At 38.9% G+C, this 72,089-nt stretch overlaps 4 protein-coding genes and 1 pseudogene across 6 annotated transcripts; 1 reads left to right on the top strand and 4 right to left on the bottom strand.

The window, feature by feature from the left end:
* Positions 1-17,713: 17,713 nt before the first annotated feature.
* Positions 17,714-23,685, bottom strand: LOC112175225 (serine/threonine-protein kinase BSK2). The gene is made up of 10 exons (XM_024312878.2): positions 23,431-23,685; positions 23,105-23,328; positions 22,520-22,655; positions 21,890-22,023; positions 21,004-21,109; positions 20,486-20,571; positions 19,555-19,743; positions 19,274-19,438; positions 18,576-18,689; positions 17,714-18,150 (listed from the first exon to the last, which is right to left on the bottom strand). Exons 1-10 carry the CDS (start codon positions 23,513-23,515, stop codon positions 17,899-17,901), a joined length of 1,491 nt encoding a protein of 496 aa, XP_024168646.1. The 5' UTR covers positions 23,516-23,685; the 3' UTR covers positions 17,714-17,898.
* A 1,263-nt stretch (positions 23,686-24,948) lies between these two features.
* Positions 24,949-28,008, bottom strand: LOC112180386 (DNA-directed RNA polymerases II and IV subunit 5A). 3 transcript variants are annotated; one of them, XM_024318922.2, is made up of 5 exons: positions 27,733-28,008; positions 26,552-26,763; positions 26,287-26,466; positions 25,654-25,767; positions 24,949-25,343 (listed from the first exon to the last, which is right to left on the bottom strand). In XM_024318922.2, exons 2-5 carry the CDS (start codon positions 26,750-26,752, stop codon positions 25,218-25,220), a joined length of 621 nt encoding a protein of 206 aa, XP_024174690.1. In that variant the 5' UTR covers positions 26,753-26,763; positions 27,733-28,008; the 3' UTR covers positions 24,949-25,217. The 3 variants fall into 3 exon arrangements, with proteins under 3 accessions (XP_024174690.1, XP_040367972.1, XP_040367973.1); XM_040512038.1 differs by lacking the exon at positions 27,733-28,008 and adding an exon at positions 27,123-27,295; XM_040512039.1 differs by lacking the exon at positions 27,733-28,008 and adding an exon at positions 26,936-27,092.
* A 6,479-nt stretch (positions 28,009-34,487) lies between these two features.
* Positions 34,488-47,348, bottom strand: LOC112177696 (annotated as a pseudogene).
* Positions 47,349-51,053: 3,705 nt separating this feature from the next.
* LOC112180385 (serpin-ZX) lies at positions 51,054-53,462 on the top strand. The gene is made up of 2 exons (XM_024318921.2): positions 51,054-51,401; positions 51,817-53,462. Exons 1-2 carry the CDS (start codon positions 51,160-51,162, stop codon positions 52,997-52,999), a joined length of 1,425 nt encoding a protein of 474 aa, XP_024174689.1. The 5' UTR covers positions 51,054-51,159; the 3' UTR covers positions 53,000-53,462.
* Positions 53,463-60,368: 6,906 nt separating this feature from the next.
* Positions 60,369-61,610, bottom strand: LOC112177695 (serpin-ZX). Its single transcript, XM_024315958.1, has one exon. It carries the CDS (start codon positions 61,608-61,610, stop codon positions 60,369-60,371), a length of 1,242 nt encoding a protein of 413 aa, XP_024171726.1.
* Positions 61,611-72,089: the final 10,479 nt, after the last annotated feature.

The following is a 72,089-nucleotide window of genomic DNA, read 5'->3' as shown; positions in this document are numbered from 1 at the left end:
GACAAGTTTCGGATTCTAACGCGGTTCATGTTGGACATGATCTTCATTAGAAGCCCTTAAAGAGTTAAGGGAAACCGCTGAACACTTGAAATCCGAGTTTGAGATGAAGGATTTTGGGAAAACACGATTATGTCTCGGTTTGGAACTTGAGCATCGTGTCGATAGATGTTTAGGCATTTTGACAAGGTCAAGCCTTCAAGCACACCCATGATCGTCCGTAGTCTTGATCCTGAAAATGATCCTCTTCGTCGAAAGGATGATGACGAAGATGTGCTAGAGGCAGAAGTGCCTTACTTAGTACAATAGACGCATTATTGTACTTATCCCAATGCACAAGACCGGACATCTCATATGTTGTGAACTTGTTAGCTAGCTATAGCTCTGCGCCAACGCGAAGCCATTGGATTGGTGTAAAAGATATCTTTCGATACTTGAGATGTATGAGTGATATGGGCTTGTTCTATCCTTATGAAGAGATGATGGATTCGGACCCATCACACACCAAGTACGCCGCCAACCCTGGCTTGCGTCCACTATCCCCATCCCAAAACGACATGTGTTTTGGAAGGTTTTGCTGATGATAGGTATCTCTCTGACCCACACAAAGGTCATTCCTAATCCGGTTAAGTGTTCACCATGGGAAAAAACCGTGACATCTTGGAGGTCTACAGAATAGACCCTAGTCGCTATATCTTCGAATAATGCAGAGATCATTGCTCTTCATGAAGTGGTTCGTGAATGAATATGGATTGGATTCATAATTACGCATGTTCGAACAATTGTGGTTTGAAGTCTACCACAGATGAGCCTACGAGCATTTAGGATAATGCTGCTTGTTTTGAACAAATGAGGCAAGGCTACATCAAAAGCGATAACACCAAGCACAATCAGCAACAACAGACTCTCCTCGAGATCAAAGTGAACTAGATTCAATCTGAGGACAGTGAGGCAGACTTGTTTACTAAGTCATTGCCCAAATCCACGTTCGTGAAACATGTGGCAAGAATTGGCTTGCGGAAATTATCTGAACTCCCATGATCGTAGTCATCAGGGGGAGACGCAGACATCAGGGGGAGATGTCTACATGTTCACCTCGAAACGTGAAGGGTGTGTTGTGCTCTTTTTCCCCTTCGACCAAGATTATTTTTGTCCCACTGGGTTTTTGTTACTCGGCAAGGTTTTTAACGAGGCAACGAGAGAAGCACCGCGTTTGGGCAACACAAGGGGCAGTATTCAAGGAAAACCTAATTTGTGTTTAACTCAAACTCTAGGTTACTTGACCTAGTGGTAATAAGATTTAATTAGAAAGATCTAGAATCCTAATCAATGTAGAATTACTTTCCTTGTATGATTGAGATTCTCTGCATTGTAATCCTCTATATAAAGAGGCCCCTATTATCAATGAGAATACACAGCGATTATCTCTCAATTTCTGATTCCCTAAAACAGGAACAATAATATTACCTTCGTAGGAAAATAATTTGATTTACATCATAGTACTTGTCACAAATAATGTAAAACTTATGGGGAAAATGATATTTTTGGGGTAATTTCTCTCTGTTTTTTTTTTTTGACAAAAACAAAAACATTTATTGAAGAAAATACTGACAATGAGTACAATTGTAAATGAGTGCATCCGGGATTATATCTGGAGCATGAGGATACCACTCTAATGTTACATCAAATTCAAACCCATGATTAGCTAATCTATGTGCAACAATATTAGCAGAAAAAGGAACATGCTGGATTCCAGATTCATGAAGAGAACACAATCCCATTCTGATATCTTCAACCACATTAAAGAGAGATCAGGCGAGCTATTTTGGGTAATTTCCCTTTTATAATAAGTAAATGCATGTTGTTGGTGAGCCATGACCTGTTGGTTAGCTAGCCTAACACCATAGAGGTCATAAGTTCAAATTTCACTGACATCATGGGTGGAAAGTTACACTGTCGTCCAGAATTTTAAAAAAATAAAATAAATAATAATAATAAGAATAAATGCATGTTATAATGCAATCAACAAAGATGTACATGTGATTCGAATGTAGTTTATAAGCACAACTCTTCCACCACGTACATTAAAATTACCAGTTAAATTAATTAACAGAAGAAAAAATCATTTGTACTCTTGTTGAATAACGTTGAATTAATCGTGTGTATCAGTATGCTCCAATTTGTATTATGATTGGAAAAGGCTCTTAACACTTGTCTCAAATTGCAGTCTCCACGTTAGTACAACGAACTTGAACTTGAGCCCATTTACTTTGTCATCAAAATTTAGAGATCAGAACTGATTTGTATGTGTTGTTAGAATTTCCAATTGTACAAAAATTGTGAAAAAAGATATATATGAACCAATTAAATTACCTGATCCTAGTTTGATGATGAAGAAGATTCTTGAAAACCTGAAATCTAATCGGATCAATGATCTACCAGAAAACAAAAAAATGCACATAATGCTTATATTTTTCTAGTAGATCATTAACCGACTAGAATTGGTCTTCAAAATTAAGCCACTTATACATGAACTACATCAATCCTTTATGATGGAATCAAACTCTAACCGAATCAAGGATTTACCAAAAACTTTAAATTGAGATGCCAACTCCCTACCTAGTCTTTGGTAAATCATTGACCGGCTAGACTTCATCTCCAATTCAACCAATTCAAAGAAAAGCAATATCTTTCATGAGACTTGTATATTGTATATATGCATCAGTAAATTAATCTAGTATATATAGGGTTTAACTAACTCCTTAAGGAAAATCTTCACCAAATGATTGAAATTTCAAATCTAAATTGTAATCTATTTAATAAGCTAACCACATTAATGCTATTGCACATATAGAATGAAATCTACAAAATAAATCACGCTAAGTATCGTGTATAGAAAGTGAGTAAGTACTCAGTTAAGGGATTGTATCTGAAAATATACTGCCTAATCAAGAAATTTTTGGAAATGTATAGCGTCAATGTATAGAATCAAAAATGGCAACCACAAAAATATAAACAACAGCCATGCGTATTTATTGTTCTCCTTTTCTAGCCTGCTATAATGTCCAACCATAAAAACCTTCAGACCACTAACAGCTATAGAAGGAAGAAAATTAACCATTCCTCATGGCTCTCCCTAACTTGATTTTCCTAGCATCCAAGCCCCTCTTCAAAGCTTTCCGAAATGATGACACGAAAAAATTATCGAGGATGCGGCTTGGTGAATAATGCAAATCGGAGTGAAAACTCATAAAGGGAAAGCTTTAGCGACGAGAGGAGTCGCTACTTGCACAATGGACGGGTTACAAGTACTTACACCAATACTCGACGAGTTTACCTAGCACAACAAGAAGATTTGATTGAACTAGTTCAGACCAGGGGTTTTTGTTTGACTTAGGGCAAATTTGCGATACTCTCATTTTTGGAATGCGAAAGATTATAAAAGTAATTTGTGGTTCCAGCACCAATCTCCCTCTCCATTGGAAGTCATTGATCGAGCCACTCGCTCTCACCATGAGTTCATTCAATCCACAACAAAGTCTCGGATTACGCCCCCCATCCTTCCTCCCAGACAAACCAGATGGTCCCCTCCTCCTGCTCATTGTTTCAAAATTAACACAGATGCTTCTTAATTAGCATCCAGAGTCTCTCAATTGTGGTCTTGCTTCTTCTCGATGGCTTGTTTGTTCACACTACGGCTCCATCCCCATTAGTGGCCGAGGGACTAGCTCCTTCCTCAGTCTGTTCTCTAATTACAAAGTTTCCGGTTTCTACTCCGATTATTGTCGAATCTGATTCTCTCCCTTAATCCAAGCAATCTTCTGTCACCGACTCCTAGTGGATTGGCAAGCTCAACCACTAGTTTTGGGCCTTCGTCTATTTGCGAAAGCTACCCCAAATGTTAGCTGGGCTTGGACCAGCAGAGATGCCAACAAAGCTGCAGATCATGTTGCTTCCCTGGCTCGTCGGAGGATGTGTTCGGCTTCTTGGCTACAAGCCTACAAGAACCATCTCCCTCCTTATTTTTTTGTTTGATGGGGACCCTCAGCCCCCTTAGTTTGTCTTTGTTTCATTTGGTTTCCTTTTGCCAAAAAAAAAAAAAAAAGATTATAAAAGTAACAGAGATTAGAATCGACAAAATGTAAAGATGTTAACAAAGGAAACTTGAGATCGTTGAACTGTTGGAGTGCCTGCAAGGTTTTTTGCTTAGGAAAATACAGATTTATCGAAGAAGTGTTCCTTGGGAAACGTCTCCTATAAAAAAAAAATTATTTCGTTTTTCTCAATGAGTTCGCCGCAAGAGACATATTTTTGGATGGGATATGAGATTTGTAAAATAGAAATAAAACAATTGACGTAGATCAAGAGTCGTAAAATTAGATAGTTGAACTTGATATAATAGAAAGAAACTCAATCCCAATCATAACCAATCCCAATCCAAAACAACCAAAACAATTCCAGAAAAGCTCAAATTCAAAAAGTAGAAAGGAAAACAGTGAAGCTCGCACACCTTCAACCTCATCACCGCTATTCGAGGTTCCCAACCTTCACCTTCCTTGATAAGCTTCTTCTTCAATCCTTGCTTTTTGATATTCTTCACGACGACATTGAGAATCGAGCCGTCGCCAGCTTGTCGATACCCTAGATGCTGTCGCGAACAGTGTCATTTCGCTCCAGCTTTTTCCAATACCCAATCGCCGCTTTGATCTCATCGGATCTCTTAGATGCCTTGACCACAAACTCGCAAGATTTGTTGGAGGTTTCGAAGACTAAGTTGGAAATTTTGGCAGTTATGGAGGCAGATGAGCTGGTGGTTTCATATTTCTTGGCCACTTCATCGATGAAACTCTTAGTGGTCTTTTGAGAGAGAGAGACGATTCATACTACATCTGTTCTTTTAGAAGCGCGAGAGATAGAACAGGAGATTTAGACGTAGACATTTCAACTAAAAAAGTCACAAACACGCCTGCTTTAGTTGCACGCCTTAATTTTTTTTTTTTTTTTGAATAAAGGGGCTGTTGCAGCTATTCTCAAGCCTTGATTAATAAAACTGTCGAATACAAGGGGGGGGGACATTGAGCCTAAACCCTTGATTACAATAACCGTGTAGAGAACATCTTGAAATACTATCATGAGTCTCTACTAAACAATTGTATTCAACTAGGCATCAACTAGCAAAGAGCGCTGTACGGTGACTCTATTTGCTTTGACATAGCGGTGATATAACGGAAAGATAACTCGATATGTAACCCGATTACAACGTAGCATAATTACCATACGCACAGCTTTCCCACTATGTTGTCACTGGAAAATAAATCCAGTGACACTTAGTTTCACCCTGCCACGAGGAGGCTGCGACCATTTGACCAAGCAAGAAACTTGCCGCCTACCTAGAACAGACAAGTTACTACTACTAGGAGGTTGCGACCATTTCCCAATGCAAGAAATTTGTTGCCTACCTAGAGCAAACAAAGCACACCAGGTGCATAAACCGACACGAAGCCCATCTCGTCCTACCAACCTATGGCAGAGACTTATTATAAACAATAAATAAATAGCAAAATAACAACTATTATTTAAACAACTAAAGCCAATAGCCCACCAGCAAGGGCTCAATTCCAGACCCCAGGCCCAAGGTCCGTCCCAAAGTGTAAGAAGTCTATGCCAGGCCCAGAAGTTCTCTTGCATCCTCCCTACCATTGCACCACCACCAACACCAAGCCGTTGCTCGCCCGTCACCACCTTCACAGCACCACCAGCAATACCAGCCCACTCGTCTGACCGGGGATGACGACCCCATTTAGCCGGAAAATAATTATGGTCAGGGTTCGACGTCACCAACATACTCGGATCAAATCTATCTCACCTGGAATTAAACCAGATCAGATCGAATTCCCATCCCAGCCGCACTCCATAATCCCATCTCCAAGCAGGCATCTACCATCTCGAGCCACATCGCTGCATAACAGTGAAGTCTGACCTCCCTCACTGTCCACCTCAGTCCACCACCATCAACTTTGAAACAACTTCTGCCCAGCATCTCCCTTCCCCATCTTTAACACGAATTTTAGACCCAAAGCTGACCAAAGACCAACAGAGCAGCCAAGAGAGGTGCTAACAATGTCTCGTCCGATGACGACGACACTAGGATGTGCCACTGGACGGAGAGGGAAAACTAGACTAGAGGCTGCAAGTGCATGGAGGCGCGTTCTAACAAAGTTTCATGTCATTTTCATACGGGGCTCCGATGGGATCAAACCCGCCTTAATTTTTTAAGTTAATTACATATAAGTGCATCTTTGAATGTTTTTTTTAGCCATAAGGCTACCAACTAATTTTTTCCCTCATAAGGCTACTAGATTAAAAATATGTTATATTTTGGATATAAAAACCAACATATTTACATAAATGCCACTAAAGTAAAAAGTCAACAACCATTCTCTCACTCCTCTCCGGCGAGGTCTCCAGTCAACTCCGGCAGACCTCTGGTAGGTCTCCGGCCAACTTCCGGCTGATATTCGGGCGACTTCCGGCGAACTCTGGTGACCACAAAAGCTACTATCACTACCATCAAAAGTTACTGTCGCAAGCAACAAAAGCTACTCTGGTGAGATTTCAGACAACTTCCAGTGAGGTCACAAAAGCTACTATCACCAACAACAAAAGCTACTGTCGCTAGCAATAAAAGATATACTGGTGAGATTTCTGGCAACCTCCGGTGAGGTCACAAAAAGCTATTCTCATCAGCAACAAAAGCTACTGTTGCTAACAAAAGCTACGCTCCTCAAAACCAAAAGCTATTATCCCCACCAACAGAAGCTACTGTCACCAACACCAAAAACTACTCTTACCAACAACAAACGCTACTGTCACCAACACTAGAAATCTACTCTCACTAGCAATAAAAGCTGCTCTCACCATCACAAAAAATTACTGTCATTAACACCAAAAACTATTACCAAGAAGAACAAAAACTACTACCAAGCATAACAAAAGTTACTTCCAGAGACTAAGAAAGCTATTCTCAGAGACTAACAAAGTTGTGAAAATGTAAAAGATACTATCAAAATCAAAACTAAAATGTTACTGCCATTGGGAAAATAGAAAAGCTACTAACATTAACTTAAAAAGATACTAACGTAGGCATAGAAAGCTACTATTGCTATATTGAAAAATCACTGATTATGGAGAGTTATTGACTTTAAATCAATCAAAATAAATACAGAAAACCCACCAACATCAGCTTGAAAGATACTAACATAGGTTTTCTCATTGTGTTGAAGGCTTTTGCTACTTTACAATGAGTCAGTGATCAATTAACCCACAACACAAGTAGGAAAGTCAATTAAGAATTGAGGCATATGAATCATGCTATCCGCTCTTATCAAAATCATGCATGATGCAAGTGGACCGCTGGGAAAACATATGGCTCTGGAGCAGCTACCAATTGCAACTTTGAGATTTTCTCTGTTTTCTGAAAACAAAGAAATAGCCGCACTGATTCAACACCTTGCAACAACCTATACAAATTTCAAACCAAAAATTTCATCAGATTGAGCAATCTTACTATGCAAATTAAACAATTTTAAAACTCAACTTTCCAATTCATGCTTCAATTTCAAATTACAGAATAGAAAAAAGTATATAGGAATCCATTTCTGAAGTACCTTTACCAGAAGATTTTGAGCGACGGAGGTAGGAGATCTGGCAAATCGGAAGATATTGGTAGCAAATCGGAAGTACTTAGTTGGTTCAGATCCACCGCATTCTTGATCTCGATGATGTCCCTGGCCTCGAGCCTCTTGGCGAATTAGAGTGGAGCAGCACCATCAAGCCGGCGCCACGAAGATCCATGATCGATGAAAGTGAGAGATAGAGAGCACCACCCTGGTCGTCTCCGGAATTGGAGGTGTAGACCAAGATGTGATCTGTGATTGAGGAGAGAGAGGGACCGAGAGAGCGTCGTGCCTGTGGACACCAGAATCGGAGGCGGAGATCGAGGAGAGAGAGGGAGACTGTGATCGAGGGGGGAGAGAGTGAGAGAGAGAGAGAGATGGATTTGTGATTGATGTAAAACTGATGGGATTAGGCTTAGGTAGAAGGGTAAAATTGTCAGGAACGAAGTAATTTGTGAATGCACGTGGTCTTATGTGTACAAAAAAAATTAGGTGGCCTTACGGCTAATTAAAGTTTCAAAATAACACTTATGTGTAATTTTCTATAATTTTTTCTGTAAAATTGTAAGTATTATGACGTGTGATAAATTCACTTTGTAAATGATAGTCATTCATGGTGTGCATTTAATGCACGCCGTGAATCTCGCGTCGTGGATAGTCCTTTTGCTATAGTTCATTATTCGGGAAAACCCCCGCATAAATAAAATAAAAAATGATGTACTTATGACCATGAAGATTTTCTTCCATAAAAAGTTATAAAAAAAACACTTACCGAGGGATTATACGTCTGGAAATGTCATGCATGAGAAATAAAATAGAAAGGAACAACGGTTATGATCAAAAATTTTATTTAGAAAGGACACGCTTTTACATATTTTTTATACTCGCTGCTGTGGTTTTTATGGTTACCATTTTAGGTTATATTCTTGGTTAAGCAATTTATTCATCAGGCAATAGTACTGCGTGGTATTTCGGAATCATATACTAATTAGCATTTTGTTTCTAGGGTCCTTGACCAAAATCCCCAAAATGAACTAAAGTTATCCCACTTATACCAACAACATATTTTTTTTCTCACTAATTCAAATTAGAGTATAATGACCAGTCTACCCTAAACCTAATTAAATAACTACATCAATGCCACTCTCTCTCATCTCTCTCTCTCTCTCTCTCTCTCACTATCTGACCACATCCCCGTCGGCGTGGTCGCCAGTTGTCGGAAACGAAGACAATAGTGAGATCGTTCAGAAGTTCGAAACGGATCTTTAAATTTCGCTGACGAAGAAGGTGAGGATGTGAGTGATGGTTGAGATTGACCTCCTTAGCGGTCCAGAACGACCTCACCGGAGAAGAAGGTTTCCATCCCCTTGGGTCCTTGCCCTCCGGTCTCTCTCTCTCTCTCTGCCATGAAAACTTTGTCGCTCTCTCCTCGTCGAACTCAGTCCTGGTACCATCTGGTTTCTCCCTCTCTCTCTCCAATCTCCAGTTCCGGCTGAGGAGCACTTTGCCATCTTCCTCTTGCTACTCCAGCAATGAGCTCGACAACTTCTCTGGCTGAAGACGCTGCTTCTGGTCAGCTCGTCAGCTCGCCGCTTTTGGATCTGGACCAAGACGCTGAACGACATCTCCGGCTGAAGACGACTTCTGGTCTTGAGTCTCACGGTTGAACTCCGATAGGGTGCCCAGATCTTTTCTCTGGGTGCCCAAATCAATTTTTTTTTAAGTAATAGGACAGAAGGAAAGAAAAAAGAAATTTTGAATGTCTATTGGGGGGGTGGGGGGAAATAGACGTCTATTGGAGGGCAATAGACGTCTATTGGAGCGCAATAGACCTATTGAATTGATATAATTTTTTTTTCTTTAATCAAAGTTTTATTTGTCTAATTTTAGGAAGATTAGTTCTCATTCCAGCAACTGAAAGTTCTATTGGGGGGCAATAGACGTCTATTGGTGGGCAATACATGGCTGATAGACGTCTATTGGGGGGCAATAGACTGTTGGGGCAATAGATGTCTATTGGGGGGCAATATAGGCCCTCTATTAGGAGGTAATAGATGTCTATTGGAGGCAATAAACCTTTCTGGTGAGGTTTTCAGAAAAGTCCGATAGGCGACGGCCGGTGACCGGAATTCGGCGAAAGATGGCTGGAATCCGGCGACCGATGACAGGATTCCGACGAAAGTTGGCCGAATTCTGGCGACCGATGACGGGACTCCGGCGAAGTCTCCTATGGTTTCTCTCTCTTTCATTTTCTCTCTCTCTCTCTCTCTAAGTAACAAAGGGGTGAGGGTAAAATGGTATTAAAAAAAATAAAAAACAAAAAAAAAATCTTAATGGGGTATTAGGGAAAACCTCCTTAGAGTGTTTTGGGTAAGAGAGAATTAAAAAAACTTAATGGGGGAGTGGGAAAAAATCTCTAAAAATGGGGTAAATGGACAAAAACCCTTGTTTCTATACACGAGAATAACATGATTCTTTTTGTGGATGTCGTTCTATATGTCATGCTATTTTACGACCTATTCTTTTAATAGTTTTCTTAATTCGGCATTTTCATTCTAGCCAGTGTCTTTCATACATAGAAATTCATACATAGTTATTCTCTTTCTATGTATGAAAATAAAATGAATGATTTTATGGGTGTCATTCTATATGTGCAATAACACTTAATGTGGTTAACTTAATTGATGGATTGCAATTTAGATTTAAAATTTTTGAATCCTATGGTGAAGATTTCTTAAGGAGTTGTTTGGACCCTTATATATACCAAGTTTACCGGTGCAGACAGTATGGAGCTTATATGAAATTGATTGCTTTTCTAGGAATTGGTAGAGTTGGAGATGAGCCCTAGCTGGTCAATGATTTATCAAAGACTAGAAATTGATATATCAAGTTAGAGTTTCTGGTAGATCATCGATTTGATTAGAGGTTGAGTCCATAAAAATCCTATGTTTATAAATTTGCTCAATTTTGAAGACGAATTCTTATTTTCAAAAAAGAAAAAGAAAAAAAAAAGACGAATTCTAGTCGGTTAACAATCTACCAGAAAAAGAAAACCCAAGATGTATTCTTCAATTTTCTGGTAAACCATTGATTCGATGGCAACAATTGATGCAATGGCAGCCCGCCTGGCCTCCTTCTTAGCTTTGGTTGATGGGAAGAAACTTGTGGATCTGCGTCCTTCCAAAGGGTTGAGACAACCCGAAGCCTTCATGGTTGGAAAACTGCTCAATGTGCAGGAATACTCGCGTCGATCTTTTCTGGGAATGTTCCGGTAGGCATGGCGGATCAATGGCAGACTGAGTGTCGAAGAGATCAGAGAAGATGACAGGGTCTTGTTCACCTTCATTGACCTATCTGATGTGGACATAGTGTGGAAAGGAGGACCCTGGGGATACAATAGAGCTCCGATAGCCCTAGCGCCATCGTCACTCCAGCAGCAGACGTGCCCCCTGAAGAAATCATCCTACTGGATGACGCTGCAAGGAGTACCGCAGGAGTTCCGGTCTGAGCGCATCATGCGTCTGATCGGAAGTACACTGGGCGAGTTCAAGGAATACAACCTACCTGCATTCCGGACTCGAGTCTTGTGTATCAGAGTTGAGATTGATTATGAAAAGCCTCTACTCTTTTGTCGGAGATTCTTGGTCAAAGACGAATTCCAGATTCTGGTGCAATTCCGGTATGACAAGCTCTTTGGTCGCTGTGGAACTTGTGGACTAGTCACTCATATCAGCCTTCCCTGCTCAAGGCCGGAACTGGTTGAAGATAGTGACGCACTGGTGGGGGTGGTGGCACAATCCACTGCTCTGACGGCGTTAAGAGGTCATGCAGCACCAAACCCTAATGCTGACAAGATTGTGATTAACAATCAAACCTTGATTTTTAAGGCCCAGATACGAAGGAGTATATCAGAAACTCTCCTCCCTGCAACGGTGGTAGCCATGCATCGTAACCGAAGATAGGCGCAAATTAGGGAACTCAATGAACCAAGGCTGGATGAAAACCCAATTACAGGACAACATCAAACTAGGGAAACTGATGAGTTAACAATCTCTCCAAAAAAATTACGTTTGAGTCTTGCTATTGGGAAAAAAAATTTGGATGCAGCGACTATGGGGTTGTTGGAGGGACCTTTAAGCAACAAGGAACAAACAAAAAGGAAGAGAGGACGCCCCATTGGCAGTGTGAATAAGCTACCATATGGAACAGCTGGAAAAGGAAAAAATGCAAAGAAAGAAGGAGAATCAGAAAAAGTAAAAAGCAAGAAGACTAACCTAATGCCGAGGTTGTTAGCTGCTGATGAGTCTGGGACAAGCACTAGCTCTAACCCTAAGGGGAAAGAGCAGGTGCATGCTTAAGACATTCAAATATATTCAAGACATTCTGAACTTCAAGCCTTCTCAAGTGGGAGTGATTTCTATATGCTTATCTAAGATGTTTCTAGTTGATATGTGTATCACAATTGAGTGCTGACAGATTAGACAAGATGATTGATTTTTCCTTAGAAAGCAAGATTATTCTTACTTAGTTTTGTTGGTTTGCTGTTCAGCGAGCGACCATTTAGATTCCAATGAGTTTAGGTGTGACTTAGATAAGTTATCCTGTCTTATTTCTGGATTTGCTTATATAAGTTCTGTTAGACTCTGACATGTGTTTATGACTTTGATTTCTAATAATATCAAATCCTATTAAAAAAAAAAATTTGATTCGATTAGATTATTTCATGTTTTCAAGGATCGACTTCATTGAAAAACTAGATTTGCATGGATTGCTCATCATTTTTATTCTATTTTTATAGGCACAACACGTGCGGCATTGTGCATCAATTTCCTTTTCTTTTTTTTTTATACATTTATTAATAATTTTCACATGTGTAGCTATTCTAGGATTAGGCAATGTAATTGGTTCATCTGTATCTCTTATTACAGTTTCTGTAGATTTGAAAATTGAGTTTTTCTATTGGAACCTCCAAATTTACTCACTTGACCTCCTTTCTTTTTACACCTCATATCAAATTTTCAAATACTAAATTTACTCACTAAACCTCACTCAAGTTCCTGAAATAACCTCACTCATATAATTTGCAAACAAACTATTAATTACATATTCATTCCTTAACCAGATTACATAAATCTCTTATCTAATAAAAAAGAAACTCAAACACAAGGTATTGGGCTTTAAAAATTAATTTCTAATAAAAAAGAAATTTTTTTTTTCTCTTGTAGATGTGCAAAAAAAAATGAAGAATAATTTTTCTTAATGTTTAATTATTTTCTCCATTTTCTGTACCTCATGATTAATTATTTAATAGTTTTTTAGATTTTTAGATTTTTTTTACTGCTAGCTCTTTTTTTTTTTTTGTAAATATAATGAATAGACTGAGATTTAGGTCATAAAATGATTTCTTTTGTTATCCCTTACCAATATGCGTTCAATATATATGATGATAGGAATTTTTATGTCACATGATCTTGATTATAGTTTTAATTCTTATTAAATATATATAAATGCTTTAATGAGTATGTAGTGAAATTGAAAAATGAAAATAGATAAGGAAAATAATAAAGAATGCAATATAATATTATTGAATTGGAAAGTCTAGAGAAATTAAATATAATATTTTTTTGGGTATAATTATTGTCCTTGATAGTCATTTTATAAGAGGTTATATATGTCATTTAATAATTCATAATAGAGTGAGGTCAACTGAGCAGATTTGGAGGTCCCAATAGAAACACTCTTGAAAATTTTCATTGTATCTCTTTTTATAGTTTTTATAAATTTGGAAATTTTCAAAGACACTAATGAGATCTTTCAAAATTTTGACAATGTAAGAGTTTTATTTCAAGTTCAAGTCAGGAGGCCACCACTCTCCGACGGGCCTCTGCCAAGTTTTTTTTAATTTTTTTATTTTACATATATTAATTGTATAATTATATAATCTTCTTTTGCGTATACACTACAATATGGCCACGCTACTGCAGTGGCAACATAGATTTGTTGTTGCTTGCAGCACCAAGATTCGAAGCACAGTGGGGTTCTTTTTGTCTTTTTTTTTTCTTAATTAGTTTAATTGCATTTTTTTGTTCCTTCTTTTTCCAGCTTCTATGGAAAGAATATTTTGAAATTGAATACTAATGTATTTGCCCTTTGTTTTTCATTGATTTCTTTTGTAAAGAATATATTATATTATATTCTGTTCTTTTTTATTTTTTCAACTTCTAAGAGAAAAATTATTTTGGAATTGAACACCTTTTTTTTTTTTTTTTTGCATTACTATTAATGTAGGGGTTTAATTTTTATATATATAAAAAAATTTGTTTGATTATATGGATTTTTTATGTGAGGCCACATTTTAATTATTTGCCTCAGGCCTTCAAAATGTCAGGACCGGCCCTGATTCAAGTTAATTGTAAAATGCGAGACCTAAAATTGGTAGAACTAAGCATTATATGCTAGAGCGCAGATGGACTGCATTTTTAATTCTAATGTTAAGACCATTCGTCAATCTAAAAATATTTGGAAAGAAGACAAATTTTAGCATAATCTAAATAAACATGCAATTAAACATGCATGCAAGATTCAACTTCATAGAACAAGGGTCAATAAATTTTTCATTTGTTAACTTCGTCTTTAAGGTAGCTTTGTACATCTTTGTTGATTATGTTATAATTGCATGTACATAAAATATATGTGGTCTTGACTAAATGCCCAAATTTTACCTAAAATACTCCGACTCACCCCACCAACAAATTAGAATTCTCACTCACCCCAATTTAGGAGAAAAAGACAATGTTGAGCTTCTATAATTAAGAAATTACAAAACATGCCCCTCTCTCGCTCTCTCTCTCTGATCGCCTCAATTGCTGTCAGCTGTCTTGATTCAATCGAAAATTGTCGTAGCCGTCGCATTCTACCTCGAGGGTCATGGACTTGGTGGCCTAGGATGTCGCACCAAGCTTTGTCTCTAAATCGCTTAACTTCGACGGAGTGCTTCGGGGGAATCTAATAATCCGATGGGGCAACAATCGTTGATCTACAACTTTGTGGCAAGGTTTCCGGTGAAGTCCGGAGTCAGGTGATAAAACTTTTATATGTTGACTTTTTTTTTTTTGGGGGGGGGGGGGGGGCGCTTTTATTGAGAGTCTAATAAAACTTTTATGAGACCTTTGACTACCTCTCCGTGGACTTCTGGTGAAGTTCCGGCAAGGTCCGATGACCCTACTCTCTCTCTCTCTCTCTCCCCCACTTTATCTCTATGTGAGAAAGGGGAATAGGGGAAAATAGTCCCAAAAATAGATAAATAAATAATTTTTAAAAGAGGTTAATTAGGTATTAGGGAACAAAATCAATTATCTTTATATGTGGGTAATCCGGAAATCCATAAGTTTGGTAGGAAAAGGGGGAATAATTTCCCTAATTCAATTAGGGTATTTGGGCATTTTCCTAGAATATATTGGAGGTAGTCTCAACTAGATGCATAGAAATTAGTAGGAGATTGTAGTTTAGGCTTTACTCTAGGTTAGGAGCCTTTTCATCCCTAAATACATCAGCTCTGAAATTTCTCTACCGGCCAACATCTGAAAGTATTACTACAGCCCTAAAACGGAGAGAGATGAAATGTTATCTTATGCGTACATACACTCGCAGCTAGCCCTGGTCATTCCCAATTACATGGCCACTTTAGTCCATGCGTGGCCACCATTTTAGCATTTCCTAGCCAAGCAAACACGGATCGACCTCATTAGAATAACATCCAACGTTGGCTTCAACAACACTTGTGCTACAATGTGCTCAAAATCTATGCAGAAAAAATCCAGAACGACTGCAAAATATTAGCGCATACCGCCCAGAATGTAACCTTTGGATTTGCCAAATAAACTTATGAGAACACGAAAAAGGTTATCATCAACAAGAAATGGCTTTGGTCCGAAAGTGACTGCAGCAATTATCCGACTGCGTGAAGGAGATTGGTGGTGTTGTTGACAAACTCCAAAAGTCTGTTGATAAATTTGGCCGCCTAGTTGAAGACTCCAATTTCGGGGTTCAAGACGCAACTATTAAAGCATTTGTTCGGGATGCACACACAAATGTGAACACCTGCTTGGATCCCCTTGGCAAGTTCTACAAGACTGGCACACAGGTGCAGGTTGGACATAGACATATCCAGAAACTCCTGTTTTAATTTGACAGAAAAGTCCAGCTTAACCATCGACGAGTATGAGGACTACCACTATGCCAGTCTTCATCGCCATAGATTGTGTTTGGTTATTGCCTTCTTTGGAGAGCAATAATATGATTACAGCCTTACAGGATATTATTAGGGGGCAATAAAATCAGACGCCGGAATCCGGTCACTAGTCCGGAAGCCAGATTCTAGATTCCGGTGATCGGTCGCCGGAGTCTACGGCCAGCCACTAGTCACCAGAGTTCGGCAAGGTCTCCGATGACTTCTCTCTCTAAGTACAAAGAATGAGAGGGCAAAATTATCCAAAAAATAAATAAAAATAAATAAATAAAACTTAATTGGGTATTAGGGAAAAATATATATTAAATATTGGGTAAGTGGGCAATCTCTTAGAGTGTTTGGGTAAGTGAGGTTAATTAACCCCAAAATTGAATAAATGATCATTTTCCCATCATTTTATATATATCCCTTTTTTGGTCTTTTATAGGAATAGGCATTAGACCAACTTTTCGATCATATTTTCACATTTTAACCGTTCAGTTTTTTTAAGTCCTAATGTATAGATCACTTCTGAAAATTTTCAGCCAATTTGATGATCGTTAAGGTATCCAAAATCGCAATTTACCATTATAAACATGAACGGTTCCGGTTCTACAGATTCGGTCCGTTCGTGTAAATTGCAGTTTTGGATGCCTTACCGATCACCAATTTGGCTGAAAATTTGTACAAGTGATCTATACATTAGGATCTAAAAACTGAACGGTTAAGATGTGAAAATATGATCTAAAAGTTGGTCTAATGCCTATCCCTATAAAAGACCAAAAAAAGGGATCCTTAGTGGAAGCCCTATATATATATATATAAAAGACCGCATCCTTTCTTAAACCTCTAGAGGATGTCCTCTATCAAAGGGGTGAAAGGGCACTACACCTAGGACTGGGATTTTGCTTGTAAACAAGGTCAAACAAATGGAAATGACATGAGCCTTGTTGCATGATAAATATACTTCGTTGTAATATTCTTCCCCCCTTGGTAAGAGATATAGACATTTTCTTCTATTTTCTTTTTGAATAATTATTAGTTTATTACCCTAAATCAAATCCTAAGCAATCACACAACCGCGTTTATGTACTTATGTTGGAAGAATAATGGTCTAGAAGGGTGTTAATTTGTAGATATGATATGATATTTGTCTGATAAATTCAGATATGGCAGATTTCATTTTGGTTCATGTGAGCTAGTTAATGGCAAACCAGAAATTCCAATAGGCAGAAGTCCTTCCCTTTTGGTATAACTGAAACTAGAGACTACAGTTGCCTTCCTGTTAATATACTTTATTTTGCTTATTCAGTTATTTGGCTTGAACTTGTTTCCTGCTGATTTTGGAATGAGAGCTGTGATAATGTTAACAATCTATCTATTCGTCGAGCATCGGAGTTCTGAGTTCACATAGACCGACTTCACCTGTGCGTTATATGTCCGTTTGCGAGGTATACCACAATGAAATCATTATATGGGGACACTATTGACTTGTGATTCTGTGTTTCACAACCGCTTCTTAGTTCTTAGTGCTTGTTAGGTGCAAGAGATTTTGGCTGGGTAACATTTGAATAGGCCATACAACCGTCATGCTCACAAAAATATGCCTAAAACCCTCCTGAGGCACTTTGAAGAAATTACCATTAGGATCTGGGAAAAAAGAAAACATAGGAAAAAAAATTATACCATGTATCGTGTGGATTTCTCGGTCTCAATGAAAGTGGTAAATGTTAATGTCTCCCATTCCCAGACAATCAACTAAATGAATGTTAACATACACGAACAGATAATTTCTTGTGGAACTACTGCAATATGAAAGAAGAAAGCTTGTGAATATAATCAGGATGATTTTTGTAGAAATTTCTGAAGAATTCTATCAACCACATTACACATTTGCCTAGTACCTTACTTCTAGTCTAGTCACTTTTGCCCAGCAGTAGTAATGAAAAAGGGGGCCTATTGATTTTTTTTAGTATACAACAATACCACCTTATAAGTTTAACCCCGCCAGATGCTGTGTCTCTTCGCTTCAAAGGCTGCTCCGTCATTAAGCATGTCCTGAGCATCAGTCTCCATTCCGAGCTTTGAGAGTGCAAGGGCCTGCAAGTAGAATGCAGTTGGCCACTCTGGTATGCAAACCTGTGCCTGCATAGCATCTCTCAAAGCAAGTTCTGCTTGGCCATTCATCAAGTAGGAGAAGGCTCTTCTTGCAAACACAGTCGCAGAAGGAACGGACATCATAACGATTAACTGTTTATTACACAAAACAACAACAACGAAAAAGGTATCCTTGTATAATTAGGTAACCATACAATAAAAGTTATTTTTGATTTCTGTAACTTGGATGCACATGAATAATGCGTTGAAGAGATCATAACTACCAGATATCTGAGTACGTTACCATTTTCTTTCCTTTACTGAAAAAATGAACCAAAAAAAAAACAAAAAGTGAAAAAACTAATGCAGTCTAAATAACTAGGCTGAGAAACCCAATGTTATTCTGCTTACTAGGATTCAACCATCTACAGGTACCTGTGCATTGTGCATATTTATATTCGAGTGTTAGATTTGGAAAGTCCTTGAATAGCCAGGAAAATTGTGGAAATTGAGCACAAGCAATCATTCCATTCTTTGAGATGAATCTTAGACAGATAAGAGAAAATGAGTGCATATACCTTGGAATAATACTCAATTGCATTCTTGAAATCCTTGTCTCTAAATGCAATATCTCCAAATTTCTTAGTGTTCAACATGTCTTGGACTTGCTGTGTCCATTCTTGAAATGAAAGCTGCAAAAATAGATCACATTGTAAGAGCATAAATGAAGTCTAACTCAACAAGTTAAGAACTCGAGATGACAACCAAATGAGGACAATTATGAAGAAAAAGTGAAAAAATAAACCGCAGATTGCCATAATGTGTGTATTTGCGTATGTATACAGGCACGTTCCATGGGGGAACGACGGCACTGAGGACCTGGAGCTAATGCAGGGACCAGTTAGGGTTGCATATTTGGTTGCAACCGTAAATTGGGGAACACCGTTCAATTTTTTTATATTTTTGGGGTGGTGGGGGCGGGTGCATACCTCCGAATCAATGCATTCATGCTAATTGGTTGGATATCAATGACATATAGAAGGAGATCGATACTATAAAGCCACCCACATTTAAACGGCTGCAATCTACACTTAAGGTAACAGATTAAAAATAAAAATATTCTACAGCATGAACTATGTTGCCAAATTTTGAAAGCCCAATAAGATAGAATTGTAAGGTGTGTTCATTTTGAGAATTCAAAATCTGCAGACTATTTGAGAACTTGTTCTTGAGTAGTCATGCCATAAGTTCAAGTGAAACAGACAATAAAATGTACCTCATTTTCTGCACCTTCTTCGTCTCTATAACCAGTTTTTAGCAAAATATCATGAACAGCAGTAAGATCCATCCTCGCACAAGCCTTCCCAAGAGGAGAAAGCATGGTTGGCACCACAACTGTATTTTTGTTTTTTGGGAGGCCCATTAAAACATGAGATGCCACCTTAAAAACCAAAATGACAATCAGAACATGTATAGAATAAAAGGAGAATATAGTATGAAGCAAAGTAGAGGTTTCCACATCACACACAATGATTTGAGGATAACAGAATAAATCACCTCTTTTTGCTTTTGAAGTGGTGCAACAGCTGTAAGAAGACACTTAATATCTCCTCTATCCCTAGCCTCAGACTGAAGACATTTGGAAGCAAGTTCAACCAATTTGGTAGCATCATCATTCTCATACTGTCCTTCCAATGATGAATCCATCAACAACAATACATTCTTTCCCCTTATCAAGTCGAGTGCCTGAAGATAAAGTGGTCCCTTATCATTTACTCAAAAATAAAAACTACACAGAAAACTGCATACCCATGTATATGCCTGTCTCACCCAAATATTATATCCTAAAACGTATCAAATAGATTGTGTAATCTACTGTAATACCCATACTGAAAAATATCCTACGAAGGTCAATAAGCAGAAACCCAAAATTCCAAAAAAAAATATATGAATTCAATGCATTTGGAGCTCATAATCACAAGGGGCGTTGAACACTGCACCAAAGACTCAAGAGTAATGATTTTAAAATAAACTTAATGAACCTAAACAGTTTGTGAAGTCCAATTCTCACTCCTTGTTTCCAAGAAATAAAGTATTACCGAAACCAAACATATCAAAATTATAAACCATATGCATTATACAGATACAAACTTAAATAAATTGGTGACAAAGACATTTATTTATTTCAGTTGCGTGGAATGCTAATGAAAATTCAAGCAGTAGGATCCAAACAGACCAAAAGAAAAGCAGTAGGATCCTGAAAACATAGTATAACAAAAGAGATTTAGAATCCGTAGATAATGCAATCAAACAAAAAATAAATAAAAAATCTTCCACATAACCATGCATCAGAGCTGTACACAGTCCAGAAACTATACACTACAAATGTCACATGGATTTACATAAAAATAAAAGGTAACAAAAATCTGTACCACACAACAATAACAATGTAAAGACTTATGGAATAACAAAATGGAACTCCACGTACATGGAGCGGAGGAATATGCTTTCCACTCAAAAGGTCCAACAGGACAGTTCCATAACTGTAGATTACACTCTCTGGGATGACCCTGCCTGCAAAAAGTTTGACACTAATCAAATATACTAGAAACCAGTTTGATACCTACACCCATAACAAAACTATCATACTACCAGGGGTACTAGTTCTAGGAGAGTTGCACCAATATATTGGCTCATAAGCAAGAAAATCTGAAAACATAAAGTCTTTACCATTTCCTAAATTCACAAAGTTTAAAAGACCATAACAAACTCAAAGTTGATATGCATTGATGTAACAAAAAAGAACTATCCTTGCAACAAGAGTAGAAAAGTTCATATCTCAAGGTAAACTTTATACCGTGATGTGTAAGCAGATTGTGTAAGACACTCTTGTTGTTTTTAATATTTCAATTACAAATTTATAATCATGTACTTTGACCTTCATCAGAATCTTGTGATTTGTGCTCTATAAACATTTTTCTGTCCTCTGTAACGACATTAAATTACCTGTCCGTAGAAACTCAGGTGGAGTGTAAGCTAAATTAGTACTGTAGCTTTTTCCATCTCGACTATTTTTCATAAGGCCAAAACTAGACAAGCGAGGGTCACCATCCTGACACAAATTCGTAAGTCAGTAATAATCTAGGATGAGCTAGGTACGTTTAACATTGAAATTTTCACTACAATGATATTAAAGTGCATGTTTACACAAAGGAAAAAACTGGCACTCATCCATTTCGGTGATAGTCTATGGTTGCATGCAATAGAAAGATGTTTAAGGTAGAAATAACAAAGAACACGAACAGTAACTGTATCAGAGGTCAAGTTTGAGGAAAAAATTTACCCTGCATCTCCTTCAATAGAAATGGGAAAATGAGCAGACAATGGCCAAAAACAACTAATTCATCACAATTTGAATAGTTTGAAAAGGCATGGTTATATTTTGTCTTTTTCTTATATATGCATCAAGAATTCCCTTTGCTTTTGGATCCTTCCAAACTTCTTAGTGCAGTTTATAAAGAATACAAGTGCTGAGGCACCTTGTCATGGTACACCACATAATGCTAACATACGTGAATGAAAAAGCACAAGAAAATGTGGTTACATAGGTACAATAGTCCTTTGGTGCGAGTGCTTCTGGAATATGGAGACTTCACTAGTTGATGGTGCAAACTATATTTTACACAGTAGCAAGCAACGTAATTAAGTCTACCAAGATGAGTGATAAACAAATGTGCAGCTCAACCGCAGACACGGATAAGTAAAACGAATACTGGCATGCAAAACGTAGAGTCCAGTGCATCAAATTGGAATAATATGAAGGCATAGGAATGACATTCATAATCCAATGAACAAAATTGCTAGATTCTTCATTACAAATTCATAAGCATACCTCGTCAAATAGAACTCTATATGCATTCAAATCATGATAGATCTTCCGGTTTTCTGTATTACAATGATCAAGTGCCTGTGCAATATAATATGCAACTCTAACACGCATTTCCCATGGCAATGGCTGCTTATCCCCTAGAAGAAACCATAAGAAGCCATTATGAGAAGAAACCATAATAGCATGAGCAGGGGTATTTGCAGCATACCAACTAGTACTGATCACTAAAAAGTGCTATATATGTAAGTATCAATCAATAAATAACATTGGAAGCATAAACAAAAATTTTGACAAGGTAAACAGTGTAGTCAAATAAACTAAGTTTGGGTATGTCCCTTATAAGCTTTGCTTTTGGGGATTTAAAATTATGAAATCTTCAGAAGCTTCTACCTATTACATTTCTTTCAAAAGAGGAGTTTTATCTTATGGGTGCACAAAAAGTGTTGGGTAAAAGCAAAAAGAAAAAGAAAAAGAAGGAAAGGTTTTACCCTGCTGGGGCACATAAAGTGTGGGAAAAGAAAAGCCAAAAGCAAAAAGACGATATTGCAAAGTTTTGTAAGCCACAAAAGTGTAGCAAAATCTATGGTATGCACTGAAAATAATTAGAAACAGCAAGAGATAGAGTGGCAGTACAATGGAAGAGATGCTTGGAAAGAGTATCATTGGACATGTACTGAGCCACCAAGAGGCGTTCATCTCCCTCGGCACAGCAACCAATCAGATTCACTAATCTCTTGTGCCTCAACTTCCCCACTCCCGCAGCCTCAGCCTGCCCAATCATAGGCCTCAACATCAGACTCAATGCCAAACTATCCAATATTACCATAAACCCACATTCGTTTTTCGATACGAGAAATAAAGGAAAAATCAAATGTGCTACGAAACTGCTCAAAAATCCAACACCCAGGACTTTGCTTTAATTCTTGCTCATTCCTCCATCATTACCAGATCAAACGAAAACCCAAAAAGGAATAGAAACATTGAATGGTCTCTGTACAAAAGTACTAATCATTCTATCTTTATTCTAATCAAAAGTACTAATCTTTATTGGTACCTAAAAATTAAAACTCTCCTTTTTGGTTCCTATAACTACTTTCCCTTTTCATAATTTCCTAGCAAAATCAAAAATTTTCTTTTTAGTTATAGTAACCACTTTCCCTTTTTTATAATTTCCTCGCAAATAAAAAAAAGGGTAAAAGAATATGGTCTGGCGCTCACCACAAACTGCTGGGCGTCCGGCCAAGACTGCTTGGAGAAGCGTTTTACAGCAACAAGGCGATTGCTTTCAAGCTTCCCCTTGTAAACTACATTTGGGGCTTTTTCGCCGCTCTCAGAAACTATAAATTCAGAGCTGAACCCATTCGTCGCCTTCCGCAGCTCGTTCAGACTGTACTCTTTGAACGCCGGCACTTGGTCCCCAACCTCAGCTTGATCCCCATCAGCTTCAAAATCAAAAAAACCCATCAGCCCCTCAAACCCAAATCAGCGAAAACCCAATGCGGGGAAAATAGAAAATTACAAGGAAACAAGATGAAGAGCGGTACCCGGGTCGGGTTTCTGAGCTTCGGGGACAGGAGACGGGTCGTCGGGGGAGTGGAGGTGGGCGGTTTTGGAGTGAAAGCAACCCATTGTTTCAGTGGTGTTGAAATTGAGTCAGCTAGCAGGTAGGCAGGCTTACATAGAAGAAAGGAAGAGACGAAACGACAACGGAGTTGATAGGGAGTGTTGCAGTCTTGTACTGTTGGAGCTTCAGAGAGAGAGAGAGAGGTGAGTGTGACTGAGTGAGTTTTAGCTGCAAGTGAATCTGTGAAAAGAGACAAAAGGGTGCGTGATGTAAGGTGAGGAAGGAGGTCACGTGATGGACTCTATCATCACTCACGTGCTCTGATTATATTATTCTAAGTTAATATCTGATTTAATCAAAAAAATAATAATAATCAAAGGAAAATTAAGTGTCGGATTCTTTCACTCCCAATGAAGAGCAGAATTTTTGGTTATAGAAGATTGAAGAGCAGAAATTGGGTTAATTTTGTGTTCTAAAGGGTGGGTATTTGAGATGGGATGTTTTTTTATGGTGGCTTAAGTGACTTCTTTTGATTCGCTCAAAAGATGATTTTAAATGATTTTTATAGAGTGGTAATATATTAATATAGAACACCATCCAACACAAAAGGAAAAATTATTAGGTTAATATAAAAACTATAAAATTATTTCATTGCAGTATAACCATAAGATAGTTACTATTTCAGTACAAGTGATATTACTTGCAAAAAAAAAAAAAAAAAAGACGTTCTAACACATAAAAAAATTGTATAATCTCGTACCGGACTATAATTTATGTTATGGGGGATCAATTTCGTGTCCATACTAACCCATTGTAACGTATCTCGACATTGCGTTTCAGGCCTCTTTTTCGTGGTTATTTTTGTCACTAGGCGTAAGTCTTATTCGCTATAAGATAAAATGGTGTGAACTCAAAATAGTAGGTAGATGAAACAAGTCCTTCAAGGTTCAAATCAGAATCTTTCCCTTTATGAATATACTTTTAGACTTTTACACATCCATTTATTGAAATCGTGTTTACCTCTGATCAAAGACCTTTTGTTATAGAAAAAATCTATTCAAATCGTGGGCTATTCACCTCATGACACCACTTTATGCCCAAATTTGAACAAATAAAAGGCAAATGACTACAAAGTGGTGGTTGGTAGCGTGTTCCCCGCGTTGGATGGTGGCTCAGCCACCCATAGAATGACTCAGCGTCTCAGCCTAAGCTCAAAGGTGACTCAAACCAGAGATGGCGAGTCATGGGAGTGTTTTGTAAAAGTGAATGAGGTTTGAAAATTTTAGGAAAAAATATGGGAGGAGTATTCAGCAAACAGGGAAGAAGAAATAGAATTCTCATGGTTTTATTTTTATTTTTTATAATTATAATAGAATTCTCATGGTTGGCCTTCAATCTTTTCATGTACAACAACATACAAGAATCTTCAAATTTTCCGTAGTTAGTCACCAAAATAAAATAGAACTAAATCAAGACATCTCTTGCTGAGTCCAATCCAAAGATGAATTCAAATCATTATTGGAAAAGAAAACAAAAAGGGCTGAAAGGAAAAAACTGATGAAGTCACTGAATCAGCTTCACTTAACCATACCTAGAAGGCTACAACATCTACTGGAGTTCAGAACCAAACGCACTACCGAGGATCACAAAGATGAGTTCAAACATCATAAAAGGTCCCTAAATTCCCAATCTACCAAGACTTAGATATGAGCCCCATTTCTACATAACACTTGCAATTCAAATTTCAACCCGCAACAAAAGCATTAATTACACAACATAACGGTAGGTGACGTATCTTCCGGCAGTCTCACTTGGCCTGATTATCTTCACAACTTGTCCACGTGAAAGCCCGTAATGCCTTGCAACTGGATCAACCACCTGCATCCGAGGAAGCTGAACTCCCACCATCCCAAAAATGAAAAAGAAAAAAAGGGCTAGTAAGTCTGAGATCAATTTGATTTGGCATAAAAATGAAAAGTAGGATTCATGAAAAACAAGCAAAAATCTTCTTCCAAATCTTGAGAAAGAGAAAAGCATAGTTGAGGGTATAAAGACACATTAAGCATGAGTGCATGACTCCCAAGTTGAATTACTCACCCAAAGGATAAACAAAAAAGCAGAGTTGTAGCACAATGTAGTGTGCATCTATCTAATGACAGATCATGGCATGTGTAATTTAAGAATAACACTATTCAGCACCAACCTGTGTTTCTTTCACGGTATACCTCTGCAGCAAACTCTTCTTTTCCTCATTTGTAAGCACCTGATGCGCAGGAACTAGAACATGCTCTCTAATATTCACCAACAGTTCTTCCTCCTGAATCAATAGACTAAATTTTAGACAACAGTAATGTCATTTTAGTCTGTGAACAATGCATTAGAATAACTGATGTTGTATCAAACAAAAGAAAGATAAATAAAAAAGCAAGATATATCTTCCCCTTAAGCTGAAGTTGAAGATGTACCCCCGAAATAGTAAATCAAATACTGCAATTCAACTCCACAAGAGAGACATAGTTTCAGGGAACATATTAGAACCTAGGAGAGATCTGGTTTCAAGTTGGAATTGTGATTTCCTCCTCTCAGTAATCTAACATTAGTAATGCCTATTCATCAGATTGACAATTCTCTAATATGCATTTCATGACATAAATGTCGATCCTTAGAAGGACCTTTTCCCTATCTGTACACCTCATGAATTAAGCCTTCCCCAAGTAAGAACACTGAAATTTTAATACCTACTAGTTTTGTAATGGAAGAATTAGTGGACTGTCATGAAATTCATGAGATTTCAAAATGACTAGTCCTTCCAACAATGTAAGCAAATGAAATTCACCTGGAAAACCTCCATGCGGAACCTTGTAGACATCTCACTTATACATCTATTTGCAAAAGGAGTCAGCTTTGTTTGAGACACCAAGATTGCTCTGAACACATTCTGCGATTGCATGCGCTTGGTGTAGTCCCTCATTGTATTTACCCCAACCTTTGCCTCATTAGGGAAGAAGACATATATCTGGTACAGACGAACCAACACTTAGAGGCCAATTCAATTAAAACTGCCGCTAGAACAAAGAAAGAGAGAAGTGTTAGTCAATTACCTGATCAGAGCTGTTACTCCGCTTTTCTTTATTGATGTCAAGATCTTCCCTTTTCATGTTCTCTCCATATGTGCTCTTGAATTGTTCTTTTGTCATGTTGATCTCAGCTTCTGTAACTAAGTAATCCCGATCTTTCAGCATTTCCAACACCGTTCTTCGAATTCTGTAAAGCCTCGTGATTTCATCTTCTGATAGAGCCATTTGTTTTGTTCCTGGATTGCAAGAGGCGGCTTGTTAGTTAGGTTTCTTGGGATTATGAAAGTTCAACTTTGCAGACACGATCGCAAAATTTACATCTAAACACATAGCTGCCGAAAGTTACAAAATTAAATAGTTCCATCAATCTTTCTGCAGGAGAACAAAATCTTTTATATTTACTAGAACCTTACAAACAAGACAAGAGAACCAGAATTGAGATCCAGCATGATTAGAACATTTGATTGAGTAAAGAAGAAAGAGATCGTGTTATTCCCTCCACCACCAAAATAGTGACCAACTACGAAGGCACACACAACTCCCAGGACATGACTTCGACTAAAGAATTTACACAAAACGTACTAAATATCCAGACCTGTTTACGGCCCTTATCCTACAAGTGCCATGAAGAAAGGTTGTTTAATCAATTACTTGCCAAAATGGCAGGATGTTGTGAAAATTCACAACTAATTGAGTTCACTTATTACATCAATGGCTCAATGCTATGGCTCAAGCCCTGGTAGCTTATTCTACGAGTGTGTTCGGATACCCTGTTTTCAGATTTTAATTCAATCAGGTTAACAGGCTCGGTTTTCCAAAAGTTTGTGCAAGTAAGTTTGTATCTTATCTGAGCACTGATATTGATAGTAGATAAGGACCACAGATTGCTAACAGTGTCTCCATCAAAAAAAAAAAAAAAAAACCCCAGAACTCCAGAAGAAACTAATTCCTGATTTCAGTTCGTACTTCCCAAAACATAAACTTGTTACTAAAACACACACAATTATTAAACCAAATACCTACCATGAAAGAACAAAACCCCAAAGATTATAATCCTTCTTGGGATTTTGCTCTCCAAACCATAAACTCCATACCAAAAAATTCATAGCGCAGAAGAATTAACTACCCAACTAAGTATTAAATATACTATCGTTAACTTCTGAATAAGAGCCAAAAACAGAGAAGGCTGCTAGCTAAATAGTTACCTTTTGGCGATCAGCAGCAAAACAATCCTGCAAGATTGAGCGGGAACTGCAGAACTGGGAAGCGTGGGATTCAAGGGAGGAAATGACCGCATGAAAAGTAAAAACGGTAGGCTGCCAAATGTATTACCTTTTACTTGCTTCTAGTTCTTTTTATTCCTTGAACTTCCTATCCTACCCTTATCCAACTTTTTGAGAAACTTTGTTATGACCTCTTGTTTGCTTATCTTTTATTTATTTTATTTTTTACAATTCTTTTTTTGGTAAATAAGAAAAGAAAGATTACCAACAAAGAAAGATTTGAAAATTTTCTGAAAAAATCTTAAGTGGCAATCAATAACAGGTTTAGCTTCAAAGTTGACGTCTTACGAGTTAGGTGCATGCCACAGGAACCAAATTTGCCATCAGTAACACTAGGCGGTAGGCGGTGATATTACTATTCAATAAGATTCTGCCATGTGTTATAAATTATGACTAACTATAATTAATTTAATTAATTAAAAAAGAAAAATAATTTAACAATTTTTTATTATTATTTTACTGCCCTTTTATCTCCATCACTCGTCATCTTCTTCTTCCTTAGCCCTGTCTTCTGCGGTTTTTTTTTTTTAATAAGAGATACGCAAATGAGTGAACTCTCTGGAGAGAGAGATGGCAAAATGGCCCAAGTGAGCAAAATCTGTAGCAAGGATCTCAAAGCATCAATCATCCGCCCAATATTTCCAAACCCCAAAAAACCCAAATCATTAAATCCAATCTCGTTGAAGTCACAGTTAGATTCATCGAGTTCTTTGAGTTTGAAGCTGAAAAATGGGTTTGTCGGCAATTGCGCGGTTGATAAAGTCAAGGATGGTCTCCTTAGAGTTTCGGCTTCCCTGTCCTATCAGTGTGCTTATTATTGATTTGGTGAGGTTGGAGACTGAAGGTTTGGATATCGCTGGCGGCGTCAAGTTAGTCGACGGCTGATTCCAAGAGCTATTCGCCGACAAGGATGGTGGTGAAGATCGATATGTGTTTGCGACGGTGGAGAATTTGGGCAGGGGTTGTGGTGTTTAAAAGATAAGGATATAGGTTTGGGGCTGTGAGCAGTCTTAGAGATGGTTGAAGAGAGAGTAAGGATTGAATTTGCCGACGAGACTGAGACATGTTTCAAACCCTCTGCTTTCATTTCTTCCATATTCTTTAATGATACCAGCAAAAAAAAAAAAAAAAGTGATAATGGGAAATGAATGGTAAGGAACTAGGGGTGGCTGAAAATGCCGGACCTGCCGAAAAGCCTCCATCGGCGCCGAAGGAAGTGGTAGCCGGAGCCCGTACCGCACCGGAGCAACGTTTTCGGCTCGGTAGTGGTACAACCAATTGCATAGGTTCGGTGATACCGAACCAGCCGAGATAGACATTTCTGGGTTTAATTCCAAAAAACACTACCCTCTTGCGCCTGCCAAGGAACGAACCTTGGCCACTCTTGCTACAAACTCGAGCCACTTACCACTAGGCCACCAGCTTGCTTGTTAATGGTTGTGCATAAATAAACAAATATACTTGAATCAGAAAACAGAAAACAGAAAATTAAAAACTCTTTCTTGTCTTCTACTTCGAGACAAGTATGATTGAATGATTCTCTCTCTTCTTCATTCTTTCTCAGTCTCTTCCTCCTCTGTTTTTTCTCTTTCTGCACTCACTCTCTCTCTCTCTCTCTCTCTCTCTCATTTCTGACTTTTGTTCTTCTCATATTCTTGTTCTTCTTCCTCTATTTTCTCATCATTTTTCTTCTTTTCTCTATTCTTCCACCTCTGTACTCTTCCTTCTTTCTGTTTCTTCTTCCTCTTCATATTGCAATCCTCATCTCCTTCGCCGGATTTTATCTCAGCAGTTCTCCAAATTCCGACGATCGAAATTTTCAAATACCGGCCAAAACCAACCGTTGAAAGCGGTAACCGAAAGCTCCGGCACGGCTACGGCAACACATTTGGCGAAACCGAAGAGTTTCGGTCGATATTCGGCTGATGTCAAAAACGTCGGCAACCGTACCACGGCCAGCCCTAGCAAGGACTAGGAGAACCAACAATTAATGATACCCATGGTTTTTTTTTCTTTAAAGATAATGGTAACTATAGTTAATTTCTACACAACGTGTCATATTTTAATAAGATGGTGATATCATTGCAATTAGTTTTATGGAGAGCAAATTTGAATCGCTTGACACGCATAGTAACTTGAGGAGAATTTACTTTTTTCCTCATTTGTTTTTTTTCTTCCATTTAGAGAAAATCATGAAACTTCTCATCATTGAAAACGTCATTACCCTTCTCATGTCAAGCACAAGGGAAGGCAACCTCCATTTCAGCTCGGGACAAAGAGAGGTTTCTCAAAATTCTGCAAGAAAGTGGAGGAGCGCTCTCCAATTAAGGGGTCTCCAACTCTCCATCTTCAACTATGTCATGCCAAGATCGAGCATTCAATTCTGACAGAGTTAGGGGATCCCACTTTTTGATGGGCAGATTTGGTCTGAGATCCAAATATTGGGTTTAGATGACAATCATGAGATCTTGTTATCAACTTACCTTTAAGATTCTTTATCGAAAAAACTTACCTTTAAGATTCTTTATGACATATAGCTCATGTCCCAAATTGACCGTCACAAAAATAATCTGGGAGGTACTTGACACTCAACCAAAACAACAAATTATAAGAAGCATCTTCTGGCCAAGAGGTACTGAAAGAAACTAAACTAAATAAAGGATTAATTTCAGTTTAGTATCCTGTGGTTTGGGGATAACATCATGTCAATCCATGCTCTTTCAATTTGATCAGCAACACCCCTGTACTTTCAATTTCAATCAGCCGTGCCCAAATTTTACTGTTCCATCCAAATTTTACTTTGTCAATCCAGTCAAAGTTAACGTTCAAATTGGACGGAACAGTAAAATTTGGGTACGGCTGATTGAAATTAAAAGCACAGGGATGTTGCTGATCAAATTGAAAGAGCAGGGACTGATATGATGTTACCCCCAAACCATAGGATACTAAACTGAAATTTATCCCTAAATAAAATACTGCAAATCAATTCCTCAAGAAAGACCCAGCTAGCCGATGCGGGAAGTGTGAACGCGATAGTAAAATGCTCCGTCAAGCGTCGAAAACCATATGAGATGAGCTAGAATCCACTAGCAATTACGAGCACAGCCGTAAGAAAGATAGAGAAACTTCTCTAATATTTGGATTTTTATTGATAACTTGAATGAAAATTACAATCTAAGAGGTGTCTTATATAGGACAATAGCATAAACCTAATGCAACTAGAAAACATAAAGAACAATTTATTGTAGACTAAAACTAGGAAACCTAATTAAACCTGATTAAATAAAAATCAGAAATAAAATCCTAAATACTAAAGAATATTATGATTGGAATCTCAATCAAGATTTTGCTCGAAAATCTTGATATATCCAAAAGAGTAATTTATGATTGATTCCATCATTAAGAAGCCTATTTGAATACCAATTTTCAATATTCAAATTCTTCTTAATGTGAAGACGCTTCTTTCTTTTTGAGATTTTTTGTTGAAATTGGCTAAAATCTCGTCTTACATCAGTCTCCTCCACTTGAAAAGAACTCGACCTCGAGTTGTATGCAGCTCGATCATTAGTAGGAATAAAACATGATAAGCCATCAACTTCAATATTCTCGAAATTAAAAGGTATCACCATGAATCCAATACTGGAGATAAGTTTAGAATAAGCATCTTGAAACTTAAGCTCCTCCACTTGAAAAGGAATGTCCATTGACTTCTCTTTGGTTGGTCTTGAACACTATTAAGCACGCATGACATAGATATCGATGTGATGAATGAATCAGCTTCCTTGTCTTTAATAAGTTTCTCTTCAATCTTCAAAGTGGCTTCTTCATGTTTCTTTTCACACATCTCAGGATGATCATTCTTGATGTTCTTCCTCCTAGGCTTGATTTTAATTTTGTGCGCATCCCACCTGAATAAATATGTGTTGTCCTTGCAATAACCACCTTTGACGCTTTCATGCCATGGTCTTCCAAAAAGCACATCAGTGTCGTCCATATCAATCACATAACAAGTAATATCTTCTTTATAAAATTTTCCCATAGAGACAGGAACTTTACAAACCTCTGTTACTTGCGCATATTCATCCTCTCCAAATGGAATCCAGTATGGATCACTCAGCTTCACTGTCGGTAATTGAAAATAATCCACAACTTTGTTTGCTACAAACTTCTCTCGTAGACCACTGTCAATTATTACAGAGCATACCTTGTCTTTGATGATACATGTAGTTCGGAAGTCGTCGTAATCTGGTGTTGTGAATATCCAATGTTCCATGTTTCTTCTTTTTTTCTCTCTTTTTTTTTTTGGAATGATGAGGTTATCCTGGGGCGAATCCCTTGGCATGTTCCTCTTCAACGAAACTTTCTTTGATAGATACTCTACGACCAGCGTCGTTGAGGTTGGTAGTAGTGAACTTCTCCCTTGGATCGTCGTCTGCTAAGAAGCGGGCGATGTCCGCTCTGATACCAAATGATGCGGGAAGCGTGAACGCGATAGTAAGAGGCTCCGTCAAGCGTCGAAAACTATATGAGATGAGCTAGAATCCACTAGCAATTACGGGCACAGCCGTAAGAAAGATAGAGAAACTTCTCTAATATTTGGATTTTTATTGATAACTTGAATGAAAATTACAATCTAAGAGGTGCCTTATATAGGACACATAACATAAACCTAATGCAACTAGAAAACATAAAGAATAATTTATTGTAGACTAAAACTAGGAAACCTAATTAAACCTGATTAAATAAAAATCTAGATACTAAAGAATATTACGATTGGAATCCCAATCAAGATTTTGCTCGAAAATCCTGATATATCCAAAAGAGTAATTTATGATTGATTCCATCATTAAGAAACCTATTTGAATACCAATTTTCAATATTCAAATTATTTTTCTTAATGTGAAGACGCTTCTTTCTTTTCGAGATTTTTTGTTGAAATTGGCTAAAATCTCGTCCTACATCACTAGCTGCTGGCCGAAATTGTTATTTGGACCTAGTTAGTGAGCAATGGCCACCCAATGTGGGAGGAAACTGCAGCACTATTGTTTGGATAAGTCCTAAATTAAGGGAAATACTCATGATCGAACAAAGTAAATTATTGATCAACATAACTGCGTAACTGGAATATATTTGGCCAACCTTTTTTTTTTGAATCAAGGGAATAACTTTATAGATAGAAACTCAATAGAGTTAGCTTACAATAAAATTGTAACACATCCAGATGACAATTGTGGGGTGTTGTTACATTTCGAGAAATTGGAATTAGCCTAAAGCCAGAGCGGCCATTACATACCCTTCCGCTACCATCTACAGACAGAATAAGAAGATGTAGTAGTACCCACTGTGGTACATAGAGATAGGTCCACTCATTCGACATTTCATACTCCGCCATTACTGAATAGTTTGAATCCTCTCTCAGTACTACTCCAGAAGATTCAATAGTACCACTTATGTCAAGGGAAACATATTTTGTTGGATCAAGATCTCCGGGATCCCAAATGCGGAACCCTAGGAGATTGGAACTCATCAATTTGGCCCACAAGAGAGCCCAACTCCAACCCAGATCCACTAGTGGAGCCCACATCTAATACCTTAACCATTTCCTGGTCCAGACTTGAGCCCAAAACCAATTTTGGACTGCTTTGGCCCAAACAGAATCAGACCCCCAACTCAACATGGGCCTCGGCGTCCCACCCAAGCTAGGCACCCAACCCAGTTTGGTGTCGCCACCGTCACCTGTGTGCCACGCCGCGCCGGCAAATCGGGGCTGCAGGAATCCGAATGCTCTAGTACGGAAGGCGAATTGCATCGCTCTTGCAAGTTGGAGTCGGCCCGTCACTGCGTCTGAAAGCCAAATCGCCGCCACCTTGTTCCTGGAACTGAACCGATCCTTTGTCTCATCCACCAACCAACAAAAGCCAATCTCCTTCAACCCTGCATGCCCGTTGTCAGGCTCTTTCAACCGTCCTCTGCGTGGTCGGATCCGACCCCGATCAGCAGGGCAGCCCATCACCGCAAGCATGTAATGGAAAGCTGTACCACCCATCGACACCTCCCAACACCGGGAGAGCCCATCGCTGCAAGTAATCGCTCGAGCTTTCACCAAGTCGGAGTACAAATCTACAGTCCCCCCCTTTGTATTGCACAATAACTGTTATCAGACGCAAAGTAGTTGCGTTCTTTGGAGATCAGCGCACGGGCTCCGCCTGTATAGGCCGGTTCTCGATGCCATTTGGGCAGCGTACCTTCTTCCCCTCTCTAGGCGAAAAGGCATAGCCACTTAGTTGTACGGTTGGCGCAAGGGAGCGCCATTGGAAGCCTAGCAAGCGACGGCTAGGGCAGAGCATTTTTTTGAGACTTACATTCGTTTGATAGCGTAGAGGTTCGCCAACCTTGGTTCTACTATAAACAATAAAATTATAAAATTAAAAACCCAATATAAAATCAAATCCATTAAAAAACAGAGAAAAAGGATTAAGGACATTATCAATTAACCAGGATGGCTTACTTCAAAGAACAAGAGAAAGCTGGAGAAATAACAAAATGGTACTTTGTAATGCTTTACGATATAACAGTATTTTGACACCATAAGATCTCAAAGGTGTAGACATGCATTCTGTTGAATCTGTCCAGTATAATAACATCCTAATTGGCATAAAAGGTCTAGGAGATTTCATTTATGAGTCTGCAATCGGATTGAGGATATGTCCAATGAACAGCACTAATCCAGTTGTTTCTTCTCTGATAAGAAAAAGGAAGGGATGATCTACCACAACTTCTACCCTCTTCTCCTGACTCCAAGCGAAAGTAGTGAAACCCCTTTGATGAGCAACTGTGACAGCAGCAGCTTCTGTACCGTCCTCATTAACATCAACGAATGATTCATGTTGTATGTGGGAAACTATTGCGGATATCTCCTCAGCGGCAAACTGTTTTTTTTTTTTTTTTTCATTCTTATAATTGATCATAATCATGGGTTTGTCCCCGACTCCACGAACCTTGAAAGGCCATAATTGCATGTCATTTTTGACATTTACATCACTAAATCTTCTTCCAATCAACCGCTTGGCATCTATATATAACAATGCAAGCATGCAAAGTCATAAAATGTTAATAAAAGTAACAAATCTGAGGAACTGTAAAAGTAAAATGATAATTGGAATGGTCTACTCATTTAATTTCATAGTCCCTTTATATAGGGATAGAGTTACAAAGGAAATATTAATTACATTAAATACATTGAATGCTGATTGATCTATAATTGTGCTGATTGATGGTAATCACTGATTCCTTGATTCCCTCTCCGTCAGTTGCTTTGACGAAGGCACACAATATGTTTTTCCTTTAACACTCCCCCTTGTGCCAAGTCAAAGACGAAATGGTGCATGAGTTGTTGCCTCACTAAAAACCTTGCCAAGTAACAATAAAAACCCTATGGGACAAAAATACACCTTGGTCGAAGGAAAAGAGCACAACGCACCTTTTACATTTGAGTATGACATGTGTGTGTTAGACTCCCTCTAACGTCTACACCTCCCCCTGATACTTACATTAATCTAGGGAGCTTGGAAAGTCTTCGCATTCCTATGCTTTTCACATGTTTCTCAAATGTGTCCTTAGGCAATGATTTGGTGAACAAATCTGCCACATTCTCCTCAGACCTTACTTGATTCATTTGAATCTTGAGGAGAGTCTGTTGTTGCTGATTGTAGGACAACTTTGGCGATATGTGTTTTGTGTTATCACCCTTAATATAACCTAGCTTCATCTGTTCGATGCAAGCTGCATTGTGTTCGTAAATGCAAGTAGGCTCTTCAGTGGTATAACTCAAACCACTAGTCCCTCGAATATGTGCAATGATAGTTCTTAACCATACACACTCAAGAACCGCCTCATGTAGAACAATGATCTCTGAGTGGTTCGAGGAGGTAGCCACAAAGGTTTGCTTGGTTGATCTCCAAGATATCGCCGTGTTCCCATTGGTAAATACATAACCAGTTTGGGAACGATATGTGGGTCAGATACGTATCCAATATCAGCAAAACAATTCAAAACGTCATTTGACGTTTTAGTATAATGAGTGACGTTTTCGCCATCAACATTTCCTTTAGGGATTGCAGTTCTATCTGTGGTCCCTCTTGTCTCTCTGTAGGGACAGAACAGTCCCAAGTCAATGGTTCCTTTTAGGTATCGAAAATGTTCTTGATACCATTCCAGTGACGCTGCGTTGGCGCTGAGCTAAATCTAGCTAACAAGTTCACTGAGAATGCAATGTCTGGTCGAGTGAATTGGACTAAGTACAATGATGCGCCTATTGCACTTAGATAGGGAATTTCAGCTCCCAACACTTGTTCGTCATCTTCCTTTGGACAAAATGGATCTTTCCTTGCATCCAAACTTCGACCGATCATGGGAGTGCTAGCAGGATGTGCTTTGTCCATGTTATATCGCCTGACCTTTGGACATATGCAGACTGGTGGATTAATATTCCACAAACTCGGTGTTCTAGTTCAAGACCTAGATAGAATTGAGTTTTCCCAAGATCCTTCATCTCAAATTCGGATTTCAAGTAGCTCGCGGTTTCTCTTATTTCATCAAGAGTACCAATTATGACATATTCTACTACAATTTGCAAATCCGGAACTTGTTTTCTTTATGAATACGCAGGGGCATAATTCATCGTTCTTATATCCCTTCCCAATCAAGTAGTCACTTAGGCGGGTATACCACATCCGTCTGGATTGTTTCAATCCGTAAAGTGAGTGTTTCAACTTAATTGCAAACACACTCTGTGGTTTAGAGTCACTTGACTTGGGTAATGTAAGGCCATTAGGCACTTTTCATATATATATCTCTGAATCTAGATCACCATAGAGATATGTAGTAACCACATCCATAAGCTGCATTTCCAGTCCTTCGGAAATTACTAAGCTAACTAAGTAGCGGAACGTTATAACGTCCATTACGGGAGAGTATGTCTCCTTGTAGTCAGTTCCAGGGCATTGTGAGAAACCTTGCGCCACAAGGCGAGCCACCTCAGGACTTCATTCTTCTCATTACGCTTTCTGACAAAGACTCATTTATGTCCTACAGGCTTTACACTTGGTGGGGTTAGCACTACCTGACCAAATACCTGTCTCTTTGTCAGAGAATCTAATTCTACCTGGATTTATTCTTTCCATTTAGGCCAATATGCTCTTTGTTGACTTTTTTCAACAGAGCGGGGTTCGATATCATCGTGCTCTATGATTCCTTGAGCAACAGTATATATCATCAATGTGTATGGAAGATCTTTCTATCAACTCATACGTACTCTCGTAATCCTTTGAGATTTCTTTGTTCTCTGGAATCATTTCAAACATCGAAGCGTCCTCCAGTATTGATTCATGGACATAACTATAATCAGAGACAATCTCATGAGAGGGATTCTATACATTGATGATTGGTTTGTGCCTTACTCACCCTCTTCTTCCTTGGGTGAGTGTCAATCGAACCAAGTGGCCTCCCCCTCTTCCTTGGGGAGCCACGGCCTCAACCACACCTCCACTAAGTGCGGTTGCAGTGCCTCTATCTGCGGCACCGTGCCCCTTGTTGGGGACTTCTAACCTTGCAGGCATATTTTCAGCTGGTATATATGATCTCGTCACTTTTACGATATCAGTAAACGCATCAGGCATCGAATCTGCTACGTTCTGAAGATCGATTATTCTTTTCACTTCACTTTCACTTTGTGAAGTGCGGGGATCAAAATGAGACAGAGTGGGGACAAACCACGACAATTCCTGTCGTTCCCTTGGAAAATCCTTTTTCCTATCTCCCCCTAACGACGGGAAGACTGTCTCATCAAAGTGACAATCCGCAAATCTAGCGGTAGAGAGATCGCCTGTCAAGGATTCCAAATAGCAGATAATTGTTGGGGATTTGTATCCAACATAAATACTTAATCGTCTCTGAGGACCCATTGTGGTGCGCTGTGGGGGCGCAATAGGCACATATACTGCTCAACCAAATATGCGTAAGTGTGAGGTGTCAGGCTCATATCCAGTTACCAACTGGTACGCAGAAAATGGTTGGCTAGCTGTGGGTCTTAAACGAATAAGTAAAGCTGCGTGCAATATTGCATAACCCCAGGCAAATATAGGCAGGTTGGGGCGCATAACCAATGCCCTAGCCACCATCTGTAGCCTTTCGATGGTGGTTTCTGCGAGACCATTTTGTGTCTGTACATGGGGTATAGGATGCTCTACATCAATCTCGATAGACATGCAATAATCATCAAATGCTTTTGATGTAAACTCTAGCGTTATCAAGCCTTATAGACTTGATAAGGTGATCAGGGTGGTGAGCCCTTAAACGTATAATCTGGGCTAGGAGTGTTGCAGCATTTCTTGTGGACAATAAAACGACATGTGACCAGATTGTCGAAGCATCCACCAGAACCATAAAGTACTTGAATGGTCCGCATTCTGGATGGATAGGTCCACAGACATTTCTTTGTATCCTTTGTAAGAATGGAATGTTTTGTTTTGTATCTTTAGCATAGGAAGGTCTCGATCCTGTTTTTGCTAAAGAGCAGACTTTGTAAAACGAGTGATGTGCCTTTGAAATAGTCAATGTGGCATAATGGGAGGGAGGTAGTGCTTCTAGTACTTAAGAAGTCAATGACTGCATTTGAGCAATACTAGAACCGACACCTTGCAGTGTGGCGGATTTTTCTCCCATTTTTCACTCGAAAGAAGGGATGTCCGTGTGAGTTCTTGAAAAATACGGATCATCATGTCACGACCTTGGTGCCATAGGCGGTCATGCAAAAAGCCTGTATGAGGCAGTGTCCCACATTTCATTGTTGGTGACAGTATAGGATTCAATGATCCGAATCGTAGTGAGATACAGTCCACTAAATTGACTCAAAAGTTTCTCTAAGATGTGTTTCCTTCCACAGTCATTAGATATAATATCAAGGTATTCAGTTCCATTCTCACGGTGTGTTTTTACATGATAACCGTTGGCACAAATTGCTTTGAAACATTAACAAGGTTCGATTAGCTCTTGGTGCATACAGAGCGTTTTTGACTTTAAATATATATCTTAGATTCTTTAGAGTAATGCTATTTTAGTAGAATGATAATCTTTTCATTCTAATAATAATTTTTTCTCTAGATGTATTGCTTTACATCTTTATATTGCAATTTCGAACCATGTAAATATGTGTATAGAAAATAAATTTGAATAAATTCAGTACTTCAGAATAAAATTCGAAATTTATTAATAAGCCAACGATAATCAAATCAAGGTCTTGTTCTAATTCATCAAACCATTATTAAAATAAACTTTAAGACCAAGTAATAGTCTAATTAAGAATGAAGCATTATGCCTTCACAACTGTTTTTGGAAAATAAAGTAAATAAAGCAGATCAGTCAAAATCTGGGGCATCGGTTGACTGAGCAAGTTCCTTGTTGCCATTAAATTCTGCAATTGTGAGGTTGACGTCTGGGTCATGGCCTACGGCCTACTTCTTCCATATAGTGAGCCTCTTGTTCTTTAGACTTCCTATATCTCTTGTAATTGGCTGGTACTCTGTTGCTTGCTTGGCAGTTCTTGTACCAATGCCCAATGACTCCACACCTATAGCATGGTTCATTGCCAACTCTATTCTGTTTGACTGAAGGGTTCTTAGGTGCCCTTTGCACCTTGTTTCCATGACCACTAGCGCCACCATCTCTGCGCCATACATTGGGAGGGCCTCCACGACCCATATCACGACCCCCATGTCCCTTGCCACGTGGTGCATTATTGTCACGTGGGTAGGGATCAGCACGTCCAACCCCCTTTGCATTGGGGTTCTATCCACCTTTCACTTTGCCATAATTAGCTTCAGGAATTTTCTTTGTCCCAACAGGCCTGGCATTGTTGTTCAGAAGAACCTCATTATGCCTCTCAGCCACTTGCAGTAGGTTGATCAGCTTGTTGAAGGTTGTGATTCTTTTGTTATCATACTCCAGCCTATACTGGTTTGCTAGTATAATTGCTGAAGTAGGAAAAGTGGAAAGAGTCTTCTGGATCATATCATCTTCTGTGAGTTCCTTTCCACAGAAATTTAGACGTGCTTTTAGGCGCAACATGTCCTTGTTGAAGTCATTGACCCTTTTGTAGTCAAGCAAGCGGATTTTATTCCACTGAACGGTCAGTTTTGGGAGCAAGGTGTCATGAATGTTCCCAAAACGTCCCTTAAGGGCATCCCACAGTGTTTTGGGTGTCTTCAACTGAAGGTACTCCCAGCGTAGGCTAGGATCAATATGTCGCCTCAGAAAAATTAAGGCATCTGCTTTCACCTTATTAGATAGTTCATCATCTTTGGGATCAGTAATGGTGGCAGTGTAGTCTTTTGCCACAAAGGCAGTTTCCATATCGGAAACCCAACGATGGTACTCAAGTCCTTCTGAGTCCAAGATGTCAAACTCAGGTCGAGTTGGATCAGCCATCTACATAAAACAAGAGAGAAGATATAAATTACGCAGTCATAAAGACATCCACGTAAATTATTTTCCAAATATATGAATTAGATTTCAAGACCAAGATTCGTAATGGTCACATTTTTTCGATGCTATGTGAAAATACTTTATCACAGTAAGTGTGTGTATAATGCGCATGAATTTTCATTATCATGGCAAAATGGAGTTTATATGTTGTATAGCATTCTAAACAAGTAATAATTATAGCACGTAATAAATAATAAAAAACAAAGCATATCTTAAAATAAATTACATGGCATGCTTCAAATTTCACAAATATATACCAAAATATATGTTACACATAATGATAGCAATAATATATCATGTGTAAAATAAAAGATAAACCATAACAAAATATAAAGACATGCGTAGGAATAATTATATAAGAGTAAATAAAATTCACAAAACATGCTCACAATTGCATAAATAATATATAACAAGATATATATGGCATGTTCAAAAATAAAGTATAAACTATAGCATAATTAAAACATGCTTAAACATAATTATGTAAAACATAAATAACAAAACATGCTTAAAAAGATCAAAATTATCTAACTAAACATGCTCAAAAGTTCTAATAATGAAAATATGTCATAGTATGAAAATAAATAAAAGAGAACATACTTGATCGCGAGAAAATAAAACAATCCTAGCACACGCGCGTGTTGATGCAGGCGTGCGTAGCGATGTTTTTGGGCTTGAGAAAACTGGAGTGCTTCGTCTTTCTTTTCAGCAATGAGCTTTGTTCTTGTTTTTTTTTCTTTGTTCTGGGCCCTTTTTTTTTTTGGTTGCTTCTTTTTTTTTTTTTTTTTTTTTTGTTTCCGGGCCTACAGGGTCTGCTTTTTTATTTTTTTTATTGGACCGGAATTCTTTTTTTTTTCTATGGACCGGACCTTTTCTTTGGGCCGGCTTACTTTTTTTTTTTTTTTCGCTTCTTCCTCCTTCTCTTCTTCTTTCTGATTTTCTCTTTTTCTTTTCTTTTCTTCTCTTGTTGTTGGGCCGGGTCACTATCGTAGGTCACGCACCCTGGATACGGGTTGAGACTGTGATCAAGTGAGGCGATTTACCGGAGAAGGTGGCCGGGCTTGACGCCGGAAATTGGGCAACAGAAAATCGACCGGTCTGATGGGCCGACGAACTGAAGACTCACGAAAGCAGCGATGCCGGGAACTGACGATGCACGAAGGCAACGACGCCGGGAACGGCGACGAATCCAATCTGGGACAGATGACGGACGGCGCCGCTTGTAGCCGATCTGGAAAGATGAAGGCTGACGTCGGTAACACCTTGAAGGCGGGTTGCTTCTGTCTGTGAGCACGGGATGCTGGAGACGAGCGGATCCCGGCGTCCGAGAAAGGGAAGTCGACGAACAGGAACTCTGAGGCGCATCAGCCGACCTGGAGATCTGGGTTTGGTGGTGGTGGGATCTGCAGCAGGATCAGAAGAGATCTGCAGCGGGGTCGGGTGGGAAGAGCCGCCGGGGAAGAAGAGGGGGGGCCGATCTGGAATTTTTTTTTTTTTTTTTTTTTGGGCGGCAGAAAAGAAGAAAATATTTTTTCTTCTAGGGTTTGTTTGTTTTCGTTAGAAAGAAAACTTAAAAAAATTAAGATTTTTTTCTTTGGCTATTGGCTCTGAGCGTGCTGATAACGTGTAAAAGTAAAATGATAATTGGAATGGTCTACTCATTTAATTTCATAGTCCCTTTATATAGGGATAGAGTTACAAAGGAAATATTAATTACATTAAATACATTGAATGCTGATTGATCTATAATTGTGCTGATTGATGGTAATCACTGATTCCTTGATTCCCTCTTCGTCAGTTGCTTTGACGAAGGCACACAATATGTTTTTCCTTTAACAGGAACAATAAATATACAGACAAAACGATACAACATCACACTAATGTAACTGCCTTGATTATATTTATAAGGAGAGCTTAGGATCTTATAATAAGAACCAAGTGAAGAATTTTGAATGAATGGTTGGATGACATGCATGTTAAAATTTTAATATATCAATTAAAGTTTAAAACACTCATCCAACCGTTCATTTAAAAGTCCTCACTTGATCCTTATTATAAGGTTCTCATTAGAAACTCATCCTATATTAATATAGGAAACGAAGAACTTACCAAAAACAATGTTTAAGGGGTTTAGGGAGACTTGATTGTTAGCGGCATCACCAATTAACTGCCTAGTGTTTGTAAAAGCAACATATGACGGCGTTGTTCTGTTGCCCTAATCATTGGTTATGATCTCAACGCGCCCATATTGCCAAATACCAACACATGAGTAAGTTGTTCCAAGATCAATATCGATCACTGGACCTTCGCCTTTTGCCGCCAGAGCCATCGACATCTTATATGAGTAGACAGCTTAAACCAAATACATACAAAGGGAAAAAGATTTCACGTGATAGATGGATGTGATATACTACACTATTTATAGAGACCGAAATGGTGATTCAGTTTGATTCATTTTGGGTTTTCATAAATAGATGGTATCTTATTTCTAAAGTGTTTAGGATAGCAAACTATTCCTTTTTTCACTAAACAAAGGAATCCTGATTGACATTGCTTAATCTATGATTTGGGATATCGCCAAAACCCACGGCCAAGGCAAGGAAGAGCCGACCTCCGTCGCTAAGAGTTCCATCATTGACACCACCAAGACTCTAGGAGGTGACCTCGCCAGCAAACCATGCAAAGCATTGGAAATAGTGTTTGAACCCTCGCTCCTCTGCACAAGAACCACTGCATCAATAGTCCAAGCATGATCCATGCGGACCATAAAACAAAGAACCATTGCTCTGAATGACTACGTCAATAATTCCAGCCTGCCAGATCTCATGTAAAACCGTTGGTGGAAGACTACCACCAACAGAACCTGATTTGGGATATATGCAGCAACTAGAGGCTACCAGCAAGCTTCCACTTACCAGCTAAGGCTGTCGCTGGGAGCATTGACGCCAATCACCATTGATGACCGGAGTTGAAGCCGACGAAAGACGACGGCACTGGGAACCAAGTGAAGGAGACTAGGGTGTAGGGAGAGCAAGGCCGGTCCTGAGATTTGTATGGCCTGAGGCGAATATGATCTCGTATAAATAGACATTAAAGGTGCTGAAGTAACTTTTTTTGGGTAACTAGTAATACTTTATTCATATTGGTTTATTCTATTGTGTATTTGGACAAAACAAAGAAGAAGAAAAACAAAGTTCAATGTGTATTTCTTTATTCTATTAATTAAATAAGTAGTATATTTGGACTAAAAAAGAAAACTCTAAGCTAGCGACTTTGAATAGATTATAAAAGATGAAGAAAAGTTCAATGTAAAAAAAAAATTCTAGCCCAGCAACTGAAGTTGGGTTTCGAACCTTGATTAGGTGGAAAAAACAATAAAAAAGCTGCCCATAACCGCTGGGCTAATGTTTCTCTTTAGTGTCACTTTTTCAATAAAAAGACAGATCAGAGGCCTCCAGGAACCGGTGACCTGAGATAGCTGCCTCACATGGCAGCCCTCAAGGCCGGCCCTGAGGGAGAGCGGCGCTCTCATGCTAGGGTTCTTTAATTTTATCTTAAAGAAAAGTTACATCTATTTTTGCTTTTCCCCTTATGCTGGAGAGAAACTAGCTCACCCAAAATGCACGCATCGCCACATTTATGTATGCATATACCAAATGTAAGATTTGAGTCGAGATATCGAGTCTAATTATCTTTTCTTGCCATACATGCTAGCAATTCTATACTCAATATTGATGTACCACTAACCTAAAAATTAATCAAAATGTGATTTAGAGTATGAGGTTCAAAAAAATTATGGTCAATAACACAGATCAATTAAAGGTTATTATAACTAATACATGCAGCTTATTAGTTCAGACTTGGAGAGGTGATGTACTAATACCCTGCCCATTTAGGGGGTTCAATACGAAATTGCAGGCGTCGACTCCTGGACCTTGGGCAATCAACATGTTTATAAGTTTCCCAAATATAAGCCTTGTAGCGTACCATCGAGTATCATGTTTGCAAATTCAGTAGCTTCTCCACCTGAAGCAGCAGTCGCAAACACTAATCCTTGCATTGCCATCCTCTTGCTGAGGGACCCCTAGACCAATACTTGATTTCCCCAGCTTCTTATTCGAGTTCAATGTTTTTGTGTTTGCGCAAACTTGTAAATATGCCAGCATATATCGAGGAGAGAAGGATAATAAATTGTCAGTAAGATATTTTGCATCAGACTCAACCAGGTATGTAATATGATCATGACCAGGTCTTATGGAGGTGGAATATTTTCTCATCTCTTAATGCATTCTCCAAGTTCAACCCTGAAGCCACCCATTACTAATGTGAAGGAACTTATATAAGAAACACGGTAAAAAGTTTTATAAGGATCACCAATTGAGGACTCATGTAATATTTACTTACTTTAACATATTGTAGAATTTACCTCCGAGGTTTAGGATGATCATGGCGAGGTTCTCCATATTCTATCACTGAGATTAATTCATGTATTTTATTTTGTAGACTCTATGACCTTCTGCAAGGACAAAGATAACACATTCAGAAGTTGGAGTCATCGAGAACGTCCCTACCTGTAAAATACCATGACTATCCCGGCCAATTTAGTACGTGCAGGTAATTCGATAGTCTCGTCACAACAAGGATTATGTAATGAGATTGAAATTTCAGTATGAAAATCATTACTTACTAGTTACTACAAAAAGAACAAGAATTAAGTTGTACAGCTCAAACTCGGACCAAAGATAAGTACTTTTTACGCCTTTACAGCGAAACAAGCCTCCAAGATTGAGCTGCACCTGATGTGTTTTTTCAACAGGCCCTAGCTAATATCTAATTTAAGGGTGATACTCTGATCAAATTAACTGCATAAATAAAATAATGTCCTTTCTATATAATTGATTCTTCTAAGAGGTGCATAATGTGGCGAGTATAAAAATAGCCTAATAGCATAAGATGACTAGGAGACATAATAAGTAAGTCTTCGATCGGATTGAGGACTTGCCCAATGAACAGCACCGATCCAGTGGTTTCTTCTCTAATAAGAAAAAGGATGGGATGATCTGCCACAAAGTTTATCCTCTGCTCCTGACCTGACTCCCAGAGGAACCCAGTAGAAGAAGAGCAACCGTAACAGCAGCAGCTTCTGTACCGTCATCATTAACATCAATGAATGATCCATGTTGTATGCTGGAAACATATAGGCCGTCACCCATCTCTGTCAAACCTCCAGGAACAAAAGGCAACTCCAATCCTAAAGTTTTCAGAACCGTGGAAGCTTCAAAACTGAAAACTTAAACTTTGGCATTAAAAAGGCACCAACTTCAACTGTTTTGCGAGGAAGATGCCGATCTAAGAACCCACACTCTGAAGAAAATCTCTCAACTAAAGCTGGCAACCCATCTCTTTCATTCGGAAGAAAGACATACATGGAGAAACACTTCTCACGATCTTCACCTTGTTTGTAAGGGAGTTTCAAAACTTTGAAACTATCAAAAACACTTATATACCGCCTTCCACTTGTTATCCACTCTGTACGTCATGAAAGGAGCCTTAACTGAGTTCCCATTGAGAAGGTGAAAATCATACTCTTTTGTTCCTAATGCATCAAATCTGTCCTTCCAATCTCCTTTGAAGTATAATGCATTTGCGAGAATGAGCCTCGTTAGGCTGTTGACTGAGCCAGAAGCAAGAATACATTTGATGCAACCATTAGTCTCCTTCTCGGCCTATGCAGTATGTTTGAACTCTGAAATTCAACATGCAAATTGTCAATTGCCAATTTGGACATAAGCTATAGTTCTATACCAAGCTTGAAAACACTTCTTGAAACTGAAATTCGTGGATCACTCATAACTTCATAAGTATCGTTATCACATGAATCAAGTATTATTTAAAACACTACATAATATATATATATACAGGCCCGATCTACATCGGACGTCCGCACTTTCGCTAAAGTGCGGACGGCGACGCAGCAGGTTGTTCCAGGCAGCGACGGCGGCACGGAGCTTGCCAGACGGAGGCCGGAGGCTTCCCAAACGCGTCTGGGCAGCTATTGAGGTCGGGGTTGCAGGTTTCTGGTCAGCGACCCAACCTGCAACTGTTTCTGGACTTTGCGATGTGTTGAACTTTCCTTTATGATTTGTGAAGTTCCTGTAATCAACTATTAAACTAGGTTTCAGGGTTTTTACATTTTAGACTTCACACCATCTTGTATTGAAAGTTCAGCCTAGTGTTTAACTATTTATGGTTGTTTCCAGGTAATTTGGGCCAAACTCTTTTGCTTGAAACTGTTCAGGTTATTATACAAATAGATTTATGATCAGAACAAAAAAAAAGGAAATTCATCCCACTTTCTATAGATATAACTTCTCACATTTTACAGTTGTAACTTCCTACTTTTTTTCTCTAAAAAGTAAAAATAAGAATAAAAATAAAACTGTTTAACACATGCATTGCATGTGTCAATAAATACTATTAGTAAGAGAACCCACTTTGTTAGTCAAAGTGGCTGTGAATTTACGTAAATATTCTTAGACTATAGGTTTTATTTAAAATACTTTTTAATATATGAGAGGTGTTATGGTAAATAGAAAAATATAAATATAAATAAAAATTCAGAAAAAAAAAAGGAAATTCATCCCACTTTCTACAGATATAACTTTTCACATTTTACAGTACGTTGTAACTTCCTACTTTTTTTCTCTAAAAAGTAAAACATTAAGAAACTAGGAAGGTAGAGGGGGCCATACCTGGCTTTCTGGGTCTAGTTCATTGAACTACACGGGATCGGATTGATATGGTCGACGACATTGAAAGTGTTAGGATCGGAGTTCGGGCTCTGGTAACGCAGATCAGAGAGAGGACAAAAGAGAGAGATACATATATACAACGACGAAAGTGAGAAAGAGAACGAGAAAGGAAACCGGCAGACGGTGGCCAGAAGAATTTGGACGGAGGGCCTGTGAACGGCCGAGGAGGGAGTGGGTTGCTGCCATTGTTGATGGTGGTAAGGTTTTTCTGTTTGGGGTTTTAGGTCTGATTTCTGAACACAAAGATCGGAATATAAGAAGAGCTTGGTTTTTTTTTTTTTATTCGAAAAAATTGGAACGGGTTGTAAATTTTAGGGCTGGGCTCGGGTCGGCCCGGCTCAGTTTTGGGCCCAACCCGAGTTCGACCCGTTTCAGTCAATTGGGCAAAAAACTGGGCCGAAAACTGTTTTTAAATAGAGCGGGCCGAAAATTCAATTCGGCCCAGTTCAGGTTCGGTCTGAGTTTGGCTTTTTTTTAAAAAAAATTTATTTACGGCCCCTTTTTTTCTGATCATAAATCTATTTGTATAATAACCTGAACAGTTTCAAGCAAAAGAGTTTGGCCCAAATTACCTGGAAACAACCATAAATAGTTAAACACTAGGCTGAACTTTCAATACAAGATGGTGTGAAGTCTAAAAAGTAAAAACCCTGAAACCTAGTTTAATAGTTGATTACAGGAACTTCACAAATCATAAAGGAAAGTTCAACACATCGCAAAGTCCAGAAACAGCTAAACACTTAGTTCATTATAGACTGAAATTGAACCATAAGAGTTTCAAACTTAGAACTTGAAAGAAAAAGTCTTGATCTCCAAAAGTAAAAAGTTCATGAAAGCCTATAAATGCAGATATACAAGTGTGCACCAAACACCAAAACAACATTCCCCTCGCAGCTTTAACCCATCATTCATGCTTCATTATCCTCAACTGTGGTTACGACAGATCCTACAAATCAAAAGAACATATTCAAATTAGTTTAAGTGTTTAACACACAAACCAGCAACATATTCTCAACAGTTTAACACAAACCAACAACATATTCACAGTCAACACAAAAAATAATCAACCAACAATCTGATTTTATAACAAACTAAGCAAAGTAACAAAGAACAAAAGAAATTTACCTGATTCAAGCTTTTCAAGCTCACCGTACAACATCAAACAACAATAACAAACAATATGAACAAGATTATGAACAACAACAGCAAACAATATCAAACAGCAAGTTTCTGTATAGAAATCGAAACCCTAATTTCAGACCAAACTCGAAACAAATCTCACAAAACCCAGCAAACAACATCTCTCACAAAACTCGAAAAATTATTCCAGACCCAACATCATCTCTCCTAAAATTGAAACCCTAATTTCATATATAAATAGAACAACAACAGCAAACAACCAAAGATTATCCCAGATCAAACTCTTAGCATCTTATTTTCATAGATCGAAACATAAAACCAAAAAAAATTGAAGCAAAAAGCCAGATTTCACTACCGAGTCCATCTGCAGCAAAATAATTCGAGAGCCCCTCAAACCCCAATCAAAACAACAACAGAGTGAGAATAGATGTAGGAAGAGATGAGGAAAAAGGGCGAGAGATGAAGATGATTTTGCTGCTTTGTGTATGATTTAGTGTAGGGAGAGAGAGAGCGTAGTGGGAGTCGAGAGAAAAGTCGAAAACGGCGAGGTAAGTGTGTGAATGAGAGAGTGGGTCGTATTAGGTTAGGGTTTCTGGTGATCAGGTAAGGTCAATCTCACATGAAACCTCTTTAGAACCAATCATAATTTGACACCTATTAAAATTAATAAAAAATAATATGTTATATTAAAATTCGGCCGGTTCGGTTTATTCCGGTCGGTGCAGAGGAAGGGCTCGGTTCCGACCCGGTTCATTCTGGTCTGGTCCGGTTGACTGCATTTTTCTTCACTGTTTCTTCCGGTTCAGTAACCGCAACCTATTTTCCGGCCCGGTTCAGCCGGTTTTCTCCTCCCGATTCGGTTTCTGCCCTCCCCTAGTAAATTTGTCTACTTGGACTCCAATTATATCGGAAAGTATAAGAGAATGAGTTGTACTTTCATTGATAATAAAAGTCTCTTTATATAGGATTACAAACAAAGAATTTGAGTCTTACAAGGTAAGTGAATCATACAATGGTTGAAATATCTCCTCAGACAAGTAATCAGAGTTTAACTCCGTGTACATATCGGTAAGACTAACCCTATTACAACTCAGACAAGTAATTAGAGTTTGGGCAGGCCTTAAACAGTATTTTAATTTTAATCTGCATAAATGAAAACTTGTCGGTTAATGTCTACCATATTATATAGAAGAAAATGAAAAAATAGAGAGCTAGATTGAGGTGGGGGTGTTTCTAAATGTACCCACGAAACTTCTTAGTATACCAAGAAAATTTATTTGTTTTTAAATATATCTAAATAACCGTTTCAAAAAAAAAAAAATCTAATTAAACCAATTAATTTCCCAAACTGCTCTTATCTTGTACCCAAAAAAAAAAAAAAGACAACGATGAAACTTTGAAAGGTAGGTACTGTGGCTGTGTTTGGTACAAATACAACCGATTGGATTTGAATAGAAATCCAAATATGATCATGCTTGACTAGATTGGAGTTCGAGAGGAGGTTTAGACTTAATGTGTCATATCCCCGACTATATCCATTTTTGAAAAGGAGTTTCGTATATGTCTAGATTTGGGAGGTAAGGTGGTTTGACGGTGTTGAAACTTGAAAGTAAGATAGTGAGAGGGTCAAAGAGATGGACAGACAGAGTTCATGATTATTGTTCTGGCTTTTATTGGAAGAAAGAAGGGGAAGAGAACCCTTTATTCCATCTTTCCATACCATTCCATGCTTTGTGTCATTAATTGTTCTCTTTCAAGATAGAGGAAGTGTTCTTATTACCTCCGAATTGTTGACAAATGTCTTCCTTTTTTGTTATTTCCTTGATGATTATTCAGACAACCACAATCCATATTGAGGAAGGGTGAAACCCCACATAACACATCCAGTGATCCAGATGATTTTCAGTTTCAGGTGTTTTGGCAAAACTCATCGCTACCAGTTCGTTGGAGACAACTGTCCCAGTCCTTATGTAATCAAACTCTTCTATTCCAATTGCAGGAATTCCTCCATTCTCTACAGATGAGCATATATCCCACAAATTCCATCAAAGCGGACATGAAGGGAGAGGTCCAAGGGTCCTGATCAAAGGACACGACCTAACACTGGGAAGATTTCATTGCTGTGTTTCTTTTAGGTACTGGGTGCAAGATAGGGTTAGTTTGGGAAATTTGGTGGTTTAGCTATAAATATATATATTGAAAATTAGATATATATATATATATATATTAAAACAAATAAATTTGCTCGGTGTATTAAGAACATTGCTGGATATATACATTTAGAAACACCCTTGAGGTGGGGGTGAACTAGTTAATATCTACCGTATGTGAACTTGCTACGAGCTGTGGAGATGGATTTTTTTAGTGGGTTTTTGTGGTGAGAGGAAAATGAGAGAAGATTGGTAATTTGGAAAAGTAAAAGGCACACAACGTGAAAAAGAGTGAACGAAGGCTATCATGATTTTCACTGATCAATTTGACTCAAAAATTAACGTGAGCGTCACTGAAAAAAGATCTTAATAAATTTGATAGTACACCACATAATGCTGAATAAATGCTTAGAGAAACCTATTCAGGCTTAGTATTTGAAAGGCCTGCTCACCTAAGGGACAGTTTTTAAGGGACTGTGAGGGACAAGTGAATCTGATGGCTGAAAATAAATGCACAGTTTTAAGTTGTTATATTTCAGTTACCTTAGGTGAGCAAATCTGATAATTGGAGTCCAAGTAGACAAATTTACAACCCGTTCCAATTTTTTTCGAATCAAACAAAAAAAAACAACCAAGCTCTTCTTATATTCCGATCTTTGTGCTCAGCCCTAAAACCCCGAATCAGAAAAACCTCACCACCATCAACAATGGCAGCAACCCACTCCCTCCTTGGCCGTTCACAGGCCCTCCGTCCAAATTCTTCCGGCCACCGTCTGCCGGTTTCCTTCCTCGTTCTCTTTCTCACTTTCGTCATTGTATGTATTTCTCTCTTTTGTCCTCTCTCTGATCTGCGTTACCAGAGCCCAAACTCCTATCCTAACACTTTCAACGCCGATGACCATATCAATCCGATCCCGTGGAGTTCAATGAACCAGACCCAGAAAGCCAGGTATGGCCCTCTCTACCTTCCTAATTTCTTAATGTTAAATTCATATTGGGCTCAGAACTGAACCAAGATTGTGACGGTTTGATAGTTTACTGTTCTTGCGTTGGCTTGTTCACAATTATCTGCTCTACTTTTTGTTGTATTATAGAAGATTGATCATGTGCAGATAGTTAACGGATTTACCATAGTTTAATAGTGATTTCTAGGTCAGTCACAAAATTGTGTTCGTGATATATAGTTACAGATTATGTAGTGTTCTAAATAAGTGAAACTTGATTGATCTGATAGTGTGAAATTTGATTGATCTGATAGTGTGATACTCAGAGTGATCCACGAATTTCAATTTCAAGAAGTGTTTTCAAGCTTGGTATAGATTATGTTCAAATAGGCAATTGACAATTTGCATTCTGAATTTCAGAGTTCAAACGTACCTCAGCAACCAGACTGAGGTGGCTTTTACTATCATGAAGCAGCTGTCTTTGACTACTAAAGCCAAGAACAAAAATATGGTGTACTCGCCACTATCCATCCACATGGTTCTCAGCCTTTTAGCGGCCGGGTCAAACGGCCCTACACAGGACCAGTTGCTCACCTTCCTCAGGTCCAAGTCCACCCAAGAGCTCAACTATCTAGCCTCCACTCTCATGCCTCTGTTCTTCGCGAAAGAATCACCAAATGGCGGGCCTAGCTTGTCATTCACCAATGGCGCTTGGGTAGACAAGTCTCTTCCCGTCAAGCCTTCTTTCAAACGGATAGTGGACACTGCTTACAGGGCTGCCTTAAAGCAAGTCGATTTCAAGGGCAAGTCAGATGAAGTTAGAATGGAAGTGAATTCATGGGCCGAGAAGGAGACTAATGGTCGCATCAAAGATATTCTTGCTTCTGGCTCAGTTGACAGCCTAACGAGACTCATTCTCGCAAATGCATTATACTTCAAAGGAGATTGGAAGGACAGATTTGACGCATTAGGAACAAAAGAGTATGATTTTCACCTTCTCAATGGGAACTCAGTTAAGGCTCCTTTTATGACAGAGTGGATAACAAGTTGGGGAAGGCGGTATATAAGTGTTTTTGACAGTTTCAAAGTTTTGAAACTCCCTTACAAACAAGGTGAAGATCGTGAGAAGTGTTTCTCCATGTATGTCTTCCTTCCGAATGAAAGAGATGGGTTGCCAGCTTTAGTTGAGAGATTTTCTTCCGAGTCTGGGTTCTTAGATCGGCATCTTCCTCGCAAAACAGTTGAAGTTGGTGCCTTTAAAATGCCAAAGTTCACGTATTCTTGTAGATTTGAAGCTTCCAAAGTTCTGAAAACTTTAGGGTTGGAGTTGCCTTTTGTTCCTGGAGGTTTGACAGAGATGGTGGACTCACCTATGATTGATAGCCTATATGTTTCCCACATACAACATGGATCATTCATTGATGTTAATGAGGACGGTACAGAAGCTGCTGCTGTTACGGTTGCTGTTCAAACGGGTTCAACTTGGAGTCAGGAGAAGAGGATAGACTTTGTGGCAGATCATCCCTTCCTTTTTCTTATCAGAGAAGAAACCACTGGATCGGTGCTGTTCATTGGGCAAGTCCTCAATCCAATTGAAAACTGACTTATTATGTGTTAGAATTTAACAGAACTCAGCAAACGTTGTACTTGAGTTTCACTACTTTACAACAACTATCTTATCCCTTATATCGAAGCACTCGGCCACCTAGGTTTCTTGAGTTTATTCGTGGACTCAGCGATGGCCGCCTACAGCGAGAATTCTCACCTCCCGTTCCTTGGTGGTTTGATTATTGGCTCTTGGCTTCCTTGTTGACAACCAATCTCCTATATGGTGGTTTTGATCAGTGATGAAATGTGATGGTCTCGTCTAGTGGTAATGGGTAGAATCCAAAAAAAAAAAACAGGTCTTGGATCAAGGTTCTCACCGAAACTGAATTAATGAAGCACCAATGACGGATAATAGTATCAAATACTAAGCCTGAATAGGTTTCTCTAAGCATTTATTCAGCATTATGTGGTGTACTATCAAATTTATTAAGATCTTTTTTCAGTGACGCTCACGTTAATTTTTGAGTCAAATTGATCAGTGAAAATCATGATAGCCTTCGTTCACTCTTTTTCACGTTGTGTGCCTTTTACTTTTCCAAATTACCAATCTTCTCTCATTTTCCTCTCACCACAAAAACCCACTAAAAAAATCCATCTCCACAGCTCGTAGCAAGTTCACATACGGTAGATATTAACTAGTTCACCCCCACCTCAAGGGTGTTTCTAAATGTATATATCCAGCAATGTTCTTAATACACCGAGCAAATTTATTTGTTTTAATATATATATATATATATATATATCTAATTTTCAATATATATATTTATAGCTAAACCACCAAATTTCCCAAACTAACCCTATCTTGCACCCAGTACCTAAAAGAAACACAGCAATGAAATCTTCCCAGTGTTAGGTCGTGTCCTTTGATCAGGACCCTTGGACCTCTCCCTTCATGTCCGCTTTGATGGAATTTGTGGGATATATGCTCATCTGTAGAGAATGGAGGAATTCCTGCAATTGGAATAGAAGAGTTTGATTACATAAGGACTGGGACAGTTGTCTCCAACGAACTGGTAGCGATGAGTTTTGCCAAAACACCTGAAACTGAAAATCATCTGGATCACTGGATGTGTTATGTGGGGTTTCACCCTTCCTCAATATGGATTGTGGTTGTCTGAATAATCATCAAGGAAATAACAAAAAAGGAAGACATTTGTCAACAATTCGGAGGTAATAAGAACACTTCCTCTATCTTGAAAGAGAACAATTAATGACACAAAGCATGGAATGGTATGGAAAGATGGAATAAAGGGTTCTCTTCCCCTTCTTTCTTCCAATAAAAGCCAGAACAATAATCATGAACTCTGTCTGTCCATCTCTTTGTCCCTCTCACTATCTTACTTTCAAGTTTCAACACCGTCAAACCACCTTACCTCCCAAATCTAGACATATACGAAACTCCTTTTCAAAAATGGATATAGTCGGGGATATGACACATTAAGTCTAAACCTCCTCTCGAACTCCAATCTAGTCAAGCATGATCATATTTGGATTTCTATTCAAATCCAATCGGTTGTATTTGTACCAAACACAGCCACAGTACCTACCTTTCAAAGTTTCATCGTTGTCTTTTTTTTTTTTTGGGTACAAGATAAGAGCAGTTTGGGAAATTAATTGGTTTAATTAGATTTTTTTTTTTTTTGAAACGGTTATTTAGATATATTTAAAAACAAATAAATTTTCTTGGTATACTAAGAAGTTTCGTGGGTACATTTAGAAACACCCCCACCTCAATCTAGCTCTCTATTTTTTCATTTTCTTCTATATAATATGGTAGACATTAACCGACAAGTTTTCATTTATGCAGATTAAAATTAAAATACTGTTTAAGGCCTGCCCAAACTCTAATTACTTGTCTGAGTTGTAATAGGGTTAGTCTTACCGATATGTACACGGAGTTAAACTCTGATTACTTGTCTGAGGAGATATTTCAACCATTGTATGATTCACTTACCTTGTAAGACTCAAATTCTTTGTTTGTAATCCTATATAAAGAGACTTTTATTATCAATGAAAGTACAACTCATTCTCTTATACTTTCCGATATAATTGGAGTCCAAGTAGACAAATTTACTAGGGGAGGGCAGAAACCGAATCGGGAGGAGAAAACCGGCTGAACCGGGCCGGAAAATAGGTTGCGGTTACTGAACCGGAAGAAACAGTGAAGAAAAATGCAGTCAACCGGACCAGACCAGAATGAACCGGGTCGGAACCGAGCCCTTCCTCTGCACCGACCGGAATAAACCGAACCGGCCGAATTTTAATATAACATATTATTTTTTATTAATTTTAATAGGTGTCAAATTATGATTGGTTCTAAAGAGGTTTCATGTGAGATTGACCTTACCTGATCACCAGAAACCCTAACCTAATACGACCCACTCTCTCATTCACACACTTACCTCGCCGTTTTCGACTTTTCTCTCGACTCCCACTACGCTCTCTCTCTCCCTACACTAAATCATACACAAAGCAGCAAAATCATCTTCATCTCTCGCCCTTTTTCCTCATCTCTTCCTACATCTATTCTCACTCTGTTGTTGTTTTGATTGGGGTTTGAGGGGCTCTCGAATTATTTTGCTGCAGATGGACTCGGTAGTGAAATCTGGCTTTTTGCTTCAATTTTTTTTGGTTTTATGTTTCGATCTATGAAAATAAGATGCTAAGAGTTTGATCTGGGATAATCTTTGGTTGTTTGCTGTTGTTGTTCTATTTATATATGAAATTAGGGTTTCAATTTTAGGAGAGATGATGTTGGGTCTGGAATAATTTTTCGAGTTTTGTGAGAGATGTTGTTTGCTGGGTTTTGTGAGATTTGTTTCGAGTTTGGTCTGAAATTAGGGTTTCGATTTCTATACAGAAACTTGCTGTTTGATATTGTTTGCTGTTGTTGTTCATAATCTTGTTCATATTGTTTGTTATTGTTGTTTGATGTTGTACGGTGAGCTTGAAAAGCTTGAATCAGGTAAATTTCTTTTGTTCTTTGTTACTTTGCTTAGTTTGTTATAAAATCAGATTGTTGGTTGATTATTTTTGTGTTGACTGTGAATATGTTGTTGGTTTGTGTTAAACTGTTGAGAATATGTTGCTGGTTTGTGTGTTAAACACTTAAACTAATTTGAATATGTTCTTTTGATTTGTAGGATCTGTCGTAACCACAGTTGAGGATAATGAAGCATGAATGATGGGTTAAAGCTGCGAGGGGAATGTTGTTTTGGTGTTTGGTGCACACTTGTATATCTGCATTTATAGGCTTTCATGAACTTTTTACTTTTGGAGATCAAGAACTTTTTCTTTCAAGTTCTAAGTTTGAAACTCTTATGGTTCAATTTCAGTCTATAATGAACTAAGTGTTTAGCTGTTTCTGGACTTTGCGATGTGTTGAACTTTCCTTTATGATTTGTGAAGTTCCTGTAATCAACTATTAAACTAGGTTTCAGGGTTTTTACTATTAAATCATGTAGTTTTGGGTAATTTGCTATTTTGATTAGTGGTGGACTGGTGATGGTCTCGTCTAGTGGTAATGGGTAGAATCCAAAAAAAAAAAATAGCAAATTACCCAAAACTACAAATACAGCCCAATTATTCCCTTGCGCCAAACCCAAGAAGCGCATTTCCCTGCGGTGAGGCGGGTGAGCTTGGATAGCCCATGCGGTCGAGTAAAACCAGCTCAGGACCTATTCTTCTTTTTCTATTGACGAAAATGTCCCTAAATCTATATTTTGACACATAATAGAGGAAAATAGTGGGAGATTCCCCCAGTCTCGATTGAGAATACATGTGTCCTCTTTCTCTCCTCTCCGTCTTTGTAAGTTCCGACGCCGACTTTCAGCCATTGTTTGGTGGCACTGCCACCACTAAAAGAAAGGGGAGGACACCGAACAAGACCTAAGCTTAAACGCCTCCATGCCGCAGACAAATGACAATGAGAGAGAGAGAGAGAGAGAGAGAGAGAGAGAGAGAGACGAGATTAAGATCCATATCTAGATCGAGATCCATGACTAGATTGAGATCCTCATCTAGATTGAGATCAATTGGGCTGGCGAATTTGAAATTCTCACTCAAACGTGAAGTTTGGTTCCTAAATCTGACAATTTGAGGTATGCATATTTAATATCTCAATTTTACTTCTATCGAATTCACAATGAATTGTTCATTTCTTTAATATTTTTACACTTTTTGTCACTGAAATATGTTTTCGATTTTGTTCTCGGTGTTGTCGCTGATATGTATTTGATTTCACTTAATCGTTCATAAATTGATGCTCTGGTGTTCGTGTTTAGGTTTACAGGTATAACTCTGTTTTCATAGAGTAGTTGGTTAATTCAAGGATTATTCTTGCTAGACTTTCTAATTTGTATTATGTGGCCAAGGTAGTTGTTTTGTTTCTCATTACACGTCTTCTTACCATTGCATATATTATGACAGTCAAGTTCTTAAGAATTTCACATTATCTAAATTCCTATTGATCCTCAGTAGCAATATTCTATTCCTACTGACCTGCAGTAGCAATTACCTTATTCCTACTGATCCTTAGTAGCATCCATTTTCTTAGACTCGCAGTCAATTCCCTACTGGTCCCGATCCTCAGTAACACTTACCCAGTTCTATACTATCCTCAGTAACACTAACCATATACCCCATTGATCCTTGGCTGCAATTACTTAATTCCCTACTAACCCTCAGTAGGAAACGCATCACTGCAGTTAGTAATAGTTACTCAATATATCACTTACAGTTAGTAGTACTGTAGTAGTCACCCATGTTCAACCAATAATGAGTAAGATTATCCAATTTCCTACTTATTCTTAGTAGCAATTGCCCAATATACTAACCCCCAGTAGCAATTACCAAATTCTACTAACCCTCAGTAGCAATTACCAAATTCTACTAACCCTCAATAACATAATCAATTCTACTAACCCTCAGTAGCAATCCAATTATCTACTAGAACTCAGTAGTAATCATCCAGTTTGCTCGATAACAATTTTTCTATGTGTTTTGAATGACGATATTTGTACTTCACTCACTGCATCTAATGAGTTCAAATGTTTTCATTTGCAGTTTCACAATGCCTACGAGGAGAAAGGTCCATATAATAAAGACATTAACTATGTAAGTGCAAACAAAAAGGAGACATTATGGACAGGCAAAAAATTCAAGATCATGAAGATCAGTAGCAAAGACCAACAATTTAACAAAGGAGAAAATATACTGATGTAGTACAAATCAACCTTGAAAATTTTTTGTTATCAAAGTTGAAGGTGTCTATTATAATTTGTGTATAACATTGCCTTGGTTTAGATATAAATGGTTGAGCGGCTTGAGCCTAAGTAATGAAAATTGACGTAGATTTTTTTATTTTTTTTATTGCATAACAAGGATGGCAATTCTGTAAATACTGATAAATTTAAAGATGCGGTGGCAATTTTGTAATTAACAAAAAATTTAGTGTTTAATTCATTCCGGAGAACAAATAAAGAGACCGCATGGTCTTTCATGCAATTGCCTCTGCGTGTGGGTATTAAACTGGAGCAGTTTACCTTATTGGTAAATCACTCAAAAACCATCACATAGAAGAATGGTTGTCAACAAGGGAAGCCCCAACATGGACTACATATACCTTCTCTTGATCAAGATCCCATCAATGAGCCAACAATCAAACCCTGACCACCCAGGAACGGGACTTCTCGCTGTAGGCGGCCATCGCTGAGACCACGAATAAACCCAAGAAACCTAGGTGGCCGAGCTCTCAAATCCCATACTAGACTAGGTTTCGGCATTCGCGCATTCAAACAAGCTTAACTAATTACAATTGCAATTGCAATTGGGTGCTTCGATGTACATCTACATGTAATGGTGAATACGTACAATTTCTTTAGAGAATTTGGAGATGTTTAATTCAGCTAGCTTTCCATGAAGGATGAATGGACTAGCTCAATTGTAGCCTGTCATCCTAAAATGTCAAGTAATAAGGTCTAATAATCTTTCCAGTAATCTTTACAACAAATATATCTATGTTTAAGGAGGTAATATTTTGGAACTTCATTAGTCACTAGGATCAAACTTCAAAAGAAATAGCTGCAGGAATATTTTCTCAACCAGAGTAGGGCCAGATTAATTTATAGAGTATGATGAAAATATAACACCAACATATTGCGAGATGCAATGGGAATGATTCAAGACGTAACTAAGAGGAAAAGGATCGATCGACAACAATAATCAATTGAGAAAAAAGGAAGTTAACATGACTAAAGTAAGAAAACCGAGAAAGGCCATCACTGATATAATAACTCATCTTCTATGATGGAATTGAGGACATGCCCGATGAACAGAACTGTTCCCGTGACTTCTTCTCTGATAAGGCAAAGGAACGGGCCTGCTGCCACAGAATATATCGGACCAGGTGTGGTTGGTGGCAACAATGCACATTCCATAAGGATAGCAGCAGTTGCAGCAGCTGCTTTTCTGCCTTCTTCATTAACTTCAATGAAAGACTTATATTTGGAGTATTCTGTTAACAAATAGGTGGTCATCTTCCACCATATTTGTCAAACCTCCAGGAGCCTAAGGCAACTCCGATGCTAAGATTTCCAGAATTCCAATGGAGTATGTTAAAATTTGGCAACTTTAATCCGATTGGTTTAAGAACTTAATTTGATCGAGAACATCAAAACCAGCACTGAGTCAGAGTCTTTAGCCTAAACTTTGGGATTAAAAATGTTCCAGTTGGAACAAGTTGGTCGGGAACAACAGGTTTTCAGTAAGAAAGAGAATTACAAGCATAGCGTGGTACAAGAATAATAAGATCAAATAATACTACATTCGGTGACGCAGACGACTATATTATCTCGGTTAAAACTATACAGGACGATTCACCTGTAGAAAAACAGTCATTCCATCTTAAAAATGCCTACGAACAAGTGCCATAGTTCAAAAAAGAAATAAGACTGAAGCGTGGGACTCAAGGGTGGTGAGTGGTGAATGATAGAGAGTAGTGAGGAGCGCCAAGAAACCCAAAAATTTGGTACGCAAATTTAATAAGGCTGTACAACCAGAATAAACCTTAGACATCAGTCTTCTATAGCAATCAGCATAAACCTTGCAATCTGTATAAAAACGAGGGACTGCCAGTTTGATGAATGAAATATTGGAGGATATGAGTCTATTATTTGAGTAAATCATAAAAGTAAAACATAAAGAGATCCAGAAGAAATATGAGAAACTATAAAGACAAAAAAATTAATCAACCAAAATCAGCAGCAAAGGAAACATTATATTAACATATTCATTGATTTAGAAGCGAGGAAAGTTAACACAGCAAAATAATACATTCAAGACAACTGAAGAAAGGACACAACAAGTTAGTTTTCTTCATTAGGATTGAGGACATGCCCAACGAATAATACGGTTCCAGTTACTTCTTCTCTGATAAGAAAAAGGAATGGATGATCTGCCACAAACGTAATCGGAGGAGGTTTGGTTGGTCCCCTGCCTGCTCCAACAGTAGCAAGTCGACCGGCAGTAACAGTAGCAGCTTCTGTGCCGTCTATATTAACTTCAATGCAGGATTTTTGGAGTATCGTGTTAATAAATGGGTCCTCGCCTTCCACCATTTCTGTCAAACCTCTAGGAACAAAAGGCAACTTCAATCCTAGAGTTTTCAGAATTGTGGTGCAGTCAAATTTAGAAGAGATCTTAAACTTTGGGAGTAAAAAGAAACCGAGATGAACTCTATGTTTGGGAATATATTGATCTATAAACCCAGACTTCGTACAAGCTTTCTTAACCAAAGCTGGCAACCCATCTCTTGCATTTGGAAGAAACACGTACATCGAAAAGCGTCGCTTGTAATCTTGACCTTGTTTATAAGGAAGCTTTAAGATTTTGAAGTTGTTGAAGACGCTTACAAACTGATCCTCTCGACTGGTCACAAATGTTGCCTTAACTGAGCTCCCACTATGAAGATGGAAATCATACTTTTCTGTTCTTGTTTCCGAGAGCTTCTTCTCCCAAGCTCCTTTGAAGTATAAGGCATTTGCAAGGAGTAGCATTGTTTCGCTGTTAACTGACCCCGGAGGAAAAATATTTTTGATAAGCCCTTTGGTCTCCTTCTCTGCCCATGAATTCAGTTCGCATCGCACCTGTTCGTAATCAGTCTTAAAATCTACTAGTTTCAAGGCCGCCTTGTAAGCAGCGTCAACTACATCTTTGAAAGAAGGCTTGACTGGGCAAGACTGTTCCACCCAAACGCCATTGGCGAATGACAAGCAAGGCCCACCTCTTGGGGATCCATCGGCAAAGACCAGTGGAGCAACATTGGAGGCGAGGTCGTTAAGCTCGTTGATGGACTTGGACTTGAGAAAGGAGAGCAACTGGTCCTTTGTCAGACCCTTTGTGCCAGCAGCGATCATGCTTAGAACCACGTGAATGGACAGTGGCGAGTAAACCATGTTCTGTTCCTTTCCTTCGGTCAGAAGCAATTTCTCAGTGATTTCCATTGCGACCTGGGTTTGGTTGTTAATTGCGTTTCTGAGTTTCTTTGATTCTGTGAAAGAGGCTGGTTCTGGAGATCGTGCACGTTTCACCCCTTTGCGAGAGGCCATGAATTCTGTGGGAGATTTAGCAATTAAACTAAAAAATTGTTGAAGTAAACCTAGGGCGCGCAAGGGTCCTTTTTTTAGCAGTACTAAAGCTGGGAATAAAATCCACTTATTGTTAGGTTAACCTATTACTACTACAAATTTCCCCATTAGCACCCTTTTTTAAGCCACTAAAAAGTCATCAATGCCAAAATGAATAGTATTACACTGATATAAAAGATTGGTGGGTTTTTTTTCCCTCTCACTGATCATCAGTGTGTATAGTACACAGTAGATGCAAAGTATTAATTGTTTAATCTGTATGACACTATTAATGGGGTCAAAACTGTAAAATAAGTATCTAGAGGAGTTGACACACATGTTTTAATCCTTTTTATCTACGGGTCATCATGGGCCGGGCTAGGGCCGGCCCTACCCTAAATTTTAGGGCTTAGGGTCTGGCCGGGCCGGGCCTAGTCAAAATCAACAAAATTTAGGCCCGGGGCTTAAATATGCTAATCCTTACCCGCCCGAAAGGCCCGAGCCACTAGGGCCAAAAGGGGCGGGTCGGGCTTGCCTTCAGAATGGGGCCGAAATGGGCCTTAATTTATTTAACAAAAAGAAATATATTACTTTTATTTTTTATCTCAAAATGTAGCTCTCAATGATTATATAGATAATACAAGATTCATTATTTTTTGTTGATCATATTTAATATAAATATATATATTGAAATTAACTTATAAGTTATAACATTTATAAATATTAGTTAAATTGTTATATTCAATTAACTATCTCTCTAAATCTCCCAAAATTAATTGTTGTTTAACAAAGGAATCCAAACTGATGGAGATGATACCTCGCAGTTGGGTAGAATTGTTGATGACATTTCTTTGTCTATTCTTATTTAGCTGGTTCTTTTTTCTCTCATGTTTATAGAGAATCAAATATGCTAGCTCACAAGCTAGCTAAGTATGCTTTGGCTTTAGGATTGCAGATTTCATGGAGCGGGCATGTCCCTCCTGGACTTAGCAATTTATTTTGTAACAATTAGTACTTCTCAATAAAATATGACGTCCTCTCTTTCAAAAAAAAAAAAAAACAAAGGAAACAAAAATTAAAGAAAATAAAACTTAGGAAATCAATTACAAAAAATAGATAAGTTGTATGTTATAGACTGAAGAGAAACATATTTTAAAAATAGAAAAATAGAAAATTATTATAGCTTAATTGGGCGGGCTTAAGGGCCGGGCCCTAGGGTAGGGCCGGCCCGCCCTAATGCAAGGGACGGGTAGGGCTTCGGCCGTATGGGCCGGGCGGGCTTAGGGTCGAAGGGCTAAATGATGAGGCCTACTTTTATCAGCTATGGTGATCTATGATAGCCGTCGGATCAGTGAAGAGCTGATCAAACGCTCAATAGACACGAGGCCCCTTTCCCTTTAATCTCTATCGAGACTCGAGTTCAGACCTAAAACCAGATCTAATTTTTTCTCCCCCGACCCTCTCTCTCTCTCTCCCCTTCGGAGTTCAAACCTGAACAAGATCTAGTTTTTTCTTCCCTCATTTTAGCTCCGTTCCTGATCTCTCTCCTCTCTAATATTTTCTCTTCTGGGTGACTGGTTGCGCGTCTGAAGTCGGCGAGGCACATGAATGGCTTCAGACTATCTTCTCTCAACCCAGGTGACAATCTCAATTTCAAAACTTTATCGAGGATGATACTATGTGTTTTGTATGTCTATTCATTGAATTTGGTTGACATTGATTTGCCTAAGTTTGATTGAAATTTCCGGGGTAGGAAATTTTAGGTTAAGCTATATGCTTCAAATTAGGAGAGTTATTCCGTGGTCTGGGGATTTAGGTTTGTAATGATATCCAAACATGCTTAGCTTTATAGTATGGAATAATCAATGGCTTTCTGGAGGGTAATAGACATGCAATATCCCTTATGCCGAATCCTATAATTGTGTAGTATAAAGATCTTTGAGTTGAAAGAGTGAGCTGCTCATGAGAGTTATTCCTAGGATTTGTTAGGAGTTTATATTCTTTATTATTCATCATTGTCCAAAATAAAAAAATTTAGTTTATTATTGTCTAGATCTATAATTGATGCCTCCCTGCTTTAATTTTCAGGGTTGTTCTGTGATGGAGGAGTCATGTAAGATTTGCTTCTTGCTTAAATCTTTTAAATTTATTCTAATTAATCTCTGCTGCTTTTCTAACCTTTTCATTCTACTGCTGGTGTTGCAGAGTACAAAGCAGAAGCTTAATTAGACCAAGAGTCTTCATTATAATGAGAAGGTATACATATATATAAATTATAGATCTGTTGTTTACTTCATTTCATTCAATTTTGGGTTCAAATACTATCTGGATTTTAATAAAAGTTTAAAATTTTAGTCAATTTAAGTTTACTTCTAGAGAATAAGTTAGGTTGCTAAAACAGCTCGCACAATGTTTTATTCCTGCTGAACTTAGGAGTCCACCAAAGAACTCAGCATGGCTGAGATAGATGATAAAGCTTAATGATGCCATGGCTCTATTGTTAACATAAGTTAACAAAGGTCCACCTTGGGATGCCTGTACAGAAGGGAATACGGATAAATGTGCTCTATTGATTAAGCCCCTGTTTAACTTTGAATTTGCTTATATTGATTCAAAGTTGATAAATAATTATTTCTTCTTGATGCATGTACTTCCTCGTCCAGAGTCTCTTTTTTCAAGGTAATATTATACCTCTACGGCCTAGATACCATATTATATCAGTCTAGTTTGAAGCCTCTAGGTACTTTTATCACCTGCTTAAGTTGCATGACTCCACTCACAAATCATCTGAATTTTGGAAGCTTGAAGAGCTTTATCTAAAGGTATTCTATTTATGCACGAAGGCTTTTTAGCACAATACTAATGTTATCTCTCTTAAAGTGTAGTTGGATGATTCAATTCTGAAAAAATTTGCAGTTATGCAATGATTTTTCGGTTCCAAAGGAGAGGCCGGAGAACTTCAAAGGTATTACACCCCAAGTTATAATTTGTTCACAGGTTGAAAATTTAATATGAGCTCTCTCTCTCTCTCTCTCTCTCTATCTCTCTCTCACACACACACACACACCCCATTGCTGGAACTACAACTAAAGGCACTGTAACAATTGGTGACCTTAGGGAGATGTATTTGTGGTATATGCATCATATATATGGAGTTCTGATTTTTGTGAAATAGAAATGTCACTTGCTACTTGTTGTCTCCTTTATGTTATATGAACTTGTTGCTTTGTGCTTTAACACACGAGCTCTGGCTTGTGCTCCAAAATAACTTGTGTCTGATGGAATGGATTATTTAAGCTCTTATATGATATTTAATTGAAATCAAACGTTAGTTTCTATACTAGTACCTTCTTCTACTTGGTATGAGTTTTGCTTATATTACCCTGGAAATAAAATGCTAGTAATACAAGATTTCTAAATTATTGTGCTTTTGTGTGAGGACCTTGTTGATCTAGTTAAATTAATTAATTCTAATATGCAGGGGTTGATGTTAAATATGAAGAGATAATTGAAGCAACTTCAATTGGCTCCAGCAAAGTCTTATGAAGAGATGTCAAAAAATTTGGATCAAATTTGAATTTGACATATGACATGGCATCTGACAATTTTACTATATTTACACTCCAACCCATCAGTTAAAATAAATGTATTTTTTATTAACTTTATGAATATTTTATTAATCACAAAATGCACATCTCCATCTCCTTCTATTTCTCTTCTTCTCATCCTCCTTTTTCTGCTACTTATCTCTTTCTCATCCTTCATCATCTCTATCCAAAGCCCATGACTCATTCTTCTGCCTAAATCCAACTACATAAGCTCAATACAATCACATAAACATCCAAATCTATGAAATCTGGCCCTTGAATGCTAAGACAGATCAACAACCCCTTTCATTTCTTCATCAGATCAATCACATAGAGACTATTATAGAAAACCCAGAAGCCAAAAATGAAGAATTATAGGGAGAGGAATTGGTGTGAGACATTTCTTGCTTTCTTGTTTTATCTGTGAAACTCGGGCCAAGACTACAAGTTTTGCTTCGTTCTGAGTACTGGATATGATGAAAGAGAGGAAGAGAAAGAATCAAAGAGGAGTGAAAAACAATTTTAAAAGAAGATTTGGGATTAATTTGGGATTTTGATGTTGTAGAGGTTGTTCCTTTCTCTCTTTACCTGTTTTGATTAATTTAGGATTTTGATGTTTTGTGAGATGTGGGAATTAGGAAGAGAGAGACCAGAAGGAAAGAGGGAGAAGAAGAGAGAGTTTTGCTTTGGTCGATCTAGGTAGGAAGAAGAGAGAGATGCGAGAGAGAGAGAGAGAGAGAGAGAGAGAGAGAGAGAGAAGGACATAGAAACAATAAAAAAAAGAAAAGAAAGATGACCACAAGTCTGTCAAATTTGACAGTTTGGTTTCAATATGTCATCCACCGTGGCAATGACATATGGGTTGGAGAGTATTTTCATAGGTCATTTATAGCTATTGGGCTGCCATGTGGATTTTGACATATCCACCGGAGATGGTCTTACACATTCAAAAATGGGTCAAGGTTTTCAGATTTGAGGTTGTTTGTTGAAGCAAAGAAGTCACCCCAAGTTTCACGTAAAGGATGGTGGTTGGTCATCTTATTTTTGAATGAGAGGATCATCCACATAGTGATAAGGGATTGATTCAAATCTGAATTAAACCAATCCTCACAACGAGTTGGTCATTAAGCCTACAAAGGGAGGCTTGTAACGAAAAGGCAGAGGAGGAGACGCACAAAGCAGAGAAATACAAAAGAAATACAGAGAGCGAAGAAGCACAGAGTAGAGAAATACAAAAGAAATACAGAAAGTGTAGAGGGTATCCCACAAAGAAACAACGAGAAGAAAGTTCCAGGTCTCGCTACCGAAGAAAGAAGAAGAAGAACTGCAGGTATACTACTGCATCCATGGTTATTTTGTTTATGTGATTCCCAGATGATGCTCACGATAAGGAAAAGAAGCTCGCCTCCTGCAATGCAAGTTCCTTCAATTAATCAGGAAGAGAATGGTTATCTCGCTGTATGTCTTATGGTGTTTGAAAACTCTAATAAGCCGTACATGAATGACCACACCAGTTACAATCCTTCCAAGCTCGTCGAAATAATATTATTGCTGCATGCTCAGAGGCCTGAAGCATTGAAACAAGAGCGGTTGTTCATGAATAGCCGAGTTTCGTGCTCAAATGGTGTTGCAAATTCAATGCATTGGTAAAATCTGGTTGTTCATGAACAGCCGAGCTTCAATGCTAAATTCCCCTAAAAGATGACGTTGTCATCGCTCTTTCAACATAACAGAGGTTGTTCATGAACAGCCAAAATCATGGATGGTCATCACCATCATACAAATATTCCTTGAATCCAATGTAGAAGCTATAGTCAATAAATGGAAACTAAGACAAGAAAAAAATGACAGAGGAAAATAGTCACTGGAGCCGATCAAATGAAATATTATAGCCCAGTGAATCGGTTAAGGCAAAGCAAGAATTGTCTTTGTGTTGATTATAAAGAATTGCAGTTGTTTAATTAGCCAAAGTTCAATTAAAGATGTCGGTCACAAATTAAGATGAATGGTTTGTGCTTGTAGTGGTGCTAATATTCCAAGCTTGCAAGCCAAAAAGCAAATTAAAATTGGGGGATATATTTGTACAAAGACCAGATTAAGCTATTGTGATCAAGCCGGTTTTTATATCAAAGTCCCTGCATCAAAGATTTGGTCCACTTCGAACTTTGAGCACATGTTCAAATATTCATCTCGATGGGGTCCAAATCAAATATATGTCATCAAGTAAGACATCTTCAATGCAAGTTTCGAACTTCACCAAATTACCCGTCGACAACTTCAGAGCCAAAACAAAGCAGTGTGAAGCCTATTTCAAGCCTCAGGACCCAACCGCAAAACTCAGCATGACAGATGCCAAAATTAAAGTAGTGGACACTCTACCAAATTGAGTGTTTTAAAAAAAATACATCTGACCGGTCTAAGAAATATATATACATCAATCAAACACAAAATTCAGTACAAAACTGAAAACTCAATTCCCTCTTAACTACAATGGTTTGATCACTCCTCAAGGGTATGTAGGCAATCTAGCGACCTACTAGATGCAATCACATGTCCAAATAGAATCTCTGACTTCACCAGTCAAATTCATCCAATCTAAATCCCTGACCCCACCAGTCAAATTGATCCAAACACCAGAAAAGTCAAATCATTCCCAATATGACTTCAGACACAAACCCAAACACTAAATCGAATCCTTGGTTCACTCACACCAAATTCATCCAAACATTAGTCCTACTCAAAAAATAAAATACCCTCCAATGAGTCATTCATCCATTGAAATTCTTAAACTATGAGTGGCTTGATCCCTCACCAAGGGTACGTAGGCAACCCATTCAAATATTCGGTCAATCGCAAAAATTAACAAACACACAAATCCCTACAATTGGTTTCTTCATAAATGGAATCAAACGGTGTTTCCTTGTAACAAGATATTGTAATTAAGAGACACATTCTGTCTTATATCAGTCGAACCCCGAAATAATTAAAACTCTATTATTTTAATGAATAATAGTGAAATTATGTTGGGTAATATTTATGCGCACTGTGTGCAAAGGAAAAGAAGGTTACCAAATGGGGTCACATAATTTTTGGCACACCCGGTGGGACTCATTCTCTTTTTCATCTCCATTTATGATATGTACTTACATAAGAATTTGCAAGCATAATTAACTATAATGAGCCACACTCATGATATAACCAGCGGTACCAACTACCGCCAACTGTGTGACCTACGGAAATACAGCCAAACAGGCTACCGCTTGAGCCCCGGCTCACCCCCAAATCACCTCCGACGCGCCGCGCCAAGTTAGCATCAGAAGCTCCAAAAGCTGGGAACTAAAGCACATGCATCAATCCCACATCGAAAACATGGAAGAGCTCAGCCTCTTCCCCACCTATAAAAGGTTTTCTCCTTTCTCCTCATTAATTACGCATTCACTACTTACCTACTATTATTCTGTCAACATAAATACATTGACTAACTTAGGCATCGGAGAAGAGAAGATCGCCCAGCGCAGTCTCCCTCTTACGCCACTTTGTATTTCACTTGACAGGTAGCGGAAACTCTGAGAACACTGCAAGTAGTGGTCCGCCCATCGGACTAGCGTTAACAAAGACTTGGGCCACCGCTCAATCTTAAACATTAACATTGGCGCCGTCTGTGGGAACCCTTGAATAAAAGGCCATCCCACCACAACAATCACCATTACTAACAGTAGCGGGGGAAACGCTGAGGAGCAAGTTGATCAATCTGCCAACCCCCATCCCACCAACCCGCGGCTAACGGTTAACGTTAGCCGAGCACTATTCAACACTCTGGTCAACCCTAGCGTGGAACCCCAGGGCTCATCCCAGGTCTCGCTGACCCAGACTGCAGCGGAGGCACGACCAAGCAGCAGTCGCCCACCAGGCCGGGATCTCGCCGCTATGTATGAGCTGGCATTGGGGACCTCCACAAGGCGAATAGAGAGCGCGAACAAGAGCGCAGGGAGAAGGCTGAGGCCCAAAAGCAGGTGGCCACGCTGATGTAAAAATTCGACTAGTTGAAAAGGGCACTGGAGGCAAACGCTAACCCAGCGCAGAGCGAGCAATTGCGGAGCACCAGGTGTAGTCGACCCAATGCCGGCGGATTGGTACCCATTCCAATCATACAAATGCAGGTACCACCGAATCTACCAGAACTATTGGGAATGAGCCTACCTCCCCTGTCCCGCCTAATGATGGAATAGGAAGCGGAGTCACAGCCTCACACCAACCGCTCGGCAGCTAGGGCCAGGACCGAGGGCAATCCATATGTCCCCAGGCGGGAGCTGGTTCAGTGGAATCTCCAGGTAGGGCCCGTTGGTGACACAACCGCCTTAATCCTAGAGAGAATGCAGCAATTAGAGCAAAGGCTAATCCGGGCAGAGGCAGGCGCCCCAGCGCCAATCCCAAATCCGCTCTTTGCGTCTAGACCAGGACCATTCACCGCTAGGATCTTGCAAGTCGTCAGACCAGCATATGCAAAGACACCAAAGATGTCACATTACAACGGCATGACCGACCCCTTCGTTCACATGGACACCTTCACGGTCACTAACAACAAGGGATTTGATGACGCCACCCTATGCCACTTGTTCAGCCAAACATTGGATAGTGAAGCGATGAGTTGGTTCTTTGAGTGCCCACTAGGATCCATCGACTCATTCCAGGCACTATCAAATGCTTTCCTCTCTCGGTTCATCCTCTTAGCCGCCGGACATCACAACACAAGTCAGTTGTTCAACGTCAAACAGGGCGCCGAGGAGGCGTTGAAGGCATTTGTCACTAGGTGGCGGGCTGCAGCATCTCAGTACCACGATCTTGACAAAACAATGGCGTTGGCAGCCTTCAAGCAAGGACTCCTCAAGGGGCCATTTCTCTACCACCTCAATTACAATCACCCAAATGCCACGTATGACCACGTCATGGGCGAGGCAGTCATCCATGCACAGGCAGAATTCATCACATATGGAGAAACCCCACCATCGCCTCCAACACCGGCAAAGTCTGCTCAGCCTTCCTCGAGCCAGCAGGAAACTGCTAGCAAAACCTCTGTTACGCCGCTAACTGATAAGAAGAGAGAGTGGCAACAGGGCAACTACCAGAGCAAGCGGCAGAAGGACCAACATTACAACAAGGGCAACCGCTCATCCCATGGGGATAACCGCAACAAACCGACGAAGTCTTCTCAGCTGTACGGGATGTTACAGTCCTCACAGCCTCATATGAGGAGATATACGACCAGTGCAAGGACCAGATTCCGCCACCACCACCAAGAAAATACCCAAGGGTGGGGAAGCCCAAGAACACCGGCAAGTGGTGCAAATACCACGAGGACAGCGGTCACAACACCAACAATTGCAATGCTCTCAAAATAGCTATTGAGACTCTGTACCATGATGGTAAGCTGGAACAATTCAAAGTGCGACAATCGCCACCTGTGGTTGCCAACATCGAACCCATGCGCAGAATCAACACCATCGACGGCGGAGCTCCAATCACCAACATGTCTCATAGGGCAAGAAAGCGCTATGCATGCGCTAACCACCTCAAAGAAGTTTGCAACATCCGCTATGAGAGATCTGCTAAACTCCCAAGATCTGGTTGGGAACCCATCACCTTCTCAGAGGAGGAAGAGCGCGGAGTACATCTGCCCCACGCCTATCCATTCTTGATTGACACCATACTCTACAAATGGTCAGTGGGAAGAGTCCTTGTTGACAGCAGATCCGCTGTCAATGTCATCTTCAATGGATGCTACAACCAACTCCAGCTGAACAAAAAATTACTCCAGGACCACGAGCCGCTACTCAGCTTCTCTGGTGACGTCACACAACTGTTGGGTTCTGACTACATGCGACTAGTTATCGGCGCTAGCCCATGTACGGCGGAGATACATACGGAATTCATCGTGGTCGATTGCTTCAGTTCATATAACGCCATCATCGGTCGACCGGCACTTAACAAGCTCAAGTGCATCATAGCCGGGTACATGCTTCTCATGAAGTTCCCCACACCCAACGGGACAGGATGTGTGAAAGGAAGCCAACAGCTGGCACGAGAATGTTACTCAACAACGGTCGCACAATCAGCACGCGCGCCATGAGATCCTAATAGTAGGAAACCATATACCAGCGGCCAATATCTTTGAAGACCCTAGGAATGACAAGAAGAAATATGTCAAAAAGGAACTTGCCAACCCAGAAACATCCTTGACAATTGTCAGCATCTTCGACGAACACCCTGAGCGGACAGTCCGCATCAGCGCCCAGCTAGACCCAAAGGTAGCTGCTGAACTCACCCAGTTTCTACATGACAATGTCATCGCCTTTGCGTGGTCCTACGCTGACATGCCAAGGATCTCCTCTGAGATCATCACACACAAGTTGAGCATCAAACCATCCTTTTATCCTGTCAAGTAGCGGCGAAGGGCCTTTAATGAAGAGAGGTATCGGACAATAGGAGAGGAAGTCGCCAAACTCCAGAACATCGGGTTCATCTGCCAATTCAATTAGCCTCAGTGGATTTCCAACCTGGTCATGGTCAAGAAACCTAACGAAAAGTGGCGGATCTGTGTCGACTTCAAGGGCCTCAACAAGGCATGCCCCAAGGACAGCTTCCCGCTACCCCGCATAGATCAGTTAGTCAATGCAGCCACTGGACACGAGCTACTCAGCATGATGGACGCCTTCTCCGGCTACAATCAGATCAAGATGCACCCCGGGGACCAAGAGTGCACTGCCTTTACCACCGACAAAGGGCCTATACTATTATAATGTCATGCTCTTCGGTTTGAAGAACACTGGTGCAACCTATCAACGGTTGATGAATGACATGTTCGCTGAGCACCTCG

Source organism: Rosa chinensis, chromosome 7, assembly GCF_002994745.2.
Source record: "Rosa chinensis cultivar Old Blush chromosome 7, RchiOBHm-V2, whole genome shotgun sequence".
Classification (NCBI taxonomy): Eukaryota; Viridiplantae; Streptophyta; class Magnoliopsida; order Rosales; family Rosaceae; genus Rosa; species Rosa chinensis.
The sequence above is the reverse complement of the archived record's forward strand: the minus strand, read 5'-3'. Positions and strand labels throughout refer to the sequence as shown.

Excerpts from the sequence above, each read along its gene's own strand:
- LOC112177695 (XM_024315958.1), bottom strand. The coding sequence starts at position 61,610 with ATGGCCTCTCGCAAAGGGGTGAAACGTGCACGATCTCCAGAACCAGCC.
- LOC112175225 (XM_024312878.2), bottom strand. The coding sequence starts at position 23,515 with ATGGGTTGCTTTCACTCCAAAACCGCCCACCTCCACTCCCCCGACGAC. Across the intron at positions 21,110-21,889 it reads ATAGAGTTCTATTTGACGAG|GATGGTGACCCTCGCTTGTC; the intron begins GTATGCTTATGA and ends AATTTGTGTCAG. Across the intron at positions 19,439-19,554 it reads CACTTCAAAAGCAAAAAGAG|GTGGCATCTCATGTTTTAAT; the intron begins GTGATTTATTCT and ends TTGGTTTTTAAG.
- LOC112180386 (XM_024318922.2), bottom strand. The coding sequence starts at position 26,752 with ATGGCTCTATCAGAAGATGAAATCACGAGGCTTTACAGAATTCGAAGA. Across the intron at positions 26,467-26,551 it reads GGAGTAACAGCTCTGATCAG|ATATATGTCTTCTTCCCTAA; the intron begins GTAATTGACTAA and ends CGTCTGTACCAG. Across the intron at positions 25,768-26,286 it reads TCCGCATGGAGGTTTTCCAG|GAGGAAGAACTGTTGGTGAA; the intron begins GTGAATTTCATT and ends CTATTGATTCAG.
- LOC112180385 (XM_024318921.2), top strand. The coding sequence starts at position 51,160 with ATGGCAGCAACCCACTCCCTCCTTGGCCGTTCACAGGCCCTCCGTCCA. Across the intron at positions 51,402-51,816 it reads AACCAGACCCAGAAAGCCAG|AGTTCAAACGTACCTCAGCA; the intron begins GTATGGCCCTCT and ends TCTGAATTTCAG.